This window comes from Prinia subflava, chromosome 2 (genome assembly GCF_021018805.1).
Source record: "Prinia subflava isolate CZ2003 ecotype Zambia chromosome 2, Cam_Psub_1.2, whole genome shotgun sequence".
Classification (NCBI taxonomy): Eukaryota; Metazoa; Chordata; class Aves; order Passeriformes; family Cisticolidae; genus Prinia; species Prinia subflava.
The window spans coordinates 90,704,519-90,776,607 of record NC_086248.1 but is presented as its reverse complement, the minus strand read 5'-3'; positions in this window follow the sequence as shown (position 1 = coordinate 90,776,607).

Sequence of the window (72,089 nt, the reverse complement as noted above, 5' to 3'; positions counted from 1 at the left end):
GTTTTGCCATAAGTACATCATCTGGGTTAACTAGATCTTCAGTTTCCAGCAGTGTCCTCTGGAACATGCATATAGGAGAGAACCACACTCTCCACCCCCATTAAACACATCAGTTTACATTCCTAACTAAGTCAAATTCTTTTGACTTCTTGAAGTTAAAGATGTTTTCCCAAATGTCCTTTCCCACCACTGAGATCCTTGCACAGACTCATACTACTAGCCCCAAGGTATGTGTCTTTAGCCAGTGTCCTGCTACACCCTTGTTGTCCTCAAGATCACACCATGTCAGTATACAAGATTCTGATGCTGCCATACACTGCAGATGATTCCTATATGTGTCAGTCAATTTAATTTCCATGCTCCTGTCTTTCCTTTTCATGCCAAGGTCTTTATTAGAAATAGTAAATAAACTTTGTCCAGAGAGTCCTTGAGAAAATTGTCTAGTAACCTCTTTCGGCTTGATCATTTGCCTCACAGCGTGACTCATTGTCATCTCTCATTTAGAGTGCTCCTTACCACATCTCAGTTCCTGTAATAATCTCCATCTTCACCATTTTAACTGATAATTTCCCATGTGACACTGCATCAGATGCTTTGCTCAAGGTCAGATGGATTTGATCTGCTGCTTTTGTCTATAGAATCACAGCTTTCTTTTTTTTTTTGTAGAAATGGGAATGAAGATTCTTATCCATCTTTGATTAGACAGGCATCAGGATATCCTGACACAATGTGCCTCTGACCAAGCCTTACTACATTTTATGCCCCTTATCCATTTATCACTTTAATTAGTGTTTATTTCAAAGTTTCCTACATAATCCCTGCACACAAGTGAGGTCAGTAAAGCTCATAAGCCATAATGAGATATTTTAAGTTCCCCAGAAGATAATGTGATAATTAAGGCAAAGTGATAATATGTGCTTGATGCAGCTGTGGATGGAAGGAGGAGGCAGAAGAACCAAGTAACTTAACCTCTAACCTCTAACCAAAGTTATGCATATTGTCCCTGTCTTTCCCCTAAAAAATCAAGGAATGACACTATCCAGTACAAAGTGGAAAAAAAGCAAGAACAAGTCGGATTGAATTCACAAGCTGTACTTGTACCAGCTCAAATCAGCCTCCCTGCAGGAGAGCCTCCCTGTACCTCCCCTGCAGGGCTGTCTCCATCAGGGCACCATGGCAGGTACCTAGGGAAGAGGACAGAAACGAGAAAAGCCTACTGTTCTGCTTTCCCACTAGTTACTCCCAGGTCCACAGGTTCGTGGTTAATTGATCATTGAGGAAAAAGCAGTATCTTCCCGTTAAATAGTTCTTACCTTACTGGATTGCTTTCCACAAATCAATGTAAGCTTCTAGCATTCACAGTGTCTATGAAAACCTTGTTTATTTTGAGTGCATTACCAGCTGCCTCTTCTTGATGCCCCGTAGTCCTCTCACCAGGAGAAACACTGAACCATCATACTTCACCACCTTCTCATTGCTCCACAATACAGTTCCTCTGTTTTGCCCCTTAGCTCTGTTTTCTGGAGCTGAGCAGCCATACCTATGGAGACATTACCTGGATATAAGCCATTGAACACCTTCAAGCACCTTTGCTCCCTTCCTCTGGGCTTTGTCTTTTCTTTTCTCTGCCTCTTCAAAGTCCATCCTACTTTTGCCCAAGCAATTGGGCCATCCTCAGAAGGCAAAGAAAGTTTAAAATCTTTCAGGATGAAGCCAGTTCCATACAGAGATTATTCTGGGAGGTATTGAAAAACACCTGAAAGACAGCGCAGCCATTGGTCACAGCCAGCATGTCCCGCTTTGATCTGCACTGGTGTGGCTTCACCTCAAGCCCTGTGTGTAGTTTTTTGTATCACAATATAAGATATGAAGCTATTAGAGAGTGTCCAAAGCAGGGCTGTAAAGATGGTCAAGGGCCTTGAGGGGAAGCTGTATGAGAACAGCTGAGGTCACTGGGTCTGTTCAGCCTGAAGAAGCCTGAGGGGAGACCTCACTGCAGTTACAAATTCTGCATGAGAGGAAGAGGAGGGGCAGGCACTGATCTCTTCTCTCTGGTGACAGTGACAGGACCTGAGGGAATGACCTGGAGTTGTGCCAGGGCAGGTTTAGGTTGGATATTAGAAAAGGTTCTTCACCCAGAGGGTGGCTGGGCACTGAACAGTCTCCCCAGGGAAGGGTCACAGCACCAGCCTGACAGAGATCAAGAAGTGTTTGGAGAACACTTTCAGGCACATGATTTTACTCTTGGGATGTCCTGCACATGGTCAGGAGCTGGACTTGATGAATCTTGTGGATCCCTTCCGAATCAGCTTATTCTGTGATTCTGTGAATTTCCACACTTCTGTTCCCACCCTTTCAGAAAAATCTAACCCTTTAAAACATCGTGAACCTCATTTTTAGGTGTCTGCTTCTGGTTCAACAGATAGCGAACAGAAACCAGCAAGTTAGCACTTGACACTGCCGTGTTTAAATCCTGTTTGAGAGATACTGCCCTCACACCTGCCTGAGGCTATTCATAATATCTTTCTGATTTACCCTTAATTTCTGCACAAGATGTTTGTTCACTTAACAGATGTAATTACCCAGTTACAGACAACTTTCCCCTCGCATCCTGCATATTAAAAGGTCAAATGGCCATTAACAGCCCAGACAGTGGTGCTGTACCAGAGTGGGGTTGCCCAGAAGTGCTGCCCATCAGCCCTACCCAGACACATGCACCTTCCCAGGCTCCAACATGCTCCAGCACAGCCCTGATCAGGCAGCCAACAGTGCTGCCCTATTTTATTTGCAGGAAAGGGAGAAGCTAATAGGCCACTGCAGAAATGGCACAAGGGAGAAGGGGGCAAGCTTGTTGTAATACTTTTCTTAAAGCAAAGCATAGCATTAGTGACTCTTTAACTCTTCATTCAATGTCACTTACGCTTATTAATATATTAGAACCTTAATTTGTACCAAGTGACTACACAAGCAATTGCTTTCCATTTCAGCTGAAGAAAGACTTATGACTTTTTTTTGTGAACTCAAAGAAGAACGTGAACATAAGTTTGTTATACCATGTTCACCCAGTGCACAGATGTAATTGAGATTTTCAGCTTTCCCTAACACAGCATGTCTGCTGACATTGCACATGTGATCCAATATAAAAATTGATTTTAAAAAGCATTCTGTATAGCCTGCACCTGTATGTCTTGCAAAGCTTCAAAACTGATAGTCTATCTTAGCACACAATGCTGTAAACTCACAGTTTTTCAAAACTGTGGTCTTTTTTTGAAAAGAGTTTTTGCCGGTGATGCAGATTTTTTCAGGCTTTTGGTTTTGTACCACAACCAATATAACAAGAGAACATTGCCCTCTGGTGTCACAAGCTTCGTGCTTGGCAGGGCTCCCCACCTGCACTTTATTTTCCCTTTCCTTCCTTCTCTTTATTCACTGCACTGAGAGCCAGGTTGTGGTTCACAGGCATAAATCAGCAGAAGCGATGGAAAGATGGAAAGGGATGTTTCCTTTTCAATGGGGAATTTTTTGCAGTCATGTAACAATTTCCATGGGTGTGAAAACAATCATTCTAAAGTACCGAAAGCCAGAATTAGCTCCCTTTGGGTTGGGTGATGCTGTTAAATCTTAACTGATCCTTTTTTTTTTCTTGTAACTTCATCAACTTATTTATTCATCCTCTTGAATAGTTTTTTTTTTTTAGGATTTTAAAATGAATATTAGAATTAAAGCTAGGAGAAGACTGAACCTAAATTTGGTAGCTCATGATACCAACTCCTTTACTATCACCTGAGTTTTTATGATCTTATGTTTTCCAGCCTGCACTTGGAGACATCTGAGTTCTGCCTAATTGCTCATAGGTTTGTCCCCAAGCACAGTCCAATATACTAGGACAAAGGAGTGGCAGAAAACAGCCAAATCAAATGCAAAGAAGCCAGATGATTATTTGATGATGGGTAACAACAACAAAAGAGAGAGAGGAAGCATCACTGTTTAAGTAGTTGGGGAAGGGACAGGAGGGGGTGCAGTGGGAGTAACACAAAGCTTAGATTTATCTGCCTAGCCTTGTAGGCTCTGATGTCAGATGGTCTGCATAAAGCAGAATAGCAAGGTAAAGTGTCAGATTTTTTTATCTGAACTCTAAAGCCAAAGATCATTTTTCCACTCAAATATCCCAGGTGTTTAGTAAATGCCACTTTCAAAGAGATGCTTACCAGAATGAATAGATCTTCTTGCAAGCTAATTAGTCCATGCAAAATGTACAGACAGTCTAAGGAGCCAGAGATTATTCCAACAGATGATCCACTAATTCCATCAGTGACTTGCAGCCACTCGGAAAACCACAAGGCACAGAAGTTTAAGGTACAGCCTTAAAACATAAGGTAGAGACTGACTGCAGGTGTGGCCTGATGTTGCTGCTTGTACCTGGCTGCCTGTTAGACAACTCCCTGGATGTCTGATCACACACCTTTTGCTCAGTGGGATCCTACAGCTAGCTTTAGCCTGGTCATAGTTGGTGGTCTAGGCTCAGCTCTATGTAGGACCCCTCACAGACCATGGAAACATATACAGGGATAATTTTTTCTCCTCTTACCATAGACATTGGAGGGACATGCTCCTCTTAGTCCATTACCCAGAGAGAAATAGATAAGAAGATGAGACCAGGCACAGTCAGCTGTATGTGCACCAGAGTAGTTTTTGACCCAGGCTCTCCACTAGCTTCCAACCACTGAACTAAATCCTTGCTGATAAACTGAACACACAGATTTCCTTCCAGGCCATTTACAGGACTGCTCACTTTGAATTATTAGCTGAAAAAAACCCTCATTTTTCTGCTCTTACAAGAAAATATAAATTGCCCTCTTGAAGAATTGAGGGCTGACATTATTTTTGTGCATCTTCTCATTCATAGATGGCTTTTAGGGAGGCCTTTGCTATCAGAAGGACAGAAAGAGGGGAAGCAGGAGGCTGAAGTCAGATACGATGTTTAATTTAGGAGAAAAGAAAACCACTGCAAAACTGAAATTTGAGAGGAACTTCAAGCTAGACTTCATGAAAAAAATTACAGAGAAAAAAAAACCAAAAAAGCTTTTTCTTTTTCAAAAGAAAATTACATGTAGATAAACAAGTTCTGAAAAATCTCTTGAGATACTGAAGAGGGAAGTAGGGAGATAACTGTATAATAAAAATTGGTGCTGAATACAAAATGCAGTCTGCAAGCGCTGGTCTATGAGGCTATTTTTAAAAAACAAACATAGTAATAAACATGGCAAATACGTATTTTGTTGTGCTTCTAATGTTTTTGACAATGTCTGTCTATACCTCCCTCATTCAGAGCCAGCATAGTCCTTTGGTGGATCTGTACCAGACCAAATCAAGGCATTGATCAGGCTGAATTTTACTTTTGCTTGCTATGTTACTTCTTGGCTTGTTCCTTCTCTATTACTTCTTGGCTTCTTGACAGTTTGGAGGATTTGGCAGCAATGAAGCTAAAACTTGTGTCAGGCTACAGTGCTTCAATCTGGGTGTGAAATTCAATGACCGTTTGAAATTCAGATTTTGCAGAGTCATGACATAAACAAATGTAGCATTGAAAGACATTCTCCATAGCAAGCTGTTGAGCAAGACAAAGAGCAGACTGAAAAAAGTGGAGTGACCTCACACAAATTGATTACTAGATTACCACACCAGAGGCCAGGCATTAATTTTGCCCTTAATATTTATTTGCAGGAAATCATGTCATGCATGCTCTCTGAGGCTGGTAGATCCTATTTCTCTATTTTTGCAAAAGAAGTATTGAAAAAAAAAATTACTCACTACCTGCCAGGTGTGGTAGCCAACGTGCTGAAAGGTGTTGATTTGTCCTATATTGTCAGAGAGCCAATATTTTCCTACACATCACTTTGTCTTGCCACCTACTTCATTAGTTTGACTTATTTTTTAGGATTTCAAATAAATCCATGGAGATTTTTACTTGTCACTCCCAAAAATCTGATGAACTGCCTTTTAGATTTTGGTGCCTTGCTGATTTTGGTGCCTTGCTGATTTTGGTGCCATGAGTTCAGGCCTATTGGTGCACCTCCATTGGTGGAGTAGTGGTCTTCAGCAAGTGATTGATTTTTCTTTCCATATTGCTTTACAAGGATGCTGTTAGAAAACATAATTGGGACCACACTGACTGGAAAGGTTTCTTCTTTGCTCCTGCATAGCTGTCTCCAGAGGCTGGTTAGTCAGTCTTGGCAAATTCCTGAATTTGCAAGTTATTGTTGGCTGAAGAAGGCACTGGAGACATTGAAAACTGAGACAAATTGCAGAAAACTGACTTTTCCTTCTCTCTCTGTACCTATTTACCAGATTAGAAATTTGCATACAAGCGTGCCTGGGAACAGGCACACTTGGGAAGAAGGTCTGCAGAAGAGAGCAGTGTGCTTCAGGGGCAGTAGCACACTGAGGCTGTCCCAGACCTCTGGCCCTGGAGGTGAAATGGAGGATCAGTTCCTCAGACATCTGTGTCAGCTGCCATCCATCTGCTTTTGGACTTCATGCACAGCTGTGGCAAAGATCTTAGAGGCACACGCTGTCTCTTACACGGTACTGCAGCACCTGGCACAGTGGAGTACAATAATGATTGGTAGAGAGAGTCAGATATTAATTACTTTCCAGAAAACCTTACTCCCTTGTACAGCGTTCAATACAAGTATTGACTGGATTAATTTAATTTTAGAGTTGCAGAAGCAGCTCCATGCTTATTTTTTATTTTAGAGCTGATTTTGTGTTTATCAAGACTTTTTTGATGATAGACTAGGACTGTCTCTGGGATGCTTGAAATTGAACTTTAACCTTTTATTTGAATTCAGACTCAGCACAGCCACCCCTACCCAATCCAGCCATGCCATCTGGGTGTTGGGTGGTTGTGGCTGTTTGCCCTGGGTGTCACAGCTAGTGCTGTCACTGCTCCTTTGGAGCTTCTTCTGCACACAGTTGTTCTGAGCAGATAAACTCTGTCACTCCCCATGTAAATCCAATTTCCTGAGACCTCTCCTTCCTTTCTGTCAGCTGCTGAAAGGAGAAAAGATGACTCCCGAGCCCACTTTAAATTCTCACTGGTCTATTGAAAGCAGTAGATGCAAATCTCATCTAAACTGATACAACTCCATTATTTTCAGTGGAACTATGCCCATGTACACAAGATTCAGATCCAAAAATATTGAGACCACTACTCTTTGGCTGTGTCTGTTTAATGGTTTCTGTTGTAAGTTACTGCTACCAACACAGACTGTTCTTCAGCCTAAAGCTCCAATCTAAACTGGGGCAGCCTCCTACATCCTTAACCAGAACAGTGATTCCAAGTGCAAGTCTACAAACAGAAATGCAGGGACTGACAGCAGGCTGTCTTTTGGGAAAATTGGGTTTTTTGTCTCCTTTCTTTAGAACAATCACTTATTTTTAATGAGTTTGGATTTTTAAAAAAATGTTGCAGTATTATTTAAGGCTATTATTTTACTGGGGAAAAAAACCAACATGTAATGAAACAATAGATATATTCATCTTAATATTCAATGCCTAGTCCAATGACATTTTGGTCTCCTGGTAACATTACTAATGACTTGTCATCATGAAAGAGAGAAAGAGTGAAGCTATTTCATTGGATTCTGAAACAGCATGAAATCAAGTGCAGGTTACACCGATTTTGCAAAAACACACTGCTGGTAGCAATTCTCCCTGTGTTCAGCAAACCATGAAATAACACTATATCAGATTTCTGGCACTTGAAAACAGGGAAGCAATCCAAAGACAGTGGCCTTTCGGCAATGTCTAGCAGAAAGGGGGAAGTGCTGAAACATGGAACTTCCTCACTTCCCCCTCTCCCTATGCTCAGACGTTCACAAAGACTCAGTGTAACAATCCTCCAGAGCACAGCTCAATGGAAACACGGAAATTAATTGTTGCAGTCACCTCATTACTTGACTGTCAGTGTTAATAGATGTTTAGCACTGCAATAGGAGCACCAGTGGTGTATGATTTTATCACTGCAGATAAAATCAGTGCTTTTAAAGTAGCAGCTCACCACGAGCGGCTGAGCCAGGAGCCGGGCACTGGCAGTACAGCTTGGGATGCCCCTGCCCTGCGGCTGGGAAGAGAGGGAGGGATCAGAGCTGCACAGCCCCTTGCTGCTGGGTCAAATGAACAGCTCACTCATGGCAAACTTGTCTCACCTGAACAGAGCAGGGCAATCACAGCGAGCCCCAAGGTCTGTATGCTATAGCATAAAAGTGATACACCATTTAGAAGGATTCGCGGCTTGTAACTTCTAAATTTCCAGAGGACTATTACATATATAGTATCATCTCCACTCTGTGGCCACAGCAAGCACAAAGATAGCCCTGCACCTGCAGAGCTCTTTGGAGACAGTGCTTCTGAGGAATGGGTCGGCTGGGCTAGAAACACCCACCTCACTATCCTGCTTCAGTACAGCCCAGCACCAAGCCCTGAAGTACAGAAACAGTTTGTTTATTTATGTACCATGGTGAAGCAAGAAACATCCTTTCAAAACATTGGTAGCATCATCCTCAGACTTCTAAACTCTGCCTGTTTTGGAAATAGACTAAGCTAAAAAAACTGAAAAAGCCTGGGTGAATCCAGTCCCAAACAGAGTATATGGATGAGGTTGAGGATATGGCCATAGCTGATCAGAAGCCAAATGCCCTGGAGATAAAAATTCCAGTGAAAGCTGGGAGAGGATTCTTCAGAGTTCTTTCTTCATGTGGAAATACAACCCTGGGGAATAAAGACCAATGTGCTCAGAAAATTCCATCTAATTCTGTCCTAATTAAGCAAGATAGTTCAGACCCTGACAAGACAAAGGACTAGGCTGTTATTTTTATTTTTATTTTTATTTCTATGGGTACATAGTGAAAACAATCTCACGAGACACTGCATTTACTGCTCATCCTTTTTATTTTCCCAAACTTGAGTAATGCTTCAGAAGCAGAGGCTAGGTTTAGTCAACAAACAGTAAGCAATTGTTATAAACTCACAGCTGTCAGAGCTTGTCTATACCAGATGAAATATTTTACTGACCTTTGTTAAAGTGGCATTGGTTTAATGGGTGTTAAATTGTCATCCACACACAAAAACCCTTTGATTTGGGGTTTCAAGTGCTGAAGCTCTGTTCACCCAAGCTAGTTTCTTTGGTCTGTTTCTACAGATTTTGTTCTGCAGATGTCACTTTCTCCCTCTCCTTCTGTGCTTACAACACTCAAAAAAACAGTGGAAAAGGAACTTTGAGTGTCTGTAATTCACTACAGAAACTTTTCAGGCTATAAATGAGACAGATGAGACACTAACACTGACAGTATCAACAAAATAAATCCTTCAGCAACAATAAATTCTATCTGGGCTTGTTTATTGGGTTTGGATTGTTTTTTTCACCTGTCCAAACTGATGGAAGCTCATCAAGACAATGCTACACAGGTCTGAGAGTATACTTACTAGCTGACAAATTTGTAAAGACACACAAACCTTGAAGCTTGTATAAGAAAGTAACCAACATATTGTCTCTTTCTTCTCTATGTCAGTGTGGAAGCCCAGAAGATAAGGACATAATGTCTCAAACACTGATAGCTGGGCAGCTGTGGAGCCAACCAAGGATTGTTGATAATAACAGACAAGGAGTGTTGCTAGTAACATGTGGTAGGAAAGAATGAGGTGTGGCTGGAAAAGGGAGCCATGCAGGAGTAGGGCAGCATGTTTCCAGGACCAGCTTCCTTGTTCTAATTCCTGGAGGTGAGCACAACACAGGACACTGCAAGCACAGGAATGAGGCTGAGAAGCAGGCATGGACTGCAGGGGGGGGATCAAGACCACCCAGTACCTCCAAAGCCCTTCTGACCCATTTCCATAAAGGTCTGAAAGAACAGACTATGCATAGTAACTAATTTGCACAGAGAGATAAACCCATCTTCTGGGTGGGGGGAAATCTGTCTATGAAGAGGTACCCCAACCAAACCTGGGCAGAGCTCCAAGACCCTGGATATCCCATCAACTCAGCGCTGGAGCCAGGACTGGGAGCTTCCTTCCTCTTTTCTTTTTCCCTTTTTCCCTTTTTTCCCTTTTTCCCCTTTTTCCTTTTCCTTTTCCTTTTCCTTTTTTCTTTCTTTCTCTGTCTTCCCTTTAATTAATCTCTTTCTTTTTTTCTGCCATGTGCTTATGTAGTAAGTCAATGCCTAATATACCACTTTCAGTGCCAAGTAATTTACTAACAACACTTTGTGAGTTTTTGTGAACCCTCTGACTTTTTCTTTTGACCACGATTATTTATGAAGCTTGGATGCTCTTTTTCCACACAACAGGAACAGACAACCTTTGCTCCTGAGTTGCATGCCTCATTTCTGATGCTCTCAGATCATTACTCAATGCACCTATGCATTCCTCAGTTATGGTCTGTGCTCTTCATCTCAGTTACTACCCAAGAAGGCAAAGAAGGCTTTTAAAGGGGCTACTCAATTTTTTCCCAGTCATGATCAGAGGAGCTACCAAGAGGTTGCAGTGATGTAGATGGGATCTTGGGCTGATATGCAGCAAGTAAAAATTCCAGAAATATTCACATGAGAGGAGGAAGAAGACATGATTGTTACTGCAATCTACTACCTAGACTATTTTCTTCACCCTGAACCAGGCTTATATCTGCACAGAAGAATCCTTTTGAACAAAGAATACCCTTTCTCTTGGGCTATATGGAGTGTCCTAAGCCTTGATATTAGATAAGTTTTTGGTGAAATGGTAAGACTGAAGCATGAATTCACTACTTTATTTTTGAGCCTTGCATCTTCTTGAAAGTGAATTCAGAAAGCTGTTAGAGTTTATTTCTCTGTGGAGAAGAGAGATGGCACGATGCCTGTAGCCTTTGATGAATGTCAGCAATGTTAAATTCTTTAGTACCTCATGTCTTTAGAGGCTTCATTTGCAGATTTTTATGCTTTGGCTAAATGAAGGCAGGATTCTGCTATAGGTAAACTTTCACATGGCTTGGCTCTGCCTCCTGTGGTAAAACATATTCTAACTGCCAGCAGTTCAACTGTTGGACAACAGAGGAAGACAGAAAATGCTCTTAATGCAAGGGGGTATGACAGCACCATCTTCCCAAAATCTTGCTTTTCTACTGCAGTCTTGAGCACTGAAATTTGTCTCTGGTGTCAAATACGCTGTATCATTCAAAATGGAAAAATGTTACCATAGAAATCACTGGTTAAAGAGTGGTAAAAGTTAAATACAACCATATGCTACCATGTGAACAGTCAGCAGAGACTGCTGACTTTTGACATGTCAAAGTCCAAGAGGCAGATCGTGTGTTTCTGAGAAGGGAAGGTGTAGGACAATGAGGATCACTAACTGATAAGCAACTGGGACAAATTGGCTACTTCCCCAATAACAACTCATAGAAAGGAGTAATTTTTTCTATGCAACCACAAAATACAAGTTCTGTGAGGAGCAGAGCTCATATTAAAGTGTTGCCTCAGAAACTGGCTCCCCACAGCGCATTTCTTCTTTAATATAAGGAGACCCTACAGCATATGCCCTCCACCAGCAAACAAAGAAGTGAAAGTCTGTGGATCACAAGCTGCAGAAGTGAAGCAAAGAAAATAAGGCATAGTGGCAATGAATTTGGGGTGGTAGAAAGGGATCTGACTCATCAATCACCTTTCTGGCTGCTATTAGCTTACACAACGTGATATCATGTCAATAATATGTCAAGGATTCCTGCAATGAACAGAGTTTCCTCTTCGGCATCTCTTTAACTGCAAATAAAATAAAAAGATCACAGCACTGACAGTTTGGGAAGACATAGTTACCAGAATCTGTTTTAAAATTCAGATTTGCTCTTCAATTCCTCCCTCCTTTATTCTTTGCATTTATTTTTACATCCTTACACTAAATGCACTTTTCCTGATTCACTGGATCCATTGATATTTTTCATAATCTCTTGCAAAGGACTCAGTTTTAGAGATGATATTTTGGTTAGCGAGGTTTTTTTGCTTATAAATTTGTGAGGGAGTTGGGTTTTTTATGCCATTAGTGACCCCTAACATTTTGATGCTTTTACTGTCCTTGAAAAGAAATTCTCCTTCTGAGTATTTCTAAATACAATGTATTCCATTTTTGCTACATAAAATGGGTAGTTATTAGCATTCCAGAGGCAACATGCCTACTGAGCTGACTGCAACAAAGATAAATTATCTGGTTTATGCTGCATGAATTCTCTTCTTTATATAAATACACACATCTATGGGACTATCTAACTTCATCATCCTAGCATCGGATCGCTACATAATCAACTTATTTAAATTAAAAATTTATTGAAAAAAAAAATGTTTCATTTCTTTAACTGTGCCCTGTCTGAATAAAAATAAACTATAATTACCAAAACTTTCTGTTTATAAATTTTCCTAGGTGGTTATTTCCAGTGAACTACACCGCAACATTTCCAATTCATTTCAAAGGTGAACAGTTTTGATGAATACTGTGGGTTTTGTAAATACAAACCAGACACTGATAACAAGAGCCTAAGAGGCAAAAAAATGAACCCCTAAGGACAGGAACCTTCAGGCAGAGTTATGGAATCACACTACCAGTGAATTTATGGTGAACACTTGCTAGCTCACCTCGATATTTGTATTTCAGCGAAGGCATTACGCTTAACAGAAATTCTGTCCCTGCTGGGTGTGACTGGCGAGGCTGGCGATGAGGACGGTGCTGTCAGCGCTGCGCTCCGTCGCTGCCGGGCTGCCAGCGGCCTCAGCGCTGCTGTCACAGGGGCTCACGGCAGCCGGGCCGTGCTGGGCATGCTGCCCAGACCAGCCACGCTCTCTGCATGGGAAACAGAAACAAGAAGATACTTAAAGCACAGAAGGATCAGTTTTCCAGATGGGACAGCACATAGGCTTGTACCCTGCACCTGCACAAAGTTTCTTAATATGCTGTCTTAAAGATGTCACATTATAGCTGGGGTGTGGTAATTAATCAATTACCCTAAATTAGTCTTGTTCGTTGATTTTTTTTTTTTCACCAGCTCTGGAGCGTTGTCACTGTGCACAACACAGAGCTATCTGTTACATGTCATTTCATGCCTGGTGAGGTGGCACTTGGCGGGGCAGAGACACAGCGCCCAGGCTCCCCAGAGTCCCAAGCAGTTGCTGCTGGGTCGGTGTAGAAAGGAGCAAAGTGGGCCTCACGTGCAGTGTGAGATTCCTTTATTACCCTCACCTAACTCAAACACAGAGCAGAGGTGAAGACAATGGAACAGAGACACGACCTTGGGCTTTAAGGGACAGAATCAGGGTGGAGTTTAGGGTCAAGGGGCCAATAGGGAGAGACCAGGGAGGGACACAGAGTGGGGTTTACCAAACACAAACCAATGGAGAGGCTGATGTGAGGAGATTTATATAAACGGACCAATGGAGCTTGGAAGACTAGGGAATTCCCCAAGGGGCAGCCCAGGCAGGAGTTGGTAATCAGGGGAGATTGACAGAGAACGTTCTGGAATAAGGGTATGTATCAGGGAATATTGACAACCCAATGGGTGAATACAACCCAGGCTAAAGCACCACCCCAGGGCAGGGAAAGGAACAAACCATGGGGTATTAAAGCACAAAATTACACACCACTACAGTTATACAGTTCTAAACACGTACACATAGTATGCAAATATCTCCATATGCTGGGTAGTTATAGCTGTGTTCATATTCTTATTGTTTCTGGACCTTTGGTCTTGAGCTACCTGAGGTTTTGACATGGCTGGGCCTGGGTATACTCAGTGCATTTCTGAACAGAAAACAAGAAATCAGAAGTCATTACAAGCATAATTCCTGCCAGCGCTCTGGAGGAGGCTGGGAAGAAAAGAAATAGCTTAGGCTGTCGTTTCATGTTTCCACAAGGATAAAGCATAGTTTCAAAACTAGACAAGGGTTTCTTATCGCTCAAAAATACATTTCTGGACACAATGCCAATAAAAATAATGAGAACAAACAACACAACTTCCTAAACAAACAGAAGATAATATGAAGTTTCTGACATTTTTGGCAGAATTTTGCAATGTTGTAAGCCATGATAGAATTGAGCTGAACTTCATGATACAAATCTATTCTGGTCCTAGGAGTAAGGTTCCAACATGCCAGCACTAAAGCAGAGATACAAATTTGTGTCAGGAAGGACAGGCAGAGACAGCTGTCTGCACACACCAGAAGAAATGTTACTTCTATAGATCGGCTCCCCTGTAAAAAAGGTTATGTTTATATTCAAGAAAATATTTTGCCTCCTGAGACCTATTTGGTCTCTTCCTGATTGCACAATTACATTTATTAAAATATTATGTAAATTCACATCTCATCATCCAAACATAACAAAGCCTACAAGGGAATTTAAGAGGATACAGAGCAAGCTAAAGTGATCTTCAGTTTTTAATCCCTGTCTTCCCATAGCAAACAAAAAGGATGAACATGTCTTCAGCAATGAAACATTGCTGTGGCATTATCAATTTCCAGATGGTATTAGCAATGAGTTCATATTTCTGATGTAGCTCCCATTAAATTAATGGCACTATACCAGGAATTAATTTGCCCTAGATCTGTACAAGTTAAACATAGAGAACTGTAGTAACATCACTTTTCTGCACTCTATTCATTAAATATATAAAACACAGAAATTTCTTAATTTACAGAAATTGTTTTTGTAAATCACTTCATTAGTATATAATAAATTTCATTTATGCATTTTATATAATTTAACAGCAGCATACGATTATATAAAATAATTTTGCAGGAACATAGCATACTATATTATTATCTGAATTAAGCTATGTAGTATTTCCACTTATAATACAGAAAACTCACCACATTGGATATGAAGGGATCTGTGGCAGTCTTTTAGTGACTTTAGAGTGATTTTAGAGGAATAACATCAGAAGTAGAAAAAAGATTTTGAGCTTACTTAAAAAATCTAAATCACAGAGCTGTAGAATGGTTTGGGTTGGAAGGGACCTTAAAGATCATCCAGTTCCATAGGCAGGGGCACTTTCGACTGGGCCATATTGCTCAAAACCCCACTCAACCTGACATTTAACACTTCCAGGGATGGGGCATCCACAACTTCTCTGGGCAGCCTGTTCCAGTGCCTCACCACCCTCACAGTAAAGGATTTCTTTCTTATATCTCATCTAAACCTACTCTCTGTCCATTTAGAGTCATTTCCCCTTGTCCTGTCTCTACAAGCCCTTGTAAAAAATTCCTCTCCAGCTCTGCTATAGCTCCTTTTCAGGTACCATAAGGCATCCATTAGGTGACCTCTTCCCTGAATTTCTTATCAATTTCTTACCAATGACAAAACCTGCAAAATAAACAGTAAAAATAAAAGATAATGGAAGTGAAATATAAACTGGAAGCTACAACCACAAAGCAAATTAGGCCCAGGTTGCAAGAAAAAGCAGCAACAGCATGGAAATTACACCCTAGAAATGCTAGTAAAGAAAATATCTTTGGTAACAGTAGTTGGGAAAGGACAAGTCACTGTTCTAGGTAATGTTTCTGAAACTGTTTTTCCTGACAATTCACTGCAGGGTATCTTTCTTATTGCTTTCAACAGCTAATAATACTGAGAAAGTTTAGGTCTATGTTTGGTATGACAGCATGTTTTATTTTCCCACCCCTAGAAAATCCTGCGAGGTAGAATTTACACAGGAGATTTAGAAGCGAGAAGTAAGCAGATGAGTTTGAAAAACCACCTCTGTAGTCTCCAAAACAAGTCAGCAGATGTGCAGTATGAGCATCATGAATTATGTTTTCAGCAAAGTTCAGTCCTTGTCTAACCCTGTTTTGACTTAAATTGTTGAAAATTTCATACCTTTGTTTAAACATTTTTTGAAACTCATGGCTGAAGTTTTCGTAAGTGCCTATTTAGGAAGGGCAAGAGAGACTTCCCTTGTAAAATTCAAGATTTCTACTCTGCTTGTTGGCTGGTGCTACCTCTAAAAGCATGATGAAGGATACTGCATTTCTGTGCTAAAGATAATACAGGTGGTATTCATCGGATGTACCAGCTGCCTGAAAGCTGGGCATACAGCCTAACCCAGTGTCAGCAGGATGACCATACAGACTCAATAAGGAGAAATTGAGGCTTCCATTACATTTCCTTGAAAGAAAAATGTGTTTTCAGAAGCAATTCATTTCGACCTGTGTAAGGTACATGAGTTATGCTCTAAGTTTCTCCTCTACCTCAACTTTTCTCAGCTGTACAGAGAGTCTAAGTGACTTTTTTAGACCAGACACCTATTACAGAGTCTAAATTGGCAAGAGGAAATGCATCTTATCTAGTAAGATAGTACTAGTTGGTGGGGGATTTTCAGTGAAGGAAAATATTTGCATATAATTATTCTCTTCTCACCATGAATGTAGTTTTTAATAGGATAATACTTGGGCAATACAATCTTGAAGCATCTCCAGTTTTCAGACCGAGCATATTTTGGTTTTTAAGCCCTTTTACATTTAAGATTTCACAAGACAAGTGTTATTGCTTGTCTTTACAGGGTACCTGGAGGAAAGATTCACAATGTGCCTGGCTCAATTCACATGGGTTAATGAATTCCCTGTTCTCAAGACTTTGAATGAAAATTACAGTAACAAGCAGCGCATGAAGGTAAAGACCAAACATCAAAAAGGGAAGGAATACAAAATACCTGGAAGTTCTATCTGTTATTATAACACTTTAGCCATTATTGGATCTGGAGATGCACCAGGCACTGTTTTTTTGGGTCAGTCCAGCAGGTTTCCCCAGATGTATACACTGGCAGAGAACACCAGGGAACTCAAAGGAAAGCTGCTAGTGCAGCTGATTTATTCACAGGGCAAATGTTAGGGTTTTATTCATTCTGACAACAGCTCAATGCAGTTAAGAGAACAAAAGAACCAGACCTGTTCCTCATCCTTCTGAATAACATTTGTTACAGGACAGAAAAAAAATCCCACGCACAGATTATGATCAAGATTTCCATTTTTGTTCAGTTTGTTGTGTTTTGGTGTTCTTTTTAATTTTCAGGTTTACCTAAGTCTTGAAGATACAATATTAAAATACTGTGAGACAGATTGACATGGATGGATGGATGGATGGATGGATGGATGGATGGATGGATGGATGGATGGATGGATGGATAGGCATAGATGCACACAATCTATCTGGAAAGAAAGAAATCTGGGACATATTGTCAATATCTATTTTAGAGTAGGTTGCAGGCATTTTTATGCAGTTCTAAGTTCTTAACTCAAACTTGACCTCTAAATCTTTCTAGGTATGGCCAGTACCAAGACTTAGAAAACTGGCAGTCAAACACTGTCTGTTATAATACATGTTTTTCAGCCACATCTGAAAGCATTCTTAAGCATTTTATGCTTAAATATACAGCTCTCAGGATTGCAAGTGAGGGACTTACTTAAATTAATGGACTTGGTATCTGTACACTGGAAAAAATAATTGCTTACTTCATGAAGTGCTACAAATGATGAGTGACCTGAATATTATGTTAGTGAACATTTATAACACAGTGGATAATTTTGCAATTACAGATTCTTATGACATTATTAAAGCTAGGTCACTTGTTGCACTAATCTCTTCTCTTATGTCTCCTGGCATAATTACAATAGTTACTATGTACAGTGCTTTTTAAAGAAATGCGCTGGCTGACATTAAATATTTCAACCTTACCTATAATGAGATCATCATTTACAAGCTGCTTTTAGTACTATAGGAAAATTTGATCAACAATGAATTACAGAATTGAAGACATAAGTTACAACTTCAATTTCTTTTTAAGCATTCTTTGTTTTTATCTTGTGAAGGTTAAAAAAATTCTCATTTAAAAAAAATCTGTTTTTCAAGCTTGATGTAATTATGCACATGCAAAAATAGGTATAAGGGAAGAGCAGTGTATCATCTAATCCTTCTTTTATGTGAGGCAAATTACACCTGCATCAACATATTCTTTGCAAGCAGGAATACTGTTGAGGGTAAAAGAGTCAGTGAATATAATGTGCTACACTTGGAAGTTCAAATATAAGGTATAGAAAAAAGCCCCTGCAAGACGTTTTTAAGAAAAAATGAATACACAAGAAGAAAGGTTCAATCAGATATCAAAAGCAGATAAATCAACAGAAAAATAGAGACCCAAGAGTCATATACCCTTTGCAATAGCATGAAGTGAATGCAGCAATTCTTTACAGATATGTGAACTGTAGTGTGAACTAGAAATTCTAGGCAGAAGCAGACATCAAGGAATAAAAAACCTGCAAAGAAATCAGAGAGGAAAACATTGCAAACTAAGTTAATAAAACTCCTGCATGCTAATGATTCACTCCAGATGTACTGGAGAGAATTGGGAGCCTGCACTGTATCACTCCAAAATGACTGTTAATGTTAATAAAGGCATAATTTGAAGCAATCTGTGTTTCTCAAGTTTTATGAACTCTAGACTAGCAAGACCCCTTTACAAGGAAAGATCAATGAGTTTGTCTATTGAGGTCATATCAGGAATTAAAGAAAATTGCATAGGTACATTCAAGTGGGAAGAAGAAGGGTGAATTATGGTAAGGGTTGCAAACCCTGTATATTAAGTACTCCTAAATATAAACTAAAGGATTCCAATAACTTTTTCGAGGATTTTCAAAGATTTTCAACATCATAAAGTTAATCTTGAGGCTTTGCAGACTTGACTATGAAAACACTTATTGATGTAGCCTTTGGCAACCACTGCTGGACCAACAGAAAACTCAGAATTGTCATTTGAGTATTTTTCACACAAATTTTGGTCAAAGATTTCTAAAGTAACCTCTGCTTGTCAAACAAAAATGTCGACCCGCTTCCTACAGATGCAAATTTCTGCTGTAATAAGCAGAGTTGAACTTTCTGCAGCATTGTATCCCCCTTCTCCTAGTAGATGCTGACAGATTTCTATGGTGTCTTCGTTTTATAATGCATATGAAAAGCTATAGAGGTATATGCTGCTGTGTGAGGGGAAAGTCATTGAAGTCACATAGGGAAAAAGTGATATTGTGGACTGTAAAATAAAGCTTGACAATCTGTCCAAAGCAATGAAGTAATCATTTCATTCAAAGCTAAAAAATTACAATAATTGAAAAATGCTGTCACCCCAAAAAGGTCAGCTCCTCCGAGGTAGGAAAACAAGAGCCTATGGTTATTAGGAAATGCATTTCCCTGATGGGCCCAGATATAGAAATTAAACCAACATTTTTTACAGCATTTAAGGAGAAAATGTAGAACATAAGTGAACACAGTCTTTCTCTTTTCTTTCCTTAAAAACAAAAAGAACAAAAAAACCAAAGTATTAAAAAAAAATCATAAGTTCAGGCATACAGAAAACCACAGGCACTGTTCTAAAAATCTCTGACATTTGCTATCAGGCTTTTAAAACATACTAACATGATGCACAATACCAAAATCCATTAGATGTAACTATTTCCCACTATTTTCTCTTGTGTTTACAAAGTGGAGAGGCATTTGAATTGATTCTCTTCTTAAAACCTCAGGAGACAGAAAAGCTTTTAAGGAGGCTTTTTGCACACTTTCTAATATTTGTTTTCATGTCTCGCTCTGCACCAGCTACTGTATATCTGCATTATTTTTTAGCAGGTTTTTTTACCTGACAGCCACCTCAAGACTATTTAGATAATAAGGTGAAGAAAAATGGTTAAGAGGATCTAAGTTCACACTTGCTCTCCTGTCTCTCTTCATATAGGTCCAATGTCTTTTCACATGCATTTTATACTGAGACCTTTTCTAATCCTTCTATATAGTTGGAAAGCCCTTTAAAGAAAGAAGGCCTAAGAAAGTGTAGAATTATTTGTTTTAATCCCTGTCACCCCTTTCTAGGAAATTTTAACACCAGTAAATTTACTGCAGCCCACAATGATCAATGATTCTTCAATTTAGGGACTGGTGTTTTGGTTTTGGGGGTTTTTTTGCTGTCTTGTACTTTTATTACAGATAGCTTTAGCAGCTATATTTAAGTGCTGCTATTATTTGTCTTAGCACACAGAACATAACAGATCAAGATCATTTCCACCACTTTGTGTTTACTCACTGCCTATATCCAGGCATCCAGCCAAAGTCACATGTACTGTCAGAATTGAAGACTCACACCAAATTGTTTTTGAACCACCAATTCACCAAGAAAATTGATGCTGTTTTCATAGCATTGACCTTCCAATGGTGTAGATTTTTTTTCCCTGCTTAAAGCAGCACTTTCCAAGGAAGTAATTTTCATAAATTATTAGGGGAATATTTGGGAATGATTTTAAACATCTGCAATGAATTTGATATAGCCTGCCAAGGGGAAAGTGTAATAATACACATCCATATTGATTACTGCTCTACAGTTCTGTCTGTGTTTTCTTGGTCTTCAGAGTAAAGAAAAATTTTCACTGTTTTAGTCAGGTAAAGAGACAAAGGATGTTCAGAGAAGTAGTCCAAATTAACTGCTTATTCCTGGCACAAAACCATACATTCATTCATTACAAGGCCAGAAGAGAGTCCAGTGATCTTGCAGTCTGACTCCTGTACAGCAGAACCTGCTGAATTAGTTACAGTTTGAGGCAGAACACATCATGTAAAAAAAGTACAGAACCTATATTCACACACCTCTGGTAAATACATCTGTTTTAAACTGGGTGGGAACAGGTGTCAAGATAAAAGGAAAAAAAAAAAAAGCTTATTTATGTTTAACTATTGCAACAGAGTTTTGGGTTCATTTTAGAAGTATAGAGGTTTTTCACATGTTTATGGCCTTTAGACAAATTTCTTGCATTTCAGGGACAAAACTCTATGAAAAAAACAGTGTTTTTCTCTAAAAAGTGTATTCTTCTATTATTGTCAGGGTCTTTTTCACCTCCTGAAGCCCTGAAGTACTTCTGGTCTCAGCTAAGTATGAAAAAATCCAGACTAGCATGAGAAAAAAAATTCTATATTTAAACGCTCTTGGTGTCATGAGAGGATTAAAGTGTGACAGAAGACTTGATCTGCATTCCATATGACAATGCTTCTCTCCAGAAAATATCCATATCTAATGCTCTCAGCCTACGGGTTTCACATTGGGGTAGGAGAAGCCCTCCCTGTGCTGGCTAAGGTATGCTTCAATTCTTGCTTGTGGGAACATGGAATCAAAGCTTTGTCACCTCTCTTACCCCATTTCTCACCACGTAGCTGCTCTTTCTAGGTGGCTTAGATTCAAGCAGTTTGGCTGTGAACCGGGTTTGACTCCAACCATGGGCCAAGGCGCGTTGTCAGAAGGCAGAACGTGCACTCTGAACCACTCAGGCTGGGTGAGGGGAGAATGAGCTGTGTCAGTAAGTCAATATTTAGACACTCACTTAAGAAATGTCTGTTTATGGGCCTACAATGTCCAACTGCTAAATTTTAATTTTGAGTGATGGTTTTTGGTAAATTAACATAAAAAGAAGGATTTGTAATACCGATGTAGTTACAGTAAAGTCTTAATATTAATGATGATGTCTAGTGAATTCCTCCAAGTAATTGATAAGAATTACCCACTGACCTTGGAGGAAACACAATTTGGCTCACCACATAGTAACAGACTTCAACATTTTGTTTAATATATTTTTTAGAAATGTAATCCCTACTTGCTTCTGCTAACACTGTTCATCCTAATGTATTGAAGCAGATTTTAAAATGCCATGAATGTAACACTGAGCTCCCAAAGACATTAGTATGTACTGACAGCACATACTGTCAGCAGGATTTTGCAATTGATATTTTAACAGGGACATATCATCTTGTAAGAAAATTCCACCCTTTTCTGAACTCAACTCAGGTAAGCATGCAAAGGTAAGGTAAGTCAGACAAGGAATATTCTTCTTCTAGGAATGTGGTTTTACATGAACAATTGATTACCTTTATTCCTAATTTGGGATTCAACCTGCCAGAGTTTTTAGAGTTGCCCCAGTCCTACAATTCACTCACATCTTGCAAGGATGCTTTGGCATAGAAATACAGCTTAGCTTTGAGTAAATCAAGGATATTTACTTTTAATAGTCTTCAATATAGAGGCGTACAAAATATTTGAAGAAGTGGGACCTCTAGCTCTAGGGTGCTCAGGACCTTTGCAGGCATAAAGCCAGGCAACTACAGAAAAGAGAAACAAAAGAATGGAATCCTTTGTCCCTTAAGTGCTGATAGTGCCTCTCTCTCCCATCCTGAAGTACATTTCCTCACTGTGCAAGCTGACCATCCTAAAATATTTTGTGCCATGTTTTAAAATAAAACAATTTTCCACGCTGATGGTTGTTTCTATGTCACTTAGCAAGTAGCAAGACACAAAGGCCAAATAATATTTCAGATAAGCAATTTTATTTGCTGACAAAATTTGTTTATTCAGTTGGCAGTCTAGGCTAGACATCCTCTGCCAATTATGAAGGCACAGCCTTCAGGATTTTCTCATACATAAGCAAAGTTTCTGGCAGACTAGAGCAAACTTTTTACTATTTCTTTATATGTCCTATAACTAATTCAACAAAAATTGTTATGAAATGAAAAGCTCTGAGAGCCACTTACCATATCAGCCTTTGGGCGCTGTATAATGGTTTCCCATTATGGGCTGAAATTAAGCATTTATAAAAAAGCAGTAATTTCACAGTTAGTCATCCAGAAATTTGGCCATGTTAAAACAGCATTTTAGAAAATTACAGGTAATATCATTCCTGAATGCAAATTAATGTCACTTCTATTTGCCTCTTGGGATAGGAGAGCTCAAAGAATTTTGCAGGAGTAAATAGTCACTAAGAGCCATCATGATCAGTCTGAATCTTGGAAATTAAGTTGTGAAATGAGATAAAAATACGTGTAATTCAATACAGGAACACATGCACTGATAAATAAGATATAAATGGCTGTTGTGACATTCCAGTATGACCCTATGTTTTCCTGAGGAATGAAAAGAGGAAATACATGACTTTATACAGTACACAAAACCTATCCAAACAGCACTGAGGCCTCAAGTGTCTTCTGAAAGTCATGCCCCAGAAATGAATCCACATTAAACAATGCAGCGCTCACACACTCCTTTTTATTTTATCCATTTATCCATTTATCCATGATGGCTTAACTTTAATACACTCACTTATTTTAAAAGAATTTGATTCAATCTGCTTCTGCACCTGAAGTGACCAAGGGATAAGAAAGAGCCAGTGGCTTGGAAAGGGTTGCACTATTAAGTGGAGAAGGTGCTTGTTCTGTGTCCTCTTCTCAAAACAATGATACTCATAGCAATAACAGTCTTCCTACAGAAAAGCCCTAGCCATCCAGCCAGTAAAGATAAATCAATATCAGCAAAAATAAAACTAAATTACTCACATTTTTAGAATAAACCTGCAGTGCCCATGACCTCAAGAGCTTTACTCCTGAAAGGACAATGTTGAATGTGACCCTGAGCCTTCAGGCCTGCCATCAGTTGGGTTCATGCAATAGTGAACACTGGCACAAAATCATAAGATCCTACCTTTGATGATTAATTCACAAGATCAACCTTCTCTCAGCCATCTATTAGCAAAACATTTTGCATGAACTGACTTTCAAGTACATATTTACAACACAGTGAAGTCAATCTGAAGACAAATGTGAAATCCTTCCCAAACTGAGGCCATAGTTTTGCTGTATTTATCAAGCAAACAAAAACATTTTAGAAGAAACATATTAAATGTAATTGTTAATTTTTTACTCAAGTATACAAGTATTTAGTGAAATTCTCTGTCATTCTAAAATACTAATAGAAGCCTTAATTAAGCAATTAAGCAGCATACTGAAAACAGAATAAAAGTGTTGGTTAAGCTGAAATAGTGTTATCCTCTGTGATTATAAACATGATCACGGTTTAATATGTAAGAGTAATTTGATTTTATTTATGAATTGCTATATTTTGAAAACAATAGTTCTGAAATAATGCTATTTTTAACCATTTTCAGACATTTTTTTATTTGGATTTAGAAGTTTATAAAGGCTTAGAGCTTATACAGTATATTACCTGACAAGGAAATACACTCGTTTTCAGCTTTTATTTCTGACAATCTTATACCATTCCACATTTTCAAAGCATTTTTTATCTTTTCAGCCTGAGATTCACTTTTTGCCAGTGCAGTGCATTTCAATTAACATCTTTAACTAACTGTTTAGTATTGGCCTGCCCACCACTGATACTCTGAAACAGCCATTCTGGCTCTGAAACAGTCATTCTGGAATTCTCTGGCTCAGCAGTCAGGTCAGAAAACACAGCCATATTACAGTACAGAGGCTTGCTGATAAAGCAGTACAAACCTTTAAAATACCAACAAACATTTAGAGCCTCGTAAATTGCCAGCTATCCACAATAAGCATTAAGGAGTCCTGTGTCCACTTACAGCCACAGTGCTCATCTCTAGAGGAAACAGAAAATCACCACAGACTTGTAAGTGAGATTTTCTGGCTGCAAGGAAGAAGATGAAAAATTAATTCCGAATATTTCTGCTTCTTTCTTCTTTCCTTTGAACAATTTTTGATGCCCTTCTACATAATTTTGAAAAATAAAATATTCACTTTTTTAATGAACTGGAGAGCTGTATGCAAAACAGCAGAAGGAGAGAAACTTTAAAATATTTTTACCTTCTGCAATGACATGTAGAAATGCAGCACTTCAGATTTGTTAGTGTACCCTTTAAAGGTACATTGGGAAATCCATAGTACACAGTGTAATATCTTTTATTACAAACGCCTTTTTATCAGATGGTACAACTTTTTCAGATTTTATAGCAGTAATTAATGAGAACATTATAAAAAGATAAAAAACAGATGAGAAAAATATCACAGTATGCAAAACATCAAGTCAAGAAAAAAATGAAGGGCTGACAAAGAATGAAGAAAAAAACACTGATCAGCAAAGACAGAGCTAAGATTGCACAGGCAATAATATAAAAGGATACAAAATTTAGACTGACATGCACATTAGGAATTAGATTTAAAAAATATAACGATAAGACTTGTCAGCCATAAAGAAGAAAAGAGGGAGGGGAAGAGGAAGAAAAAGCTTGGCAGCTGTGGAGCAAAGATATGGAGAGACCAAAATCAATATAACATGGAAAGACTGCCTAGCAGTAATGACAAAATAAAATGAGATTTCTGCATCCAAGATGGAAGGAAAACTCAGAGGCTAAGGCTTTCATATGGAGGAGGTTCATCATTATGAGAGTTCTGGAAAGGATAACAAATGAAACAATAGGTTGCCTGATTCGGCTTGATGTATACAAAAACTGGCATCAGTAGTGGAGAGCCGTCATACAGAAATCCCTACAGTTACAGGAGAAAGTTAAAAGATACAGAAGGAAGGATTTGTTATGCTCACTTCAGTGGTGCAGAAAGGAAGCCATACAGATTTCTGAGGAAAGATTAACTTTGAAAAGAAAAGGCTGAAAATCAAAATGCAAAAGGCAAAGTATTATGTAGGTTTACCAAACAGATCTGGTAATACTATCCTGACACTTTCACTTAATAAAATAACTGCTTTTCAACACAAGGGGAAGGAAGCTTGTCAGTCTGTTTGGATTACAGCAAAGTACAGCACCACATGGGAAATTATCAGTTACATGGGAGAAGATGTAGCTCTTGTACAAAAACTGTAATGCTGTTAGAAGGAACATATTAAGGAAAAAAAAAGGAAAGAACAACAAATAGACCGCGTGCTCAATCTAGATGTATTTTAACATAGCAAAGTTTCTTGATGCTTTGTCTTGGTTTGATATTATTTAATATTTTCCATAGTCATCTCAATGTAAAAGCAGGGAGTGTGCTAATATAGTTTCTAGTCATATAAAATTGAGAATCTGCATATCATTCAGTAAGCTAAGGATATTAAGAAATTAACTGAAATAATGGCAATAAGTGAATAAAAGGGATCAGATGTAGACACCTGACACTAAGAGGAAGGATATTTTTTTAGGAACAGTAAAAAGACATTACTATCAATTGGCCAGAAATGGCTAAAATGGCTAAAAAAACCACCAACACTTTTGAGATCTCTTACAGTCAAGATGGCACATTCTCCTTGGATAATGTATTACAGAACCTTCTTTTTTCGTACTGCCAAGTTCCTGCTTAACATGTGTACTTCTTCTTCCATCATTCAAGTCCTAAGAAAAAATGCTGAATACCATCTGACACAGACAGACTGTCTGAAGTCCTCCTCTGTAATACCTGTGTGCAAGAAATATGGATTTGGGCTGGGAATGATGCACAGGAGTTTTGCAGACAAAAAGTACATGAAGAGTCTATCACATAGGAAAAGAAAACAAAAAGGTGGAAAAAGAGATTTACACTGAAGTACACTTCATATATAACAAAAAAAAATGGGGGGGGGGAATAAACCAGCTATGAATGTAACTAAGGTTGGTAAAAAAATATTTTTACCCATAAGAGGTACTTTCAGCAAATAGCAGTATCAGAGACCCAAAAAATCCTGGTTTTAAGTTGTTTCTAAGGTCATTAATAATGGTTTGTTAGGAACTTATATGAAGTTATTACCTGAAATAACTGGAGCCATACTCAGTAACAGGAGAGGGCACTTCCAGACCTCTGATGCTGGAAAGGGGATCTCTGGCAACTTGTATAAAACATCTGAAGGACCTGGCCCAAGTTCAGCCAGTTGCAGCAGAGAAAATGTGACAAGAGGACACCCCAACAGGATACCCAAAGCACAAAGTGGTTTGACTGCAAGGTTCTAGCATAAGCACATAACACACATACTGCAAACACACATACATAACACACAAATTGCAAATTTGAAAGACCTAAGCGATTCAGCTCAAGTCCATGCTCCCTTACACAACAAAGCCCTTAGCATCTCTAGTTTTCAAGTTCTTCTCCAAAGTCTTGATGAACTAGAGGAACTCAAGGAAAAAGGCACAAGGGTTTTTTTAACATGAGCAAAATAACAGTTTTCCTGGTTTTACACTTGCACAGAGCTTGAAAATTTCCCCCAAAGTTTTTCAAGAAAGTTCCAGCTTGAGACAGACACAATGCTTCGAAAGTCATAGCATAAGGGATTTGAGCCCAAAGAAACCACAAACACAACTAAAAAGAGGCCTTTCTACACCTTGTGTTGTGTAGTTGGCTGGAGGTACGTGCTTGGGAAGGACAGTAACAGGTATCACTGCCATCTTTCCTGCGATGACAAAAATACGGGCCCTAGGACAAATATCTTGCAGTATTAACAGATGGTGAAAAAAATGAAATGGCTGCAACTAATTCGTTTTTGAGTAGGCACAGGAGATACCAGATAATGTTGAATGCATTGCATTTAAAGTAAATAAAGAGGAGTCCAAATGGGCATTTAGTTCCTTGATAATTAGCAAGCCGGCAGGTATCAAACCAGGCACAGTGCAGATAAGCCTTTCCTGGTCACATCTGACCCTGTGGGAATTTTTAAGCTCTGAATGCATAACACCATATAGAAGTGTTAAAGACCTTGCTGCTGTTTCTTTGGGAAGATAAGATTCCAAAGAATAGGCCTAGCACTGATGTGGAGCTATGCATACAGGAATCTGACCCACAAGCATTTGCTTTTTGGGGATGTTGCCAATTCATCCCTGGGCAAGTTTTATGTTAAGCACTCTTTTGTTGTGGCTGTGGAGGAAAATTAATTGTTCATTTATTCACAGCGGTAACACAATGCTCTTGTCACAGTTCTCATCAGCTTGGCTGTAGCTCTCTAGATTAGCTCAGTGGTATTAGCTTAGTCTCCATCCTAGCAGGGTCAGCATCTATCAACTTCAGATGCTTCCTGCTCAGTCTGTCATGTCAGAGCTGAGGGGTGCACATAAATAAAGTGAGGGCTTTACCTCTGACTTTCGAAGTGAAAAGCTCTCAGCTAATGACATTTCTCAGCAGTGTTGAGAGGCTGAGAGTGCTCCACATCTTTTTGACACAAGTGATAATTTGTTGGCTGGCCCTTCTACTGGAGTAATGCTTGAGATTATTCAAGGTTTTAAAGTGATTAAGCTGTATTTTTGTCAAAAAGAGAAACTTATCAGTAATCATAAGGTCAGACTGTATATTCAGACATGGAATTTTCATTTCTTCTCATTGAGTTTCAATACAGAATCTTGCGTAGTCTAATCTGCATATGTTAAATAGTGTAATTATAAACTGATCCTTTATCCAGTGAGTTCAAATGCAAATATTGGCTCTTTCTTCAGTGCAGGCATTGGTTTGTGCAAGTGAATTGCAGTTTAACCGAAGCTACTATGCCCTTTCTATTTTACTTAAATTAATGTAATTATTACCTGGCTAATTATCTTGTTGAATGATTTGTTCTGTGATTCATTAACTGGGAAATTTTTTTCTGGATATAGAAGAATATCTGAACATCCACCTATTTGTATCACAAAATACTGATTCGGAACAAATCATGTTACCCAGTGAGATAGTAATGATTTCTTTTAGAGATGTCTTTTATAAGAAAACTCTTGAGTCAGTAGAAATGAGTCCATTGTAAGGACTGTGAATTACTTGTCACCCTTGGAAAAGGCAGCTGGTTTTACAGTAGGAGCAGAAGACAGATACAAGGAGCCTTCAAGCTGATACCTGGTGCTGTTCCCTTTCCATAAACCTGTCTTTTGCTGTCTAGCACAGCCCCCTGTTTTACAGCCTCTCATGGTGTTACATATTCAAGCAAGGAAGCGGCGTGGGAAGAATATTTTCACAGTTACCAAGCACATTCCCAAACACTGATATAAAGTCGATTCCCAGCATGAAATTACACAAATAAGTCAATAAACTTTAAATCATCTTGTGCAGAAACGACAGTGAGAAGAAAGTCCAGAGTATCCTCATTGCAGCAAGGAAGCAGAATTGCAGTGGCTGTTTTATAAGGGTTGTAGCTAATTCAGGAGATATAAAAACACACAGAGTTACTTTTGCTTTCCAAAGCTTCTTTTGCCATTCCTATCATGTTTTTGCTATAAATTAAATAGTTGCTGCCACAAAGTCTCAGTATAAATAAGCATGGAGACAAACCTGATAAATACTCAACAATCTGTGCAGGGTTAAAGAAAACCTTACATTTTCCACTGCCTGTAAACAAAATCCTTTTCATGTAAGTACATTTTTTATTTCTCTGTAATCAAGCTTTCTGATTTTATAACTGACAGATTCCTGTGCACAGAACAACCCTCATCAGTTCTGTGTTCAATAATAATCCTGATACAAATATCCAAGAAATAGATTGTGTTTCTAACAGGAATGCTTAGATCACAAAATACCACTAAATTATGCAAAGCTTCCTGGAATCCTATCTTTCTTTCTACTTGCACTTACATCTTCTAGACCCTGCTAAAGCTTCCCAAGAAGTTGGATTTAGAGTTCAAAAACATTATCTGCAAACTATTATTCAAAAAAGCTTTAGAAGGAGATGACACATTTCAGGTGGAAAAAAAAATTACATTCACAGACTGACATGTGGCCAAAATATGAATAAAAGAAAAAATTTTGAGAAGGTAACCCTATGAATGTCTCTATCATTGAAATCATCACTTAGAAAGCTGGCAGAAGAGGTTGTTCCTTTACTGGAACAGTGTAGGAAAAACCAGAGACTATGATAAAATATCCTGAAGCCTAGCCTATGACTTAGAGATCTGTACTCAACATGAGGTAACCACCTTTTTATTTTTGTCTGTGTGGAACTAAATTGTAAAGGTATCATTGGCATGTCAATAAGGAATCAATAATTCAATCAATATTTTTTCAAGATGGTCCTTGAAAACAAGTGCCAGTGATTATTCTTTATTCTTGCAACATCTGACATTTACATGCATTTGTAAATCAAGCAGAAGTCCACAAGTCCATTATCAAAAATTATCAAAGCCTTCTTTTTCCAAGCCTTGACTCAAACGATTGCTTGACTATTCAACCCAGGCCCAGCCATGTTCATGATTACTCACTATTTTACCATTAACCAAATTATCTTATTCAAGGCAAATATCACTGTGTAGCTGTGAGGTACCAAAGTAAGCAGAGCAACAATTACAAGTGGGATACCCAAGAGCTGCACACGGAATATTGACCAAGTTATGTTTGAACACACACTGAGCAAATTAAATGCAATAATCTGCAGAAGAGGTATTCACAATTATAATTCAACTGGAAGGTCACAGTCTTACTTTGAAAGCATGCTGTTAACATTAATAAAGTTTTCTATATCTTCATATGATCAGTTTAGCAGATCAAAAAGCAGTGATTCAAGGGGAAAGATGACATAGGACCATACATTTTAAGTTTTGTGGTTACGGCTTGAGGCTAGAACTCAAAATGCCTGAAATTTCTCCAGCCATAGATTCACTTTGAGACTGATGTAGAAGACCTGGTTTCAAAGCCTAAGGTTTTCCCCAATGCAATGACATTTCTCCACTTAGCAGATGTATTGTGCATTTTACTTTTAAAAATACTGTCAGATCCCAATATCCAAAAATCATGACATATTTCTAACTCTTCCACTTACCAAGTGATGAGAACTGGGGGAGTCTTGTCTTTGCCATTTTGTTTTGAATGCAGACTGTTCATATATACCAGGTCCTCTCTGGATCAGGGAGAATTAAGTTATATTTCTCAATGGTAGCATTTTCTTGCATTCCTGGGGATCTTAAAAATATACAGCAAGCTTCTCACAAATTTGCATATCCCCAAAACGTCCCAAGCAATGAATAACTTTCTACTGCCAAATAGATCAATAAGTAGCAAGCTGTGTTAGTACACTCAACCAACACAGTTTGTGTTGGTACACAATATCTAATGCATTCTTTCTTCCAGGAAAGTTGGGCCCTAAGTTTCTCTCTTTGTCTACACTCCTTAACCATTGACATCCTTAAAGTAGAAAGAGTCTCCCTTGGAAGCACAGGCAGATTATGTCTCTGAAGCTTCCATTGTTCCATCCAGCACACATCTACAAAATCTGATTTTCCACACAAAAGCTGAGTGTATTACTGCATAGAAAAATTGATCACTTTATTAGGAAGTACTTCAAGAGCACGTTAGCCACAGATTCAAGGTAAATCTCCAAGTTAATAGTCTTACTTTGGGAGAGACTCCACTTCATTAAAAGAAAGATTGTATTGCCATTCATTTGAGAATATCACCAGTAGCACTAAATGCTGTGATGTGTTACAAAGCACTTACAGTATTTATTTGAAGTAAGGGACAGACCAATCCTTAACATATGGAAACCTCCCACAACTTCAAAATCAACATGCTGGCTTAAGACTCTAAGTTAGCTTCATACTGAAAGCAAAAACATTGCAAGGAAAAGGCAGTTAGATGCTCCTCAAAATGTCAGTGCAGGCATTGAGGCTGTTACCACGAATAAGTAGATAATATCAGACAGAACTGTCCACTGCCAAGAATTTGCATCTATGCAAACACTCCACAGCTATTTCAGAAGCTATTTCCTTGATATTCATTTTAGTCAATTTGTGCCTCTGGCTCTTTCTAGAAATCCGGCATATTTGACATATTCCCAAATCTAATAACTTGTGGGTTTTGCTTAGAGTCTGTTCAAGATCCTTAGAGAAAGAAAAAAATTAGTCTCCATTCCTAGACTTTTTCTTTTGCTTTTCACTTTTCATGGTGTTTGAAAATAAAAGGTTTCATTCACAGACCACAGTAAAATCTCAAGTAATTTTAAACCAGCTAATTTATCCAGTTTACAATTTTTTTCTTGCTTTAATTTTGTCCTGCAGGTGCTCGGTTCATTATTCCATGATCATTTGCATTTGTATAAGCAGAATATTTTAGTCTTTTCTTTTACATCTTGTGATCTTTCTTGCAGGCTTCTGGTCTTCTTTCATCTCCTGCCACTCTCTTATCCAAAGTGCTAATCTCAGCTGTAACTGTCTCGAACCTTTCCTTTCTCCAGGAAGATCATTGAAGCCTGTAATTTATCACTTCCCCATTGTAACTGCAAGAAGGGCTCTAAGCAGAACAAGCCTTATCTCATTGATAGCTACTTTGTCACCTTGTGACTGCAAAGCATTCAGAAATGGCATTTGGTACATTAGCTGCAGGTGGCATCAAGGGGATTCTGAAGAAACACATTTTCTGGTTTCTTTACCGTTATTCCTTGATACTAAAATGCCTAAACAACTTTGCTGTGATTGCACCACATTTTTTAAATAAGGAGAGATCTTCTGTCAGGTTTCATGTGTTCTTGGGCAGATTTTTATGGGTTTGGAGCTAATCCAAAAGCCAGCTTCTCTGATCAACATGTCTTGCCCCATTAAGCTCCAGTATTAACACCACTCCCCCTTCACGACCATTGTTTCTCCTATATGTGGCTGTGGGAAAGTTAGACTTCTCACTAATACCATCAGAGTTTGTGGCTTCTTGGTAGCTATTTTACTGCTATCCATGTCTAATCACAGTATACCCAAGAAGCTTAGTGCTGTGTTGTAGCAGACTACAAATTAGCTTGCTTTTCCATTAAAATACTCTTAGTTTATTCTTTTCTGTGTGGTTATAAAATTGACTGGCTGAACACTTGGGCACTTGTGCGTTTTGTTTGTCTAAATGATTGATATTTAAATAGCTTAATTGCATTCATTCCACCTTTTTATGGTTGAGCAAATGTTTATTGCAATTTTTTTTTTTAAGATGCAAAGAGAGCAAATTCATTTGTAACTCAGAGAAGAATTGTATTAATATGTGCCAGGGTGGTTTGAATTCCAGAATGGATCTTATTTCTTGAATATGTATTGTGGCAACATGAGGTTATAAGATCTTCATAGCCCTGTGAAAGTGCCAAACAGTCCAGCTGGTTTAGCTGCAGTCGTCTGTAGCTAGTACTAAGGTTATGAGGGTAAACCCTGTGCTGCTGCTGAAGAAATATGGAGGCACAGGCAGGAAATAAGGATTATATTGTTTAAAGGAATAACCAAAAAGAGGAAAGGGAGGGAAAGAGAGACTCAGTGCTCTTCAGAAAATCATTTGCAGTCTTCCCTACAGGCAATGTTAAAATCAAACTGGTTTTCTCCATTGTCTCAACAAGATGCAGGCATTAAAAAAATCCTCTTTTTCCAGGACTACAAAGAGGAATTGGAGGGACTTTGACTTGATAACTGTAAGCAGAAAAGTACCAACCAATCAAGCTGGTACATATGAATACTACTCCTAATGAATTTAAACTTCATGTTGGTTAGTGAACTGTTGTGAAGAGATCCTAACTTTCTACCAACACACACGGTTTGTACAAAATTGCTGAAAAATCTAAAAAGTAATATTTCTGTTCTGTACAGCAATTAGGCCTTGGCCAGGCCCTGTTTAATATTTATCATATATAGCTCCTTATGTCATAAGGTATTTTCTTAGTATTTTTCATTTGTATGTCTCCTTTCCAAGTGAATACTCAGAATATTGTTCACAGAAAAATCACAATTAATAATCACATTTTCATTTTAGACTCACAATTCCTCATAATATAAGTCTTAAAAATGTTTATGTTCACTTCTATATACCTATTGCAAAATGCTCATTATAGAAAAAAACCCCAGCTCTAAATTAGATTTAGCTTTAGATTTAAAACATTGGCATATAAAGAGTCAGTAAATACCTTCAGACTAATACTACCTGAATTACTCCCCTATGGAATACTTGTCTTGCTATGATCATAGATGTTTTGTATCATAGATGCTGAATGTCACAGAATTACACTATCAGGTTGAAAGGGACTACATCTGGTCATCTGGTCCCACCTCCCTGCTCCAGCAGGGCCACTCTAGAGCACATGGCACGGGATTGTGTCCTGACAGTTCTTGCATATCTCCAGTGAGTGGGACTCCAGAACCTCTCTGAGCAAACTCTGCCACTGTGTGGTCATCTGCACAGGAAAGAAATTCTTCCTAACAAGTTCTTCCCAGATCTTTACTAAGATATTTTTCTTTTGTCTCCTCTGTGACAGCAAGATTACAGACAATGCAAAGAAATAAATCCAGGGAGTGGTTTACAGCTGCTGAAGATTTGTCTAACTTTATTTAAAACAACTGCAAGCAAGAATCAGACTGAAATTCTTTTACTGCACTTAATATTTCACAGAAGTCTGTCCTTCCTCTAGGCTGTGTGATCTATTGGTTTATGTGGTGACCAAACAACCATCTAGTTACTGCTACTACATTGAGATAAATGCCCTGTTGTGTTTTTCTTCTTTTTTCTTCACTGCAATATCTTAAGTAATTTCTTTTCAACATGAATTTATTAATTACTTTCACCTGTAAAAATAAAAAGAGGGGAGAATAGTATTGATTCTTTTTGGTGCTTAAAATATCTCAAAATTAGTAGTATGAGATGTATGAAGAATTTTTTTTTTCAACTTAGCTTACAGACTTTGCCTGTTCAAGCTGCATGTCATAGCAAATCATAGTAATAAGGGGCAAAAACTAAGGTGAAAGGCAAAACTGCAACAGTGGTAATGACAGAGGCAAACTGCATGCAGTTAAGAAAACTGTTTCAGGAAAGCTGAAGAACAGTTTATGGGTAAAGCAATTTCTTTGCACTTTACAATCATTTATAGGCCTGCCTTGTAAGCTAAGTTAGTGTCATCCTTGACTGCTAAGACCAAAATTATGAAGAAATATTGAATTCATGTGCTACCTTGCCTATACAAATCATGCAGGAGTACCCACCTCATCTTAGTGTCTGCATGGTTTCTCCGGTTGCACAGAAACTGGACTCGCACACTTTGTTTTCCTCCCAAGACAAATAAATAAGTTCAATATGATGTACTTCACCATAATCCACAAAGGGCTTGTCATTGTACAAACCAAACCCACAAGGTTACTTTGGTAAATGTCCTTGCTCTTCATTTCACCTATAAGTGCAGTTTAAGGTTATCAGAATTGCAAATCTACTTTGTGGAATTTAGATCCTGAAAAATACTATTATTGTTCTTTCATGTTAAAGAAATTGCACACATTGTCTACTAAATAGAGAATCTGTTTTTCACAAAGCTGTTTAGGAAGTGTCTGGCACCCTTTTTTCTGCTTCTGTCTGGTGTCTCTGGCTCTGATCTGATCTTTTCATCTGTCGTGTGTACCTTTCTTCCCTATTTTGCTGGGTACATGCATATTTGCAATCCGTATTGCTGTTTTTAGTGGCCATTTCACAAGTATTCACTTTGATATCAGATGAATCGTCTGCTTCCCTATTAATATTTTAAATTTTTTCCCCGTCTTTTGTTTTGTGTCTTTTTCACATGTTCCCTATGTGAATAAGATAGGATAGTTTTATTTCATTTGTTATATTAGACCCAAATTGCCTAAAATACCTATTTGCAAACTATTATTCTTAAAATCTAGCGTACAATACAATGTTTAGCAAGAGCAACAATGCAGGGGCCAAAGAAAGGTGGTGATGAGAAACAGATCTAATATGTAGAGTAATTAAAATTAATACAGGGGGTTTTTTTTGCAGATGACATCTGTAGTCCAAGTCAGTGTTTGACTTCTTAATTCCTGGATTCAGAGTGTGTTCCCCCAGTCTGAAGGCTTTTGTATTATCACTTCACCAAGTGATAATACCCAATCTGTGATGCAGCAGAACTGAAGTGATCCGTGTCTCACCTTGCAATCACTTACCCTCTCTCTGTGGAGGTGAGCCTCAGCAATACCAATATCAGTGCCCCAAAGGCCATGCACTTTGAGGGGACCAGAAGGTCCATGCCATTCTGTGCACCTCCTAATCCTGGAAAATTGGTATAAATATTCAATCAAAAGATACAGGTTAAATTATTTTAATTAGAAAGTGGTCTGCCCTAAAATATGAACCATATCAGGTCATATTTGCTCTAACACTGAGTTGAAGGCAAGAAATAATTATATTCTGAAAGAAAGAGGATTTTGACAAAAACATAACTTTTTATTGGACTATAAAAAGCAACCATATGCACTCAACACTGAGTCAAGCAGAGGGACTGAGGCAGAAGCATTCATGGCAGATCGTCCCAGTTCAGTTGCAAGCTCTGCTGTGCTGTCGCTATTTGCTTCTGGTTTTCCTCCAGCTGGTCTGGTCCCTGGACAGCACGGCAGCTCTCCACCTGAGTCCCTGGGACAGGCACACTTCCCAGCAAAAAACACACAATTCTGTTCCTAAGGTCTAAGGAAAAGGCAAGACACAGAAATGAGGAAAGTCAGCTCCTGCTGAAGTCAACCTTCCAGTATCCCAGATGCCTTTTAAATCTAGTATGAATCAACATTGCTTCGTTCCAGTTTGCTCCAGAAAGCAGAGCTGTTACTCTCTAGCTCCCTTTGCAAGCAATGGGTAAAAGTAAGATTTTATATCAATTTCTCTGGGAGTGTGCTTAAGGGTTTCAGAATCTTGCAGAAAGTTCTTCAGCAGTTTGTATCTATATTTATCATTTAAGTAAAGATCCTGTAAATATTGTTCCATTCTTTTTTTCTTTTTCTTCACATGAAGCCAGATAACTTCAAGACTGTATGAGTAGAAGCTAATGCACTGAGTTCATTATTTCTTCTTTCCATTTTTCTTTAAATGGAACACAAAATTCAGCTAAGTGACAAATTGACTGAATGAATTATTGTTTTGCAGTCAGGTCTGGTTTGCCTAGCATGCTTCCAGTAGCTTGAAAAAACTGTCAATATTTAGCAGCACTGTTGCACAAACAGAAACCCTTCACTTGCCTCATGCTTCATGTTCCAGACACTTACATGTGGTTAAAGAATTAATGCACTAGCAAATGGACTGATACAAGCACTGCAGTAGCTTTAGCTGATTTTGCAGCTCTCTTTGTTTTGGATATCAGATTAGGAATTCGATCCAAGCACTGACACGCAAACAGAGAATTCTGGCTCACATTCCCAAATCCACTCCTTTTTATCATGTGCACATTATCCAAGAGAAATGATGGGTGTCTATACAGTGCACTACCTCACTGTCCATACAGAACAGTTACCTGGGTTTGTTTCAGACTGGGAGTAATGCAGGCCCTTCAGCTCATGTCTCCTGAGATAACCAGCCACATTTTGAAAAAAGGCTCATTAGCCAAAGTGCAACCACCTTACAGAGCTGCCATTACTCTTCTAGACATAAACTATTTCCAAAGCTATGACGGAACAGGAGGGGTGCTAGCCCACACACCTGTTCCATTATCAAAATACCACACAGCTGGCATGCAGCATCTATATTTTCCTCCTTTATTAGCACTGACATTGTAGAGCTGAGGTTAAAGATTTTGTATACTTAAGATGTGTAAAATCTGATTGGATAAAGCCAGGAGCAACCTACTGTATTTTTGATGGTAGCCTGGTCTTGAACCAGAGGCTGGTGCCTTCTGAGATCCCTCTCAACCTAAGTTTTTTTATGATATTATGATTCCTGCCACTTAACCGCACACCTTTACCTCAGCAATTTCCAAATCCTTCATACAAGGAAAATGCAACGAGGTCCTGTGCTCTAAATCAGATCAGATATGTCATCTAGCTTAAAAAAAACCCCAAGGATGTGGACCATCCCTAAAAAACATTTAAGCTAGTATATATTTAAAATGAGCCAGAAGGCAGAGGAGGGGTGAAGAAGCAGGACATACAAACATCATAAGTGTAGAAAGTCTTAAAGCTGCTACTGCTGCCAGCAATATTGTCAAACCACAGCTGATACCCCCTGGAGATATCTTCATGGCTTTAACTCAATCTAAAGTTGAATTGTCAGTAAAGTAGGGTACATGGAAAAGTCACAGCTCATTTTTTTAATTCAAAAAATGCTTTTCAAAAAGTAGTACCAATGGTGCTCAAAGCTTTTTCAAACTTTAAACCAAACTTAGGTTGCCGGTTACAGGGGAACAAATCATTCTTTCCTTACACAGTGAAATCCCACTCATAACTGCGGCTCTGAAGCATCACAGCAACAAGACCAGGAAACAATAAAACTGTGGTAACGACGATAATAATATTTATGATCTCTGTGTTCATTTGCAAAGATTCCCAGAACTAAATTCCCAAAAGCCAGACTGACTCCCTTAAGAACTGCTCTTCTCTCTGTCTCGGTGGCATTTTGTGCTCCTGTTCCATGATCCTACACAGGAATGGGATGCTGTGCTCCATCAAAGCCCCTGTAGAATGAAGGTGCAAAAGCACAGCATGGCTCCACTCCTGCTCTTAAGTAAGGAAAAATGGCATGTTTCCAGGCATCCATCACTTCTGTAAGTGAGGGTAGGAGGCATGAAAGGGATCAGATCCTCAAAGAAGCAGTACGAGAAGGTTTCTAGAGGCAAAAATGGAAACTAGACAGTTTTCTCCAATTTTTTTTAAATGAAAGGCAAACACCCAGCTGCCTCTTGTAATACCCTGCACATAAGCAGCACACTTTTCAAACAAAGATGCAGCTAAACATGGCTGCATGCACACAGACTCTCTCATGGGGCAGAGTGGGAGGGTGGGAAACTGGAGACAAGGTCCAAGAAACAGGATTTTTAAAAATGAACCCAGTAATAGAAACAGGTACCAACCTGTAATTCAGATCAGAACCATGGTTTTTTTAATTTCCAAATAAGTATCAATTCATTTAAGCTTTTTTTTTTTTTTTTTTTTTTTTCTCCAGTAGAGATATAAAAGTTTTGCTTTAAAATTAAGGATAAAATGTCTTGTTTGGGTTTAGTGGTCTGAAATAAATTTTGAGAAATACATATATAGCCTTGAGTAAGTTTATAAAGAAACAGCAATTACAGAACATGCCACCTGTGCTTTAGTGCTACACAAAAGTCCATCTGTCTGAGAGGGCAGGATTTGGATTTCTCTTTCTCTGTCCTTTGCTCTAGATTAGGGCATGGAGGGGCTGGACTGATGCACACAGGATGATGGAAGGACATGCACCTCCAGTGCCATTCTGTCAGCTCCAGGACACCGACCTGCTCTTTATGGATGTTGATGGTAGTGTTGATGCTTACAGGAGGAATGACTCTGTTTCTTAGTACATGTAATTGCCAGACACGGTACTGTTTAGCTTCCAGCATCCTGGGTGGCCTTTTAGTAACTGCAGCCCTGCACACAGACCTTTGAAGACTCTGCAGGGGCCACAACTGGATCTACAGCCATTAACAAGGTAAGAGAGAGGGAGTTGGGAGGTAACTCCAGTCATTTCCTCTGATCGTGTGGGAACAGAAATAATCTTGGACAACAGCGTGCAGCCAACATGAAGGAAGTCAGATGGAAGACAACAGCAATGATATCTGCAGGCAATCCTTTGCACATCAAAACCTGAAGACCCTAAAGGCCCTTGCTGCCTCAGGAGCTCATTCCAAGTGCCCATATTCCCTTTCCAGCCCTGAGTCTGCACCTCCTAGCGCTGTCAACTGCACCATCACTCAAGCCATGGACACAACAGCAGAAGCAACTGGGGGTGTGACATAGATGAGAAAGCTGGAGATGCCCAAGAGCTTGTGAGTAGTGAGGAAAATCAGAGCCAAGAATGTTAAAAAGATGAAGACTTTTTGACCTGACAAAAACTTTTAAAGGAATTTGAGCTAGGCCTGAAGAACAGAATACCAAAGGACATAAAATTAGGATGTTTGGGCAGAAAAGCTGACATGGCAAGAGAAGAGGGGAGAAAGCACCATAAATACTTTTTCCATTGTTGGGATAAGGAGAGAGGGCTAGAAAGAGATGAGGAAGTGAAAACTGAGAGCAGAGGATGTTTTTCTCTGGACAGCACCAAAGGGTCTTTCTAGGACCAAACTGGGAGAATCAATGAGCTGTGGGTCCTTGTGTGATGGTGGTCAGGGGTGCTGGCGTTGGTGCTGCTACCAAATTCCTTAAGCCTCTGCCAGGTGTGTAATTACTGATGTCCTCCAAAGACACAAATGTAGAACATTTGTCCTGTTTGCATACCCACATGTGCTGAGTAAAAATATCTGTCCACACATTGGGAACAGACGTGAACGTGTTCATTTTCAATAATGAGAAATCAGAACTTCAAAACAACAAAGAGAAATTCAGTAATGAAGTCACCTCTGGAAAACAGGAAATATTTTCTTGGATTTTAGTACTGAAAATACATTAGATTTGGATTTTCCTATTGAAAGGATATATTTCAATTTTGATGTTGGTGTTTTGATTTTTTCCAACTGGGATTTAGTATTGACAAAGCCTACATGAAGGCTGATATTTGCTCCTAGTCCAGGAGCTGGCGTTCTAGCTGAAAAATGACTGAGAATTTGGTAATTAACATTTTACTTATTTTGGTAACGAATATATTTAGTAACTGATGATCTAATGGTGATATATAATACAATACAATACCACAATCATAGAATATTTAAGTTTATTACACTTTAAAATTATTAACTAAATAATTCTTAACTAATTTGTTATTTCCTTATGGATTATTTAAGTTTTGAATATTCAGTATTTCAGATAGCAAACTTGGCACTGCAAATAGTCAAGCTGCTTAATTTTAACAGGTTTCCCTCATCAGAAAGGGCACAGAGCAGCTGAGGTAAAGCATCATGTCTTTTTTTGGCATCTTTCATAGACAGTCAGAAGAAAATGGAGTTGAAGCTACTTTACACCTGTCCACACTTACACCTTGCAAGTATTCCAGCTCTGTGCCTGATACTCCTTATCGCGGAAGTTGACATGAAAAGAGTAAATATTTTTATTGTTTATTCAACAGCCTTTGAAATGAAATTAAATTAAATACTCTATAGTTCTTACACGACCTCTTTTGTCGTATCTTTAACTGTGTTTCCAAGCAAAGGTATTTTAAACCTTATTGGATTTCAGATTTGTAGCAGTTTAGACAGGGTACGAATGTATTCATTGTAAAAATTTTTCTATCATATTTTCCCCAGAACAGTATTTTTTTTGAGGTTTTTTAGCTTTCTTTTGGTCCTATGTAGAGAGCTCTCACTTAAATCTACCTGCTTTATCATTTATTCTGTGACAACATCAAACTTTACATTATCAGAATAAATGAAATATTTTTCTCTTAAATCTTAACTCAGAGCTCATGTAGATAGGAAGAAAAAACTTTCTGTGTCCTGCAAATTCAGGGAGATTTGAAGGAATTATTATCCTCACTGAGCTATTTTCAGTTCAGCGTGAAACAATGAATATTGAGATCTTGAACATAGTCTTTGTTGCTTAACAAAAATCAAAAGCAAAACAAAAAAAGTCTTTTATAAGGAGAAGTTAAAGAAATAATAGGAGTAGCTGCCTTCCTTTTATCAAAGGAACTTGTTTCATCACTTCAAATGCCAGCGAAGGAGGGTTTTTTTCTGAGTATAAAATGAGAGATATTAATTTAAATGCTCATATGTCTTACCCAGATCCTAAGCCTCTTTCACAGAGACTTCTCTGGTGATTCAGAAGCTAGGTTTTATCTTGTAATGAACTGCACCAAAGATTTTTGGCTAATCATGTCAACCCCTGCAGGAAAAACACAAATTAACAGGAGTCCTAACTTCAAAGGTAAAATGCACATACTTTCTCTAGTCTCTGCACACAAATGGGAGTATGAAAGTCCTTATTCAAGGAGGACCTGATTCCTTTCAAAGACTGAAGCAGATAGCTACAAATCATCTTCTTATGTAAGATTCTTTTAATTCTAACACAAGACCTGACAGGGGAGATGCTCATGGAGACATAAGCTGTGTGATACATACCTAGTGAAATGGCTGGTGGAATAAATCTCAGTCTTTATAAGCCAGCAAGATTAAGCTATAAACAAAAGGCAAAGGTAATATCCATTCTTCGGGGGAGAATAACAGCTGTGGCCATTCAAAGAATCTGATTTGATAAAATTGTCTCCAGAAAAAGATTCCCTATAAAAGACTCAGATTTTGCAGGACATGATCTGAGGTCCTGAGGGAAAATAAATAAGCCTTTATTACATTCTAATATAAATTACTATTGTTATTTTAATGTTGTGGTCTCAGAGCTATAGGGTGATGAAAAAATAATACAAAATTTCAAAAATTAATAACATTTCACAAATCTACAGGGGCCCCATGAGACACTGGAAATGAACCAATTGCAGCAGACAAATTTACATTTGCACTTCTTCCCTTTCTAAGTATAGTTAATACAACAGATACTGCAGGAAAGGTTTATTAAAACAGACATTCTGTTTAAGGTCTTGACTGAAAGGAATTTTCTGCCACAATCTTGCATTTCACAATCTCCATCCACAAGGCAAAGGCAAACACTACTGTTAGTGAAGATATATGAACCAATGACTTGAGAGAAATGCATAAGAGGGCTTGATGAAAGGACAACTCTGCAACATTAATTGCATGGCAAGCACTTTGTAATGGGTTTGTGTGTCAAGGTTTTGGTGGCAGAGGGGGCTACAGAAGTGGCTTTTCTGAGAAGCTGCTGGAAACATCCTCCTTGTCCAAAGGAGCCAGTGCCAGCTAGTCTTAGCCCATCAGCAATGGTGGTAGTGCCTCTGGCATAACAGATTTAAGAAGGGAAAAATAAGTTTTGTGCAGAAGCAAACTGTGGCCAGAGGAGAGAGGAGGGAGAATGCATGAGAGGAACAGCTCTGCAGACACCAAAGTCAGTGCAGAAGGAGTGGGAGGAGGTGCTTCTGGCACCACAGCCAAGATTCCCCTGCAGCTCATGGTGCAGACCAAGGTGAGGCAGGATGCCCCCTTGCAGCCCATGGAGGGCCAAAGTGGAGCACAGATCCACCTGCAGCCCAGGGAGGACCCCACTGGAGCAGATGGATCCCCAAAGGAGGCTGTGACCCCATGGGAAGCCTATGCTGGAGCAGACTCCTGGCAGGAGGCCTGTGAAGGGAGGAGCCCATTCCAGAGGAGGTTTGCTGCCTCCATGCTGGGGCAGTCTGTTCCTGAAGAACCACACCCTCTGGGAAGGACTCACTTTGGAGAAGTTTCTGTAGAACTTTCTTTCAATCCCATACTGAACAAGGGAAGAGTGTGAGGAGTTTTCCCCATGAGGAGGAAGGAGCAGCAAAAACAACTGATGAAGTGATTGCAAGCCCCACTCCTTGTTACACTGTGCTGCTCAGGGAGAGAAGGTAGGGAATCAGGAAGAGAGTTAAGCACAAAAGGAAAGGAGAGGTGGGGGGGAGGGAAGATGTTTTTTAGATTTGTTATTACTTCTGGTTTTCCTACTCTGATTTAATTGTTAATGAATGCAATTCATTTCACTAAGATGAGTCTCTTTCGCTCATGATGGTAATTGGTGATTGATCTCTCCCTGCCCTTACCTCAACCCAAGAGCCTTTTGTGATATTTTCTCTCCCTTGTCCACCTGAAAAGGGCAGTGATAGAGTAACATTAGTGGGCACCAGGCATAGAGCCAACATCAAACCACCACACAACTACTAGAGCCCACCGCCACTGAAATCCTAACTAATCACCCTAAAATTAGTGCCTGGGGATTTATGAGTCCACTATTAATTTTGAATGGAAAAAAAAAAAAGGTATATATCATTAAATATAGATTAATTCCATCTATATTTAATGACGTTATATTTATATAATTCCATTTAGATTTATGTAATTTATGGAAGCTATGAGTCAAAACATTTAATGTAACCTCAGAGATCTCCTGCAAATTTTAGGAACATGCAGTAATACTCTACATATTCTACAGGTTCCTGTTCTGGCAGAAATTTGCCATGAGGGACTGAATTAACAGCCAGTAACACACAACTCTCTTCTTTGCTTAATGCATTATAAAGGGTTACATCTTTCCCCTTCCTATGGGTAAAACCAAAACAATTAAAATGAGTAGTCTTCTGTGTCTACTGTCTATTCAATGCAGCCCATGGAATATTTGACTTTTGCCATATTGACTTTTGCCCCTGAAAATCTGTGTTACGATCATCAATTTACTGTCAGACCATTCTTTCCCCAAACACTCCATTAAGTAATAGCTTTGTGAAAAGCTATGCAGCTTGTATTGCTAAAGGCCAAAGACCGTCTAAAAATTAAAGGAGAATAACTGTAACTCATAATGAATATTGGCACAATACCTACCAGAATGGGTGCAGAAGAAAAAAATAATTCTAATAGAAAGCAAGAGGTCCTTATATAGCCAAATCCAATAGCAAAGAGCAATCAGCCTTCTACCAAATACAAACCCAAACAGAGACAAACATGGCTACCCTCACCTAGCTAGACTTAAGAGACATATCCAGAAATAGGAAAACCGCAGAGCTAGAACAATCCCACTGGAGAAGAGCCTGGAGGAAAGTTACTGCATCTTGTTGTTACAGATTCCATTTGATCTATTCTTTCAGTGGCTTTGAATTTCCTGACCTGCCCCTGGAAAATTACCCATTCATTGAAATGGAGTAAAAAATGTATTGTATTGTATTATTTGGTAATTCATGGTATGAATACTAATTTGCATAATAGGCCCCTAAAACACTAAATGGCCTTGTAATGGAAATGATACAGATCAAAATATGTCTTTGAAACCTACATGGGGCTATGCCTATTTTTGTATAATGCTAGGTTCAGCATATGTACACACTGCAGTCACAGAGGTGATGGCTGCATAGCATAACGATGGGCTCCCCTGGTATTCCAGGCATCTTACCTCAGACCTGGATTATGGGAACCCTGAAGTAGTGACTTTATAGATTTTCCCCTCAAGGAAGCTTTACTCCGATTAAAGTCAGGTAGATATCAACAGAAAATAGTGTTTCGGGTAACTGAAATTTTCCATTGAAAAATTATTACTTTCAGAATTTCATCTTTTTTTCCCCTCAAACATATTTCAAATTAGGCCTGTTGCCATGCTGAGGGATGGGAGTTGCACTGGACAACATTCATTCTGTGCTGCCATTTAGATTGCGTACTTCTGCCAGAGGCAGTGCACCTTCCTCTTTAGTGAGGAGAGACAGTCCATCTTGTCACTCCCTTGGCCACTGGGCCTACAGCAGATGAAATACAGCTCTGGACTACTGAAGAGAATAAAAGCAAGAAAACAAACACAACCACGTGGTTCAGTGGCATTAGAGGCTCCAGATATTTCCACTGGATCTTCTAGTTTTGACCCTCAAATTCCTCATTTTTTTCTCAATGTCATTGAGAAAAAAAGAATGTTCTTATTCAAAGGCCCTTCTTGTACTCCAAAGCAGCTTCGAAGTGAATGGTTTTGCCAACACCTCGTGATGACTGACACAACTAAAGGCCCTGCACTGGGCAAGGCACTGCCCAGAAATGAAGCAGTCAATGGCCTTTCACATCCAGTAGGCCATAATGTTATTTTAAAAACTACTAAATTCTAGGACAACCCTGAGATTTCAATCCTACCTATCATAATTTCATTGTCTAAAACCTCACAAGTAGATAAACCTTGCAGACCACAATAGACATTGCTGCTGTTGGGAAATTGCTGCTTGTGTCTTCTTTATTCCTGAGTCTTCTTTGCTTTGCTACCTTGAACTACATCAGAATATTTCATTTTATCCTTATTTATGTTAGTCATGAAGCACTAACCTTTTTTGACAATTTAGGGGATGAGCATTCTGCATTATACACCATCAACACTGTAATCTTTTTATCAATTCCACAAGAGATTACTCTGTGTGTATATATTTATATATATATACATATATACACAAAATACTTGCCAGAATAAAAATATTCTGATACCTTCATTGTGAGTAAGTTAAGTTAATGCTGGATCTGACAGGGTGATAAGTAAACATGACCTCTGGTTTTCCAGTTTGGTATGAAACACATTAAACAGCATTAGTTAATCAGGTCAGCTTAAGCAGTTGGCTAATTAGTTTCTTATTGTGCTATAATATTAATTCACTTAGTTTACATGTTTAATATGTTTTATACTCATTTTATTTTTGCTAACAAAATACACATAATAGGAAACCTGCATATTCAAGCTTTTCTACCTTCACAAAACAGGTTTAGGTTTAAAGGGTCACGTGGAAGGTGGATGTTCAAATCTGTGAATAATTTAATTTAGTCCCTTTAATACAATCTCTGTTCACCATAATACACTTTCAGCTCCAGATATAGCCAGAAAGCCATGTGATCATTCCTCACAATTTTTGAGAGGTGACTTTAACTACATCTCCACAGAAGCCTGTGTTTCTCATGGTTTGGTCTCCTCTCAAAGCAGAGCTGAACCAGCTGTCTCAGATGCTCCTCTCCAATTCATCTTTGTTTGAGCTCATCGTAAACAATTTCCTGCCAACTCCACATCATGTCCTCATCCTAGAGCTATCTACTCCCAGGATCTGCACTTTCAGGCTTTCAAGCCTTATTCAGAAAACCACTGTAACCAGCAAGAGCTCCTCAGTGGCCCCTTTATTTTTGCAAGTTCCAACATTTTGCTACCTCACCTACCTACATGTTTATTGAGAGATGACTCACCCTGCTATTGCCTTGCTATTCTGCTTGTCTGTTGGGTTTTCTCTCCCCAGCAGCCCATGTTTGACTCCGTACATGCATTTAAACAAGATAGGGATATACAGCAACTGTGTCATGGTTTATAAATAAAATTATCACATAGAGCAATCCTGCACCTGCGAGAGCTTCTAAAATACTACCACTAGAGCTGGAGTCTTGATAAATAAAAGCTATTCTGTGGCCCTCCTTTGTTTTGATTAGTTCTTTTCCATACTAGAGGAATATGAGATGACACAGGAGCTCCTGCAAGTACGGCACCACCATCTATTCCTTCACTCCTTTAGTCCCATGGTGATAGGAGCCAAGTAGAGGGGATGAACCCAACAGTTTGCCACTGCTGCAGTTCCTCCCCACAGGAGACCTCCATTTCATGGCAGAAAATGTAAAGGCACAAGATGAGGGCAAGATGCTGTGTGTCATGTTTTTTTAAACCTCAGATGATTAAGCATGTCTTTTTGTCCTAAAAGGAAAGTAGCCAGACTAAAAATCATGTAAATAAAGCTGAGGTTCAGAAAAACCAACATGAATCCCGTTAAGACAGACTGCTATGTAGTTCAATTGTTGGCAAGTTTCAGCTTCCTGCTAACAGGACTGTACCCACTGAGGGTCTTTAAGTAGTACAGAAAAGGAAACAAAACACTTACCAGAAGGAGGCAGAAAGTATTGCTTCATATCCTTCACTGGTTTCAATGTCAGCTCTCAGGGAGGGGACCCCTCAAGTCATTCAATTCCCTGGTCTTCATCAAAGACTGAGTATTTGTATGAAATAATTTAATGATTAGACTTCTGGTTAAATTTTTCAAAGAGTGATTATGTTAATTACTTCTGGAAGTTAATTTCCCTACATAATTAATGTCCCATTGAAATCCATAATGCAGCTGTTTAGGAAATATTGGACTATATCCTCCAAAATCTTCCAAACTCATGTGCAGTTCCTAGCTTTCTAATCTAATAGAGTTTTAATTAGGTCTCAGTGAATATGCGTAATAGAAATAGGGAAAATTAATGCAAAGTTGGTCTTTTTTTCTTTTTCAGTGTTGTAAATTATGAATGGGTGCTCATTGCAAATTCAGCCGCTCAGTCAGCTTGCAAGCAATTACAAACAATTCTCACCATGTAGTATGATAGCATAGAACTGTATCAAATAAATTATTTAAAAATCTGAACGTTTTTATTGTCAGTCAGAGGGAAGCAAGATATCTTCTGATAGCAGCACCTCAGAAACAGAATTATTAGGATTTCTCACTGGATGCTTCCCATACTTTTGCTGAAATCCAAGGGAATAACTTTGCATTAAAAGTTGGCTCTTGAAATGAAAAGATTCGCATTAATGGTGTTTTGATAAATGTGTCATATATATGAAGCAAGCAAGAAGGCTGACAAAGTAAATTGAATGCATGTCCTCTGACAGGATTCTTCATTGCTGGGATTTGAGAACTTAAACCAGAAATCCATGTCCTGATGGCTTTAATGGGCTTACATGTTATAATGACCTTATAATGGAAAATGTGTGGCTGCTTTTCCCTCTCAGTGAGGGCACCTGACACAAATGTCATTACAGCCTCAGGCGTTCCCAGTGTGCAGCAGAACCTGTGTCACAGAGATTCCTCATCTCACATTCATTATAGAGATAACCTGAAGAAGAACCAGTGCTATCACCCATACAAAATCAGGTCAGCCAAGGCTTGATACAGCTGACTTTTGAAATCCTCCACTACCCCCTACTTGTGTAAAAGGTGGTTTTTATGACCCAATCATTGAAGCTCTAAATCCCCAGTCTGTGGGTTGCTTTTCTGTAATCTACTACCACTGAGAAAAGATTAGCATTGCCCTCTTTGGCACTGAGACATATGCAGGCTCGCACATAGCTTCTTAGCTTCCTTTTCTTCACAGGCAGCTCCCTTCTCTCTCCTCAGAGGTCATGAGCTTGAGATCCCTGACATTCTGGTTCCTCTCTGGACAACCTATCCAGAACTTGTCATCTTTCTCAACATCCCTTTTTAATTGGAAACCCAGATTTGGACAGTCTTCAAGTACAGCCTCAACAGTACTAGAGAAGAGCAAACAATAAATTCTCTCAGTCTCCTGGCCATGTTTCTCCTTACGCAAACCAGCATATTTTGTTTTATTTGCACTGGGAAAGCACTAGTGACTTAGAAGAGTTTGACCCTTCTGAATCAGCAGTGACTGTGAAAGATTGTGATGAAAATCTCGTTTGGTGGAAAATCAGAAAATTTAATTATTTTGGGCTTCTGAATACTGTGTTGGAGAGCTCCAGTTCTCAGTAATTTATACCCCTGTGTCATCAAATATTTACCAGTATGATTTTATATTACTGCCCATAGTTATTTCTTTTTGTCTCAGGATTAACTTTATTCAGTCTTAAAAATAGTGCCAACTACCAGCAGAAATTTCGGAAGAGCTTGCTGGCTATTGATACTGTTTTTTGCTTTCCTACTCCGATCCTTTAAATTCAACATGACAACTTCTGCCTCATTACATCTGGCAGAGCCATTACCTTATGACACAGAGGAGACATAAGCATTACTTTCCACACAGTTTTTACACTGGATCTTTGTTCATTTCTTTCCCCATCTCTCTCTTTTGCAATTTTCTAAACTGAGCATCACTTTGTCCAAAAACACATTATCACAATGTAGGCAGAGGAATAAGAGCCATTTCTGAGCTCAGACCCGCAGCTGTTTCTACAGATCAAACAGAGTCATTACTCAAACTTGGATGGGTGCATTTGAAGAAAAAACACTTAAATGTTGCCAGCTACACACCTTTTTTCGTCATCTCTAAAACATATTTTGCTCCCTTTCTTACAGAAAATTTATGTTTCTTTTTATTGCTTAAAGGAGTAACTTCTCACATTCCTTCTCATAATCTGTTATAACAAAAATATTTCTGCATTTTTCTGCTCAGCATTGACTGACTGCTAAGATCACACCCTGATCAATGGCACTTCCTACTCTTTAGAGGAATATAGGTAGAGCACAGGCTCAGAGGACAGTATTACAGATATTAAAACATCCAGCTGTTTTAATGTGACTAATCAGACCTCTTTCTTATTTCCATGAAAAGAAAAAACCTAGGTTTTTGTGCTCCCTATAACTGAAATTTGGATGGAGAAATATTCATCAGCTTTTCAAAATAAACTCTCCACCATGACCTTTGACATCTCACAAGAACCTCTGCCTGAGAGGCTGAAGACCTGCACAGCTACAGGCCATGATGCCAGAGATTAATACATCCCCTCCCAGTAAAGAATATACGTGTGCTCATATAGGAGCAAGCAAACACTCCTTGCGTGGGGCACAGTACATGTGAGCATCTGTGTGTTACTGATATTTCTGTTGCTTCCGTGGTAGAAAATTATACACCTAGAGCAGAGCTCATTTTCTACTTCCATAAGCAGTACAATAGATCACCTCATTATTCTGCCACAAACTGAGTATAGTTTTCACTGTGATTCCTCAAAATGCAGACAGCCTCTTTCACTCACAAATGAAGCAGCACACAATGCCTGCCAGAGCCAATACTCCCACGTACCACGTAATGCTTCAGTAAGTTGAAGAAAGAAGCTTGCCAGCCTTTCGTGGTTGTCATTAAGCTAAATGAAAAGTACAGAGATACTTGCTTAGCAGGCAGCTGATCTTTGAATACCAAATGTTTTACCCTTCTAAAAGTCTCCTTTTTCCTCACAGGTGGACATCTGGCAGCTTCTCCTTTGGATTTGCTGCATTTCAAGTTTCTGCTCACTCTGCCTCTGCTGTGCCATGGCACAGGAAGCCAAAAGCTTGGACAAACACCTCCTCCTCAGCCACGCTGAGCTGCCCCTGTGCTGCATCCCTACTGGTAAGTCTGATAGAGCTTATGAGCAGGCTAAAGCAAGGCTACCTGGCTCTCATGCAGTATGTTTTTAGTGCTGGGCTATTGCCTGTGCTGGAGGAAGAGCTGCAGCAGCACGCTGGAAACAACCAGCTGGCTGGTGCACACACAGCATGCACACCTAGCTTATTTTGTATGCTGCATTGTCAGGATCCCAGGATACTCCAAATTATGTCAAGTGTTGAACTGGCATTCATCTGGCTTCCAGAGTAGGAAGGTGAAAATGGCTTCTTTGCTCCACATATTGCTTACAGCCCAGCAGAAAACCTGGTCCTGGTTTGGGTTCTTTACTAATGCCGTCCTTCCTGATCCAGCAGCCTCTAGCCCTACATCCAGCTTGAAGTATCCTGTTAATCACAAATGCTCTCTGCCTTCAGTCCTTGAAAGAGATGACCTCACATCATCTGAAAACCCCTCATTGTGGGAAGATTTCAAGGCTATCCTGTGCAGTAGGAGGAGATGGGGATGAGCCAGACAGCACAGCTACTGTTGGCAGCTGCAGGAAGCCAGTCATTAGTCCTCTGTGAAGAGGAGAAGAAAGGGGAGGCCGTATTTTAGTGCTGTGTGTTATGTCTAAAGGGGAGGTGGAGGGCAGACAAAATAACCCTGTCCATTGGCTCAAGAAGAGTGCTTTGACAGGAGCTGTGGAGGACAGCCCCAGGAGTGATGGCACTGTGCACCTTTCCCGTAGAGAACTTTTTAATGGCATCTCTCTAGCAACAGTGCCATGCTCCTTTCCCAGTTCCTGCCTGCCCAGCTCACTGCCCCCATCCCACCCCAACACCTCAGTCCTGTACTGGCTGGCTGCATCTTTATAAATAAATAGCACCATTGCAAGCCCCTGGCATGCACTGGCTCCTTCTCTAAGCCAGAATTTGTAATTGTATTTGCAAGTCTGTTTTAATTGCAAACAATCCAGATGCAATTTCTGATGATAAGGAGGAAACAATAACTGTTCTTATTGCCAACTTTATGACTGCAATGTTTACAGTTTTACCTTCAAATGCAGAAAAAAATATGTCCAGCCTTTCAAGGGCCAAGTCAAACTGCAAGAGACCTTGTTTTGGAGTAGAATTATTTCAGTGGATTAGGTGAGCAGAACTCAGGTCCTGGAGGTTAATGTTTTAGAAATGGCTACCCATGGCAAATTGCCTGTGTCCTGGACATGCATCATAAAATAACATGTCTAGCATCTAGGGATGACCAGCTTTATTCTATCCACTGCTGTTCCTTCTTGTTTATTCACCACTCAGATATTCCCTTCCAAGGCTTTTCCACCTCCTTTTTGAAATATTCCCAATGCAAAAAAACTCAGTCATGTTTTTTCTTCTAATTCAATAAAAAATATATGGTACATCAAAGCCTTACTTTTGTTTCAATCACATTTTCTACATATGTAGAGCAACACGTGTGGTACACATACAGGTACAGATAGAAAGAGAGATGCCTTACTCTCCCCCTCTCCTCATATTCAATTCTTATTCATATATGCTCAGTGGAATACAGTACATTTCAAAGTATTGTAACATAGCTCTTCTATCTCTTTATAGTAGCACATTCTTTTTATTTGGTATTATTACCTCTAGAGGCTGTAAATAAAATACATCATGTATAAGTCAGTAAAAGACAACAAAATGAAAATATGTAAATAAATCAGGAAAATATGTAAATAAAACAGGACTATTTATTTATTGCCAGAACTTGCCAGCTGTTGAAAATAACCTGTTGCCCCTTCAAGCTGGCTGACTTGACAGTAATCTAGAAAAAAAATTCAAGTGCCAAGTGGTTCACTGTATGATTGAATATTTATTACAATGGGCATATTATCACCTAGGCAAATGAAAAATGCCTCTGGCATGTGGCAGCGACAAGCAGCCAGACCAGCTAAGAAAGTCTTTAATTTAGAACTAAGGACTCCTAGATAGAATTTTAAATGGACTTCAATTAAAGTACTCCAGCCAGGAAGGTCCATTGTAAGTGGGTTTTTTATTAATCCTGATGGCATGAGTAGTTCAGCATTTCACTGTGGGTTTCAGAAGTGTTACATAAAGGAATTATTGATTACAACTGCTAAAAGTCACCTAACATAATTATCTTAGTGATTCCTTTTAGGATACCTCAGACCTCATCTAAAGATTCCCTCATTAAAAATGGATAATGTGTAGCAGGGTTTCTTATCTCTACTTTTTCTCCATGTGGAATTTTTCAAGATTCTTTTACTCATGTAACCTTCTGCCTTCTGAGTCCATTGCTCTATAGCTGTACTTTGAGCAGTTATCCTTTATGTCTCATGATTCTTGTTCCTTGAGGTGTTTCAGGCTGATCTGACTCTGGCAGTGCTGAAGCACACCACAGGTGCCTGGCACATTTCCTGAGCCTACTGAGGCAACCACAGAACTTCAAAGCACAGCCACCCACCACCTGTAGTGGAGAGAGGGGAAACCAGAGCCTACAAGAAGATATCTGCTCACACAAGACTCCTTTTCCTCAGTCTTAGGTTTCTCCCCTAAGTATTTTAGATGCCTTTGGATATGACAGTCTTTGATTAACGTGTAAAGTTCTTCAGACCATTTTCATTACATTATCTGTGGTTCTTGTTTTTTCTTATTCCTACCTCAAGAAGACTCTTATGCAGGCAATGATGCATAACATGGCTTTTCTTAAGTCAAGACCATGAAGTTCTTAAGTCAAGCACTTTGGTGAGCTATCTAATATCAGTGTTCTGGAGTCCATACAACCACTTAAAGTCCCTGCTTTTGGGTGGCATTGCTGAGCACCCAGTATTCCTTGAGCTGCAGAATTGCCACTGAAGCACTTCTAGAGTGATCAAGGAGGCTGCTTGTAAGAGCTGTTTTGCTTGCTCATGCTCATTCTCCTTATACTCTTTCTAGTTCTGTCACATTTCACTCCACATAGACATGTATGGGACATATCTCCTGAGCTCTTCTAAGAACTAGGCACTTACATAAATTCCCATTTCAAAATGGTGTGAACTTGCAGAAACAACTCCTTATCTAGGGCAATTTTGAGTGAAGATGGCTCAGCACGCTACAAATTACACTTCCCACTGCTAGCACAGCTTCTTTCTGCTGCAAGGGAAATCATTTCCTAGGAAGACAGGAGGTGTAGCAGCATTGTCTTCCCTGAGGGTGACGCACGAGAAACCAACACTGCTGGCTGCTGCTCTGAGCTCTACATGCTCTCTAGGGGTTATAGCTGCTCTGGGAAAATATAGGCTTCTGAGCTGCAGTTCAATAGGAACTAACAGCATCTAAAATAAAAACAAAATAATAATCTGTAATAATAATAACAACGATTAAAAAAAGAACTTACTGGGCTGCTGTGACCCAAAAAAATAGGTCCCAATTCCCAGCTGCAGTCATATCAAGTAGAGAAAAACACAGGTCCAAAAACAGGACAAAATAAGTAATCTTAGCCCCTGAAAACTGTTGATTCAGAATATAAATCAGTGTGTTCTTAAATAGAAACAAGTACCACTATTTTTGGTACCAGTCCTCAGAGGCTTGGGCCTTAAGTTACTACTGGAACATTTTCTAACTCCCTTTCTTATCTCTGCCTGTGCAGTCAACCTCTAAATTTTTCAGTAGATTGAGTACTCAAATATGCAATCCAGCTGGTTTTGTGGCTAATTTACGGGAGTTAGAAAGGTTTCCCTCTGCTCAGGCTTTCTCCTTACCCTGACCCAGCATTTGCATACTATCTTGTCTACACCTGGTTAGATAAATTTGAGGTAAGAACACACTTTTTGTCTAACTCTGTAAAGAATCACCTTTGCAGTTGCTTCACTGTCTTCTCTTCAGTTTGAACTCTGCAATTAGAGTATGACAGCTGCATGACCAAGGTTAAAGAAAAGTCAGCAAGTCTGACTCATTGGTGGGAATTTAGAGCCTCCTGAAACTAATAAGCAGAGTAGAGGGAACTGGTGCAATTGAAGTGAGAGCTCTGGGGCTTTCTATTCCCCTCTTAAAGGAGGAAGAGTGGGAGGTCAGGCAGAAAAATGAATTTTAAGATGCCTGGATAAGATTATTTGATAGATGATTTGCTACTGTGCTCTAACTGCAATGGTTCTGCTGCCTTTAGCATTCTGAAAATAGGGACCGTGAGGCTGAAAGATAAAAGGCAGAGTGTTCAAGGGGAAAAAAGAACAGGGAAAAAAAAGATGAAAAAACAGAAATTCGTTTTTGATTCACATAATGTACTTTTCATTACGAAGTTTATTTCTGTGTTATGTGTTCTGGCACCTTTGTGGTTAATACAATGCTTAGAGAACTGTTATTTCTTTACTGCTATAGTGAAACTATAGCTTGTGAATCTAGTATTAATTCACAATTATTCAAATTGTGCCTTAAGAAACTGGTGCTAAAGTCTTTCTTTTCTACCAAAATGTTTGTACTCCCCACACACAGACCAACAAAAAGCAAAGAGTATTCAAATAGGCTTGAGATGGCACATTCTCTTCAGCAGAGCCCCCTGCATGGAGTCTTTATGAGATAATCATGTTGCCTGTTAAGCACTCTGCCATCGAATTTGTAATTATATCATTAACCAGTTGCTAAACAATGTAGATTTTGAAGGCTTTCATTATTTTCTGCCTACTCTTATCTGAACTTGCTTCCTGCCCGATAAAATAGCTAAACATGTTATGGAGATGCCTGTTGACTTTTGTAAGGTTTTGACTTTCAATAAACTCATTTAAACAACTCTTAAAATCCAAGTAAGTCTTATAAGCAGTACATGTAAATAAGATAGGTCCACTGTGAACCAAACCTAACACAGCACCCAGTGTTCCTTGCAACTGGAAAATTCTTCTCTTTGCCCAGTCATAGTACTGAAGCCTCTGAAATTCTCTCACCTTTTCTTTCTACTCTTCTTTCTGAACAGTAAAAAAGGCAAATTCCTTTAGGTGCTGTGTTACCATTATCTCTCCATTAATGAAAAGTGGTGGTTGTCACAGAAATTACTCAGCTCCCACCTGGCCACAGAAAGAAACAGACTGTGCATCAACTCTGAGCATTGCCTATGGCACCCTCATGGCTTGAGCATGAAATAAAACTGCCTCTGGGGACAGCATCTGGCTTTTGTCATTTGTTCCCTGTATAGCTTGACCATAATAATAATAATAATATAATAATATCTGTGCTCGCAGACCAAGGTGGCCCTGAAAGACAGAGCAGGGCATTTTTCCTAATTACGAGGTACAACTGTCATTCATTTTCTTTCAGTCACTCAGCATGTCACTGATTGAGAAATAATGTGGTTAAATTGTGTTTTAATTCAAGCTGGAAAGATTATATTTGTGAAAATTACTGTTATCCATATCTAATGGTAAGACCCATGCTTTGACAAAGGCAGCAGTATGACTTCAAAGAGACTTTTCCTTTTCCAAAAATATTAAAAAAAATCCTTTTTCACTAGACTTCATAGAGCACTAAACATACAGCAGAGAACATTTCTCTGGATACTGTCATCATTTCAGTCATTTGCTTCTCAGCTGCACCTTATGTAACCTAATTTAAAAAGAAAACAGATTTCATTCTTTTGTGGGGCCCCTGGTTTTATTACATCCTGGGAGATACAGATATCCCATGTGTAGAGGGAGGTGACAGCAGTGGCAATGTATAGGTGAACTGTAGTAAGAACACTAGGAGATGGCAATGTTGAAATGGCCTGTTGGTCTACTCTGCCTCCAGAATTATCCTATTCTAATATTCCACTGTTGTAGATCTCTTGATAAGAAATTCACAGGCTGTTGCCTTGCAAGGCAGACTTAGTTTTACTGAGCAGAAGCAACAGGAGGAACAAATGGGAAATCTGCTTTAGAAGATGTGTGTTGGGTCTCTGGTTTTCATTCTAAGGCTGTCACGACACAAGAAGATGCTGACATTTTGTTCTTGTCTGCATGACACAGATCCAAAGACACGTTACTACAGCAGCCTGTATATAAGCTCTTGCTGCAAGTAATTACTCTTAGATGGTAACATCTCTATTCTTTCACTACACCTTGAAAAATGCTCATTAAAATATACTTAATAGAAATGTCATTACTTATTTCCTTTGTCACTTAACCAGATGGTATGAAATAATCCTAGAAAGAGCCTCTCAACAAGATATTCAGATTTAATAATATACAGTATTTAGCTCATTAAGTTAAATGTTTATTTGAGATTAATAGTAACCTCTTTTTTTATATAGTTTCTATTTGCTGTAGCTGGCAGAGCAATAAGCTATAGCTCTGAAATCTAGCGAACAAAATGTTTTACCTTTCCCAGTTTCAGCTGGGACAGAGCTAATTTTCTTCCTAGTATCTGGTATAGTTTTGGAATTAGGATAAGAATAATGTTGATAACACAGGGATGTTTTAGCCACCTCTGAGCAGCACTTACTCAGAGTCAGGACCTTTCCTGCTTCTCACACCATGCCCCCAGCGAGTGGGCTGGGGGTGCACAAGATGTTGGGAGGGGACACAGCCAGGACAACTGACCCCTAACTGACCCAAGGCATATTCCATACCACAGGTCAAGAGGCTCAGAATATAAAGTGGGAAAAAACTGGTCAGGAGCACTTCTTCGAAACTGGTTGGGCATAATTTAGCAGATAGTGAGTGATTGCTTTGTGCAACACTTTGTTTGTATGTTCTAATTCTTTTATCATTATCATTATTATTATTATAAGCCCTTTTGGTTTTTGCACAATTAAACTGGCTTTATTTCAACCCACAGTTGTTTCTGGGTTTTTTCCTCCATGTCCCTCCCCATCCCATTGAGGGGGGGATGGTGGTTTAGCAGGTGTGTGCTATTCAGCTGTCTGCAGGTTGAACCACAACAAATGTTTATCATCTCTGATCACTTCTATGGTGAAGAAGATGAGAGTAACTGTGTAGTATTTCTGCAAAGTAACATAGTAAGAGTATTATTTAAACAAGAAGAAATCCTATCGGTGTGAAGTTAGGTGAGAATGGGAAGTAGCCAACCTCTGGAACAGGAAGCCTCATGACCTGCAGAGCATCCCAGCAGGTTACACACACGGAAGTGAGTTAGGCCTCTAAAGCAGCTTCCAAGTCCCATCCACCCTGAGAGAAATGTGGCAGGGAGAAGGAATCCAATGCAAGATATTGAGAGACTGAAACATCAAGAGGAGCTCCAAGAGGTCAAACTTGTCAGTCTTTCACAGTTCCACTGATTTCCTTGGCAGCCACTTGAGAAGCACAAACCTAAGACACTCAATTTCCTTTAGAGCTGTCAGTAAAACTCCAGGTACCTCATGGGTATGTGAAACTGAAGCAGTTCTGTGCCAGTAGCTCCTTTTAAAAATAATTTTTAAAATGACAGTAATTGTTAATTACATCTGCAGATATTATTATTAGCAACATGTTAGATCCCAAATGTAGGGTGGGAAAAAATCTGTCTCACTGCCAAAAGAAAGGCATGAAGGCACTATATTATTGATATATTTAATTATAACATGCTTGTAAAGTATTCACACTCCCTAACTTACTTTCTTTCATTCAAGAATTCAGTATTTTAATTAGGTAAAGTCTTAGAATCCTTTTAAATTATTAAACCTGAATTAAATCTACTGTCTTGAACCTTTTTAAAAAATATAGCATAAAAGCTGCAGATTTCTTTCAAAAGCCATTAAAAAAACAAACTCAAAACTTCTTTCTAAACATTGTAATGATGTTCATCTAAAGCAATTACAGCTTCAATTAACTGCAATTTCATTTGAGAAATGTTCATGCCTGAAAAAAAAGCTTCCTTTTATTTAAAAAATCCCAAACATCCAAGTACCTTGCAAACAAAACTAAGCACTTGTGATTATCCACTTGAATGCTGGTAATGGAATAATTGAAATTTGACCCTTCCTCCACTACACATCAATGTTAATATGATGCAAGTCAGATCTGTACATTTTTTCATATAAGAGTTGAAATAAATAGGATCTTTAAGATAAGTTTCCCATTCTCCATTAAGCTGACAGCATGGAGTCTGAAGATAAATTAATGGAAATGAGTGTTTCTTATGCAGCCAACAAATGCATCTAGTATGCCCAAAGCAAAATAATTATCATTACAAGAGACTTCTGCAACCTGAACTTAAAGGCCACGAGGTTGTGGGGAATGTGAAAGCAACTTGTAATGATGAGAATATAATCTACCATTTCTTTTTCTGCACATAACCCACCTTCCAGGCAAACAAGCTAACCTATCTCAGGTATGAGCATCTTCACAAGGAAGTTTATTGCTAATTCACTGCCATTTCTGTTGAGCACCTTCGAAGTGTCCATTGTATTTTTTTAAATCCAGTGATAGGGGCAAAAAGCAGTATCTACAATCCTTTATATTCTCCTAAGTAATATCCCTCATTCACCACAAGTCTTGGGTCAGATTTAAAGGTTTTCCAGATTATTTTTTCTCCAATGAATGAGGAGAACCTTTTAGACTCCTGGATAAGATATATTTCAATTATTATGGCAGAAGCCATTGCTATATGCACTCAACAAGGCAAGAAATACCATGTTGCAGTAGCTTTGTATCTTGCCATTGTCAGTGACATACACTTGTAGCTCAGAGGAATAGGAAAATATTCTACTATTAAGATAAAATATGAGAACAGTACACCACGAAATAGATTTTCTCATGTTGCCAGTCCAACTCTTACAAAAAGATTGGATCAATCAGGCAGGTCTTTCACTAGACATCTGTTTGAAAATTAATGAGGAATAGTTCCTGATGTAAGCCTACTGGCTAACATTTTGACATTCACACAAGCATGGCAAATGACAAAGCACTTTGATAAGTACACATATTTTTTTTCCTCATATTCATTCAGCTTTGGGTATTACATATTTTCTACTAAATCTCAGTTCTGCAGGACTGATTCATATCTAGTGTAAATCAATATGGCTTGAACTAGGTCAGTGTAGCTGTGGTACTATACACTGGTCTTCAATCTGGAGCATTGATTTTATACAAATATGCTATATTTCTATACCATAGAAATACAGTTTTCAGCTTGACATAGTACTGTAGTTTGCATTTCTTCAAGAAACAAGATTAAGATGTGAATCATATTTTTTGAGTGATTTTCATATCAAGCTCCTATAAGCATTCATCATTTGCACAGGGATTCCTGAAGATCTTCAAAAGCACCAGCAGCAACAGCATATCATCCAACAAGACAGCTGACTAGAATAATCTGTAGAGAAGTCTGACACTGTGTATTTATAAATCTTGTTGCTTAATTTTAAAACCAACCAAATAACCCTAAGTTAAAAAAAAAATGAAGAAAAAAAAATATAACTGTAAGATTTCCCACAGAAGAAAAGCATTGTTCTTCCCTTCCCCCATAATCATAGACATCTTTGAGGTCAGCCAGCTCCCCTGCCTTCTAATGACTGAACATCCAGGCATCTTATTTGCAGGCTGCATCAGCAGATGGAAACTCCAGGTCCTACCAAAAGGCAAACTCATGAGCCAGGCCAGCCCCATCACAGTCACTTTGAGGGTGGAGGAGCCAGCCTGATTAAAGGGACAGGGCCTGGCTCACAAGTCTGAAGGACCAGGGCAATCACACAGCCTGTCTAAAGAGCCATTTGGTCATAAGGACATCCCAAGGAGCACAGAAGCCCAGAGTGTGAACACAGTAAGCCAGAAAGATTGGATATAGCTGTCCAATGTCCCTGCCAGGCAATGAGCAAAGACGGCTGGAGAAAGAGCAGGAAACTGGAAAACGAAACAACAAAAACCCTCGGAAGCATTGTTATTGACAGCATCTCCTCTGAGTCTTGAAGGAAATGACAGGCCTTTGCAAAAGGTTTCAATTCATCAAAACACCATTTATGACAAAGGAAGGTTCTGTGAGAAAATTGTCTTTGAGTTCAAAACTTTGTGTTACAAGTAGCAGAAAACTATATTCATACTTTATTCCTAATGCAGTGCTGAGGAACCTTCTAGGTAGATATAAATGTATTTATCAGCATGTGTTTAAAAATGGATAAAAGCAAAAAGAAGTGCAAATATTCTTCATGGTTTGATTGAAGAGTCATGAAAGATCTGTTCAAAAAGAAACTTGGGAGTTCCACAAATCAGTGGAAAAATCAGTTCAAGATCCTCCCACCCACTTCAGTGTGCATCTCCTTGCAATGAGCATCTACCTCACAGCTGATAACTTACATGATCATGAAAAACTGTGAAACTGCAGAGCCCAGATACCAGAGATAAGGAATCATAATCAATTCATGCCTTAAGAAGCACAGAGAAAAAAGAAAACCAAATCAATATGGAATTTCACAGCAAGGAAATGTTGGGACTGAGTAGGACTGATATGGATGAGTAGCTAAATTTATACTATTGGTTCTTGCCTAGGGAAAGAAGAATCATAGATGAGCTGCACTTTGGACTTGGTATAATAAGGGCAGTTGTAAGAAAGCACAAGGTCCTAACCAGTTGCTAGAGCAGGCATGTTTGAGAAGTTTCCCTTGTGCATTTGAGCTGTGTCTGAAGGAGTTCCACACTAAGGCATCTTTTCTGAAGTATTTGCAGTCTGAAAGAGTAGAGTCTGAGAAGAACACAATAAACCTGGTTAGAATCTCAGTAGATCTATAATCACATTGCAGTGCCTATACTCCCTTCAACCCCAGGGTTTCAAATTGTCTGAGATGTCAAATAACTTGTGGCCCAAATTTTCGGAAATAAGCAAGGCTCACTTCTGGATTTGCACTTGAAATAGTTCAGTAAGGCCTGATGTTGGACTTAGTACAACTCAAGTTCATTTGGATTTCCTCAAGAATGAAAACTCAAAGAACCTGGATATGCAAAATTCAATAATTAACTAGGCAAGAAACAAACCTTAAGAATGCAAAAGCAAGAATTGACATCTTTGTGCCACCCTTACTAGCTAAGGACCAGATTTTCAGCATAGCTTCCCCTCATTCAGTGTCTTTGCCTCAATTGAAAGCACCCCAGGCTTTCCTTAGTCCTCTGTACAACCAAAGACAGCTATGGCTGGCACTGTGCAGCCCATGCAGTTAATAATAAAATGGAATGTACATGTATTTCCAGGAGTGCCGATTTTAATGCCTTGAGACTCACGCCCACCCAAGCAGTTCAGTCTCCCAATTAATCTCTTCATGGAACAGCTAATTTCCAAAATGTTTTCACTTAGGGACTTACTCAGTGAAGTTCTTTTAGTAAACTGACCTCAAGCTCTAGTCCTTACTTTAAACAGGATACTGTTAGTGTGGTACAGCCTTCACAACAACAAGAATAGATATGATCAACAATTTAGCTTTGGTCATGAGGGATCATACGGGATCATATCCCTGACAATAATATTTTAAAGATATGGTTTCAAAGTGAATAATTCTAGTCATTCTTTCTCTCAAGTCTTACTGATGACCTACATTACATAAATACTTATATATATATATATTATTGTATAAAAATAAGTTATATAAATACCTCACAGAATGAGATTTCTCTTACCTTTTTCTGAGGATCCAACTTTAGCTGGGACAGCTGGGTGTATCAATGAACTTAGAAGTGGTGAGGCTTAACAGACTCAGTGACCAGACTGCAAAGGCAGCCCAAGGGATTTGCTTGCTCAGCTCTCATCCTGGTGCAACAGCTTCCTTCAGGAATGTTCTTCTCATGTCAAGTTAGAGTAGTACAGGGACCTCCTTACTTTCTTCAGGATAGTAACAGACACAACAGGCCAACAATAAAAGTAAGAAATAACAGCCCTGGCCTTGCCTGCATTCCTCCCTGCCTGGGCTATCACCAACAGAGAGGTGGGATAGGAGAAAAGTTCCCTGCAGGCTGTTCAGGCTACATTCAAGGACATTTAAGGTGATGGTGCAAATAACTCTGCACTGGAGGGCTTCTTCCAGAGATCTGGCTGGCATAAGCACTTATTTTTTACTTCTTTTTCTTTACTTCAATTGTAGCTGTGGTTCTCATTTACTCTGAACTGACACATATTCATAAAAACCAGTGGGACTCCTCTAGTTCATTACTGAAAGTTCCATGTGGGTTGGGCTTGTCCTTTTATTCTAAATTTGTAAAGTCTGTAAAATAGAGGTTTCCTCTGTGGCCAAGGCATCTGCATGTTAAACACACAGTAATGTATGCTCACATAGATTTAAAGATTTCATTCAAACCCAGTCTATTATTAATAAAAAAATAGTTAATGTATCAAGATAATAGACGCAAATATCAAAAAGGATAGTTATGTCATTTTTTCCCCTGCAGCTTACTGTACCCTTACTGTGTTCCCTACAGCCCTGGGCTGTAAAATTTCAATCCTGCATCAGCCAATACTTTTTTAACAGACTTCACACTAAGAACACTGATTGATATTCTTATCATAATTCTTAAGATACAAAAAGATCACCTTTAGTTATTTTCAGACTGGCCCAAACACTTGTGGGATTTCTTGCAGTCTGTGCTCAGAAATACCCACCAAGATGACAGACATTTTTAAATCTTCTAATTTTTACTGTCTCATAGCTTTGTCAAGGCCTAGAACAATGAACTGCAATTGAAGAACACTGGAACATGTAGAGATGCATGCTAAGCCTAAGAAATTAGCTTGGAGTTAGATTCAAGAGCCCTTGCCTATATGGGCACAACGTATGTGACAAGTCTCTCCACGGAACATGTGAAACACAGAGGTTTAAACTGTGTCTTGCTCTAGCAGAAATTTATGTAGGCATAGTAATAGAGACCTCATAAATAAATATAATAAACAAATAAGAAGTAATGCAGAGTTAACACATAGTATGTCCACAGATGGGAACCAGACAAATCTGTGGTTGAACTTCAAGAGACATGAGACCAGAGTCCTCAAGAAGGCAGATACCATGTTTGATGTGAATGGCCTGTGTAAAGCCACAAGGCTTATTTTTTCTTTTAATAGGGGTATAGTATTCTTCACATGCAGATTTCACAAAACATTTTGGTCTCTTAATTGACTGTAATTATTATATTTACATTCCTGAGGGGTTTACTCAGATGGCACCTCAGCTATATTTTGAAGAGAATGGATTTGCACATATAAAACAGAAGGATAGTTAATTAATTAATTAATTCAATGAAGAAAAATAAAGGCCAGTGACAGTTTTAATTGCTGATGTGATCGGCAAAAAAAAGACAAATAATTCATCTGAAACACAACAGGAGAAAAGAAACAGACAAAAACAACATAATGAAATGAGATGAAATGAGAATAACACAACTATTTTAGGCTGTTAAACGTTAGTCACTATAAACACCATACCTATATTACCTCAGAAGTTCTTCAAGAAAGAGCTCCAAGGTGTTGTAACACAGCCCCAGGCACTGAGAGTTGGTAGAGACCTGTGAAGTGGCACACACCCCTTCCATTCTGCGCAGCACAGACTTTGCTCTGAGCTCAGGAAATCCTCTTGGTGCTGGACATGGAAAATACAATTTCATCTCATGATAATTAAAAGCTTTTACGAGGTAATGGATGGTCTAGAGGAGGCAAGATGTGATTTAACCTGGAATTTTACCCATGATAGCTATAAACAAAAGCTTGAAGTTACTCAGAAAAATACTTTAGCAGAAATCTCATCAAAAATTTATATTTTATACCAGTCTAATTTCAAAATGCCATAGAGGGTAATGCTAAGCAATTGTTTGGGGTTTAAGTGATTGCTTTTAAGGACATTTGTTAACTGTCTCTATCTCAACTATGGTACACCTAACTTTATTATTACTATTATTGCTGTTATTGTTGTTATTCCTGCTCTTTGACAGGCAATATTTCTTTTTGCATGACTACTGTTTTTTCAAAGATTATTTTCCTGAGCTGTTTCTCTTCTCCTGACCATGAGACAAGGTGCCCACTTTGCCATTCAGCAGGAAGAAATGCACTGTTACAACTCAAGTAAAAATAATAAAGATGTTTCATAAGCAGTAATCACTACATGAATCACTGCAGCAATCTGGAGAGTTTGGACTCCTAATTAAAGTAATCCAGACTCAAATATCTATGTATGGCACAAATGTGTGGTAAAAAGTTGTTTCTTCAAACAGATTTATGAATGAAATTTGCAGAGTATCTGTGACCTATATCCATTAGTTGGGTAAAGTATCATAATTTTTGAAAGATGAAAGGGGTTTTTTCTACTTTTGCTGATAAAGTTTTCACACTTGTTATAAAACAATTAAAGATGGGGGAATGAGAAGGGAGGGAAGGATTGTATAAGTGAGGTTCAGGCCTCAAACTCCCAGGTGACCCAAAAAGCTGAAGAATCCTTTCTTCTCTTGTACTCCAAGAATATTTAATTCTGTCGTGTGAAGTGGAAGGACTTCATATTATAACTTGACTTCAGAGCCTCTCCTGAGAAGTGATCCCCCTCAAACGACAGAAAACCTAGAGCTGATACTTCAAAATACTTACACTGAATAAGGGCCCTAAAAATGTTGCTAAAGAAAAAAAGGAGAAAGTGGTCATCATTCAAGTTTTACAGATATTGCTGGAGGCACCGGCCTCCCTTTGCGGGATCTGGGGCAGGAATTCGCGTAGATGGAGAATGGGATTTAGGACATATTCTGGTCCTCAGTTTTTCACTGTCAGATGGAGTAGGCACCTTTCTGCTCAAATATCTATTATGGATGAGATCCCAGCTATACATGCTGGTGGTATTCAAAGGGTTTTAGCTTTCTGTATGTCCCTGCAGACCTCCCTGCAGGGTTTCCCAGATTCTGCAGCTCTGTGACTGAATACTTTGTTCTCTGACATTCATCATTGATACATTTAAGCCTTTCTTCAGATCTCAGCTTTAGAGTTTAAATCACAGTTTTCAGGCAAATTTGGCAAGATAAATTTAATCCTCCCTGGAAGCAGTTTTTCAGAAAAAGACCTGACGGTCCTGGCAGACAACAAGCTGCCCATGTGCCAGTGATGTGTCCTTGCAGAGGAGGCTGGCTGCATCCTAGACTGCATTGGGATGAGAATTGCCAGCAACTTGGGGCAGGTGGTCTTTCCTTCAAGAGAGCTGGTCTTTCCTCTCTATTCATCCCTGGTGAGAGAAACCTGGAGCTGTGAGTCCAGTTTTGTACTCCCCACCACGTGAAAGGGTCTGTCTAGGGCCTGTATAGCAATAGTTAACCTGTTTTAAAGCAAGCTCCACTTTGCCAACAGGTAATTAAACCTACGTTTTTTCAAGTATAGATAGCAAGTGTTAAAGAAGGATGAAAAATGGATCATGCTGTTCTGCAAACAGAAGTATGCTCTTCTCTGAGACTAGGCTTAACAACACTATGGAGAAAAAATGCTTTGCTCTAAAAAAGATGTAGATACACCCGGAGCACTAAAAACATAACTCCTAAGGTGGAAAAATACTGCATTAATTTAATGATTTCCTGAGAAATCTGAAAACTGATCACTGCAAAGGACACAGATTTCCATGAAAATGCCTACAGTTCCAATCTATATGAAGTCTATCAGATAAAGTACATCCTCGACCAGTTCAAATTTATTTTATATAAGTTCAAAAACATTGAGACATAATAGAAAGTCTAATCTGAATGACCCTGAAGGGAAGTTACTATTATGCATTCATCTTGACTCCAGTTACTAGTTCCCATTTTACTGCATCCTGAGTCAAATATTTACCTTTATATATATTATTAGATGTTACAGATATTTATTTAAAAGCAAATTATTTGACTACAAGGCATACTGTGAAATTGTAAGCAACTGAATTGCTGCTGACATAAGTAAAGTCACTCAGGCACCAATGTAAGTTTAAAAAATATTTTGCATTTTATCTTCTGCCTCTTTTTCATCTCCCTTACCTAAGATAAATGTGCCAATCTGTGCAGGAGAGAGCAATAACCTCAAAATCTAATTATAATTTCATAGGTCAAGACATATGTCTACTGAAATATCAAGTTTTTTATTCCCTAAATCAGCTGATAAAGCACATTACTTCCTTATAAGCAATTTTTAGGAGGATCTAAGAGACAGGGTTTGTCTTCTGAAATTTTGAATGTAGTAGTCTAAATTGATTTCAATAGATCATTCACAATCATTCACCTGATTGAAGGAGGTCCAAACAGTCAGGGTGTTTTAAGGCTCGCTTCTAAGTAGGTAATATGATTATCATTAAAAGGAGTAATAGTAAAGGAAAACAGGAGTAATAGTAAAGATCTTTTCAGGTCACTTGTCATTAGAACAGATAGATGCTGGAGTTCAGGAGGCCTAAAAGCTTATACAAAAACTGCAAACCATTTTAGTGCAAAAATTTGGCAAATGGCAAAAAGCAGGATCTGAGACACAGAATACAAAATAATTTCTATTCATGTGACAGTTTTACATAATAAATAACAGACACAAATAGTCTTTTTGTTGATGACTGTATGAATGTTGCTTTCTAATTAGCAAGCAGTGTCCAGAGTTGTTTATAAGTAACAAGCTGTTTAAAACATCAAGAAAATAGACTTTCTGGTGAAGTGCCCACATGGCATTTTAATAGTACTGTAATAATACTATATAGAAACTACTAAATTCATGTGTTTTAAAATGTCTATGAGGATTATGAAGTACTCTCGTAGATAATAATAATCCTATACAACATTTACAACATATAAAATGCTGCCATTGCACCCTTCTTTACAGAAATGTATTATCAAGAGAGCTAACAAGTTGTAGATGACATAAACCAGTGCCGGCTCCACAAGTATATATACATATATATACAGAATATATACATATATACATATATACTTCTTTATATATATAAAAAAGGGAAAATCCCAGTCTATCTGAAAAATAAAGCCAAATGTGCAGTTTTGCCTAGACAAATCTGGGTGCCTGAAGAAGGATCACTTCTTTTAAGCACTCAAGTCATTAGAAATGGCAGCAGAGGTCCATGAGTAAAGTGACAGAGGTCATAGATGCAGCAGACACTGCAAGTTTCTTTATTTTCCTTCTTCTCATCATTTCATGGACAAAAAAGGCATCATCAGAATGCCACAGCCAGCAGTAGCAGCAGTTTCTTTTGTATTGCGCAGGTTTAAAGCGATCATAAAGAGCAAAACAGTCAGGCTTTTAACCCACACTTACCTTCCTGTCTTAAAATCTCTCCAAGCATTTCACACCAGGTTTAAATAAATGACACTTGCTCTACAACCGAGGCTGGTGTTCTGAGGACTTATTTAGCAGCAAAGCACGCAGATATAGTTCCCCTGAACAGGATTAATAGGAGTGTATTACTGTGCACATTCTGCATTTCAAGCTAAGGCATATTCATGTGAGCACTAACAAATGTCTGATGTTCTTATGACAACACTTGTAAAGCACTCAATGCACCAGTTTGCAGACAGTTTCCCCACTGAAGATCCCTTGAGCTATGACAGTGACAACACTTTGGGATATCTGCTATGGCTGTTTTGCTCTAAGTCAGTCCCACTGTGCTCCTATCGAAGCCCTCACAACAACAATATGAATCAGTAACAAAATAATAATAAAAATAATAATAGAATTATTAAAAAATAGCACCACTGGCTAAAGTGCAAATGATCAAAACTTGTTAGGAAAGTCAGACAACTTGAGTAGTTTACCCAGAAGCCCAAATTCCCAAGAATAAGTTATTGTAAAGCTTCAGGATATCAAGGCATTCTGTGTTTCCGAGTACAAGTGAGATATGGACATGCTGGAGAGGCCAGTGAAAGACCACTAAAATGATTAAGGGACTGGGGCAGCTCTCCTGGGAGGAAAGGCTGAGAGAGCTGGGACTGACTGTTCAGCCTGTAGAAAGGAAGGCTTAGGGGGAATCTCATTACTATGTACAAATACCTGAAGAAAGGTTGTAAAGACAGAGTCAGGCACTTCCCCGTGGTGCCCAGAGGCAGGATCAGGGGCAGTGGACACAAACAGAAGTTGAAAGGGCCTCCAACATAAGAAGGACATGGAACTGTTGGAACAAGTCCTGAGGAGAGCCACAAAGTTGACAAGTGGACTGCAGCACCTCCCCTGTGAAGATGGGCTGAGAGGGTTGGGGCTGTTCATCCTGGAGAAGGTTGCACTGAAGGCATCAGAGAAGCCCTCCAGTGTCTGAAGGGGGCCTACAGGGCCCCTTCATGAGGAATTGTAGTGATAGAAAGGAGTAACAGGCACAAACTGAAAGGGAAATTCAGTTTAGATATTAGAAATTTTTCACTGTGAGGGTGATGAGACACTGGAACAGGTTGCCCAGGGAGGCTGTGGACACCCCAAGCCTGGCAGTGTCCAAAGCCAGGGTGGGTAAGCACTTGAGCAACCTGGTCTGGTGTGAGGTGTCCCTGCCCATGGCAGGGGGAGTTGGGACTGGATGATCTTGAAAGTCTATTCCAACCCCTTAACACTCCATGGTTTTATGATTCTATGATATGATGATTAAAACTACTTAGCTCTTGATCTGATCACCCCTGGGGTTAAAATTAATGTTGCATATGGTCGTTTGAGGCATGATAGGACTGATATCTCTGAATCCCCTGTTTCCATCCATGGTCAAAAGACTATTTACAGACTGCAAAGACAAAAGGGATCTTTACAGTTCCTTCAGAACAGTCACACAGAGAATGCGGAGGAAAGTCCAGCAGACCAGTCTAATGCCAGCAATGAGTCCATGAAAACAAAGTCCTCTGGGGGCCTCTTCTAGGAGGAGAACATAGGGGGAGTGTCTCAAAAGAGGCTGGCATAAATGAGAAATGCTCTTTCCTGCTTTTATTTAGCACCACTACGTGTTTGTAATGTATTCACTTCCTCTTCTGCTTTTGTTATCAGTATCCATTACCACTCTCCACTGAGTCCAAGGATAATGCGAAGGCAAAATAACATTTCTGCATGAGAATAAATAGTGGAGGTCTGAACAAGAGAGAAATGAGAATCCAAATATTTCTTCTAATCATTTTTAGCAATCCTAACAAGTCATAAGGAAAACTTCTAATCCAATCTTCCCATTAGAATCTCATTGATCTTTATGCTGTCAGTCAGCATAAACCTAATATTGGGTGGAACCCATCTGCTGAGACAGACACACAAATTTATAAAGTAATGACCTCACCTCCTCTTTTAATCACTGGAGTGAAATAAACACTTTTGGATTACATTTCATCTTAAAAAAGATGTCCAAAATAAGTCAGATTAATCTTATCCAAAAGTACCTATTTCTTTCCACAATGCTTGAAGAGAGCTGATGGCAGCCAACGTAGGCAGACACTTACATGCAGATGAATGTCAGACTGTGATGCTGATTTATTTACAAAGACAGTACTGATCTGACCTGATACAAAGGTTGCAGATGAAGTAGATTTTCACTGCCATTTGAAATTCTTCTGTTGTTTACAAGCCTCTATGTCAACATAATTAAGAATCAGGCATCTCAGCAGGAACATGCCCTCCCAAATTGGCATCCAGAGGGGGCAGAATGGAAAAAGAAAAAGTGACAGCTGCCCCTTGCTTAGTCTGCTAGAGAATATTTTAGGTCTCTTAGAGAGGGATGCCACTAGTTTTAGCATTGCTGCACTTTCAGTTATGGGGAGATGCTGCAATGCCAGATTCAGAAGATTCCTTGCTAAACCATTAACTGTGTTTCTTGCAGGTACTATGATCAGTCACCTCTCTTCAACAGCTGCCTCACCCCTTTAGCAGGTTTTCAGGAATTGGTGGGACAGTAGTGGGCACTCCTAATCCTGTTATCCAGTAGGATCACAGACTACAGTGGGAGAAAAGTATTACTGAAAATCATGTGGATAAAAGTTCAGGACCTGGACATTCATCATGCCACAATAATTTACAGAGTTGCTATAAAAATGGTAATAAAGCAACCCCTGTTGTCCAGCAAACTCTGTTTGCCCCAAACTGTAAACTTTCTTCTTAAGTACAATTACCACAGGAATAGGAGTCATAAGACCACGTGAGTTTTACTATCTGTGTGAAATACATGTATTTGAGGATGCTTTCTTCCTCCCCTTACTTGGCTTTTCACCCTTTCTGGGCACTAATATTTTCAGAGAAAAAAACAGTGTTGGCTCAGAGGAGCTATTTCAGTGCCCTCTAGTATACAGTATCCTTCACCACATCCTGAAGATGCACAGACCTTAGGAGCACAGAGAGGATCAGTCTGAATTTTTACTGAAAGGCAGTCTGCAGTTTCTGGCTGAAAAAAAAAATGCAGACTGGTTACCAGAATCAAGCAGCCCTTCTGGGACTGCAGTGAAAACAAAGGTATGGCAAAGCAGAAAAGACAGAAACAGCCCTTTCAGGTCAATCTACAGGCCCCTGCTAAGTAAATCAATTTTGAGAACAGAAATCTTTTTTGCAAGTATATCATTGCATATGCAACATAAACACACTTTGAGATATCTTTATTTTTTCTCCTGTATTCAGAACTACTCCTCACTAAGGACATAATATCTGTGGTGCTCCAAAAGTCACAGATTTGTCTAATTATCTTCCATTCATGTGCTCGTTAGAAGCTCACAAAAATCTGTGACATTGAAAGGCATTATGGAAATATACCATTTCAATAATTGGAAGGATCATAGGAACAGTATCATAGTCATTTCAAAGGAACAGAGCACAAAATAATGGTGTTGAGATATGGGGGTAGGTAGTTCTTCATTCACCCTTTCTTTTTGCACAGCAATAAACAGCATAAGATCAAAAAAATGAAATCCTTCCCTCCTCTACACATCAGTAACACATCTCATGAATCAGTTTTGCAATGTCTGCTGGTCATGTTTAGTTCTGTAATCACTTCCATTTTATTTTACTTTTTCAAAGCAGGAAACATCTGCTTGTTTCGTACATTGGAGTCTATGCTTTAAGTCCTCAGGAAAATAAAATTCTAAGCCGCACAAGGTAAACAGAAAAATATACACTGATTTCTCTGAGGGCCAGAACTTCATATCAAATCTTGGGGTTTCAGCTAAGTTTTCAATGTTGAAAACCTTCTCTGGACTTGTGAAGACCCAAAACCATAGTCTCCATCCTTATCCTATGATTTATGCCAAAAGTGCTCACAGCTGCCTCGATTCTGTTTTTAAGTATTCTTCGTGCAGGTAAATGCAACATGAATCTGGAATCAATGCCAAATCTGTTTTCAGTGCTAGTAACTGCTTTTCATCATTTTTAAAGCCCCAAAATGCATATATACTCTCTATCCAAAATTAAAAGTATCAGATAATGGCATGCTGAAAAAGACCATTTCTAGGCAAGAGATTTTTTATTTGGTGCTAAGTATCTCCCTCTTGTTTGAGTCTGATGTACTGGTTCACATTTTAACTCTGCTTGACCTATCCCCATTTGTTCTCTCCCCCCTTTCCTTCCTCTCCTTTATACAGATGTGTAAAAGCAATCCAGTCCTAATGATATAAAATGTGCTCATTTATGTGTTATGCCAGCAAGCCTATGTGGCTTCATTTTCCCTCCAAATATGGGCAAGCCACCATTTTTTAAGTGCAGTCTTTTTAGAAATGTGATCATTCTGAAAAATAAAATATAAATCATTGCTTTGAGTTAAACATGTTACAGTATGTATTAAAAGCCCATCTACATTGGAAGGTGCTTTCCTTGTGGCATGCAGAAGGAAAATGTGTATTTGGATTTAATTAAGAAATAATTTACACATTTGCCCTTATTTTATATGGTGCTTTTAACATACAGCAATGTAT